The 72,089-nt window shown below is 47.7% G+C and overlaps 2 protein-coding genes, 1 long non-coding RNA gene and 1 pseudogene across 4 annotated transcripts in view; all 4 read right to left on the bottom strand.

Annotated features, from left to right (window-relative positions):
• ndufb7 (NADH:ubiquinone oxidoreductase subunit B7) overlaps nt 1-1,401 on the bottom strand; it is a 4,770-nt gene extending 3,369 nt beyond the window's left edge. The window contains exons 1-2 of the mRNA XM_046310565.1: nt 1,130-1,401; nt 344-512 (exon numbers count right to left, since the gene is read on the bottom strand). Of these exons, the coding sequence (XP_046166521.1) occupies nt 344-512; nt 1,130-1,241 (281 nt within the window). The 5' untranslated portion in view covers nt 1,242-1,401. The remainder of the gene's footprint in view (nt 1-343; nt 513-1,129) is intronic.
• Nucleotides 1,402-17,039: 15,638 nt separating this feature from the next.
• On the bottom strand, nt 17,040-58,416 carry LOC124002813 (annotated as a pseudogene).
• Nucleotides 58,417-60,930: 2,514 nt separating this feature from the next.
• LOC124002841 lies at nt 60,931-62,272 on the bottom strand. The gene is made up of 2 exons (XR_006833137.1): nt 62,132-62,272; nt 60,931-62,051 (listed from the first exon to the last, which is right to left on the bottom strand). It is a non-coding gene; the product is annotated as an uncharacterized LOC124002841 (long non-coding RNA).
• Nucleotides 62,273-69,262: 6,990 nt separating this feature from the next.
• samd1b (sterile alpha motif domain containing 1b) overlaps nt 69,263-72,089 on the bottom strand; it is an 11,074-nt gene continuing 8,247 nt past the window's right edge. Inside the window, exons 5-6 of one of the 2 annotated variants that reach the window (XM_046310352.1) lie at nt 70,875-70,989; nt 69,263-69,742 (exon numbers count right to left, since the gene is read on the bottom strand). In XM_046310352.1, the coding sequence (XP_046166308.1) occupies nt 69,602-69,742; nt 70,875-70,989 (256 nt within the window). In that variant the 3' untranslated portion in view covers nt 69,263-69,601. The remainder of the gene's footprint in view (nt 69,743-70,874; nt 70,990-72,089) is intronic. The other variant, XM_046310353.1, reaches the window with a different exon arrangement.

The raw sequence follows: 72,089 nt of genomic DNA, 5'->3' as shown, positions 1-72,089 counted from the left end.
ACCTACTCCTAGAACCAGGCAGATACCTACTCCTAGAACCAGGCAGATACCTACTCCTAGAACCAGGCAGATACCTACTCCTAGAACCAGGCAGATACCTACTCCTAGAACCAGGCAGATACCTACTCCTAGAACCAGGCAGATACCTACTCCTAGAACCAGGCAGATACCTACTCCTAGAACCAGGCAGATACCTACTCCTAGAACCAGGCAGATACCTACTCCTAGAACCAGGCAGATACCTACACCTAGAACCAGGCAGATACCTACACCTAGAACTAGGCAGATACCTACTCCTAGAACCAGTGCAGATACCTACTCCTAGAACCAGGCAGATACTTACTCCTGGTGCTCGCAGTAGTCCCAGTCATGTCTCTCGTGTTTACAGGCCAGGAAGTTGGGCCAGTTGTCCCTCTTACACTTCATGAGCTTGATGAGGTGGTGGGCGCAGTAGTCCCTCTGGAGTACAGGGACCTGGGCCAGGTTCATCTGGGCCTGGGAGGCCACCATCTCTACCAGGGGGACAAGATAACAAGTTACACCAGGGGCTAATGGGGGAGGACACCATTTCTACCAGGGGGACAAGATAAAAAGTTACACCAGGGGTTAATGAGGGGGGGGGGGACCATCATCTCTACTAGTGGGGGGACATACAAAATGAACATTGTCAACAAGGAAAGGAGTAGGCTATGTCCTGAGATGTGTATAAGTGAAGCCTCGCATGTTCCGTAATGCATTATATGTATGCAAGGAACGCGTGTACTGTTGGCAAGCAACTACTCTTTCACAGAGTAAGGAAAGGAGACGAGGAGAGGAAGACATTGGATTATTGAGATGCAGCCGGGATGTATGACTGAATTTGACAGGACGGGGAATATCTGTTCACAACCATTTTGCTGTCTGAACTGACAGTTTTATTCATTAAAATATAAACACTTTACACGAATGCAAAGTTATATTTAATAGGGAACATATCATGCTAGCCAAATTTGTGTAACGTTAGAAAGCCACTACTAGTTGCAGTTAGCTTGCTATCGGACTTTACTTTCCATGGACATGAGTCCACCAGCAGACACTTTGCAAGCATACGGTCACACGATCAGACCAAAACAGTCTCAACAATACACACCTCTCTCTTTCCTCTCGTTGAAGCCGAATTCGGGGTCAAAGCCAAACGGTTTCGCAGGGTCAGGCTCGGTCTCCGTCTCGGTGATATACCGCCGCGCGAGGTGAGCTCCCATGGTGCTAACGGTATTTTTTCACAATGAAAATAAAATTATCGGTGTTTCCTACGACTCTGGGAGAGAACTAATTCAAGATTGACAGAATAAATCTGCCATTCGGTCACCTCCACAAGACCCAACGAGCTACTTCCTTTCTGCAACGGAAATAAACAAGTCGAGCCGTACTAGAGTGAAACACCTCCCCGGTCACAGCACCATGCGTGACATTGGTTCCACTAAGCGCTCTTCTTCCTCTTCTTCTATGGCGGTTGGCATCCATACTCACACGAATCCTCTCAGTATCCTTCCCCTTCAACCCATCTGCCTCAGCTGTGGTGTATTTTCATATATGCCAAGGGATGTCAGGCTTCCCTAAATATTTGACCCAAAAATGTTCAACAATTCTAAAATAATTTCTCTCTGTGTTTTCATAATTTCCATTCAATTCTTAAGTGGCTGAGTCTCACCGGAGAAATCATCAGAGCGAGGGAAACAGTGCCCCTCTGTCTCAGTATGTGTAGTCCATGTATCTGATGCTGTTTGGACCAAACGAGTATGACATGTTGCCGCCGTAGTAGTTGATTGATTGATGCCAGCAAGCGTTTTGCCTCCCTTGATAAAAATGTTTTAATAGAAACTGTGTGTTGTCCTAGCGCAGCAAAACGCCCCCCATGGGAGGCCAGTTTGGATTTGGTTTCACATCTATCAAATCACATCCAAAGCAAAACAAAAAAAAAATGTTTTAATTAGCTAAATCTGCCCTTTCCTAAAGCCATGGATGGAGATGGGGATTTGGACTAGTGGTTTTGACTTAATTCTCTGTACAGGCCAATGATTATGATGGCGACTCTTATCTAACCATAAATGCATATATTGTGCCACTGGGCTGATATGATTGTTGCCCATGCGAGGAAGTCAAGCTAGCAAGCATTTTAGCTAGGTAGCCTATGAAAACAAAAACTAAAATCATACAGTATGACAGAGCCATAGACAGTTTTTCCAAGATGAAAGAGAGGAGGATGGCATTGGTGTTCAACTAATTATTTCTTTTTTTACTTGCATGCACACGCACACACAGACCAAAATCAGTACCATGGACAGCCACATGGGGGGCACGGTAGCCTAGTGGTTAGAGCGTTGGACTAGTAACCAGAAGGTTGCAAGTTCAAATCCCTGAGCTGACAAGCTACAAATCTGTCGTTCTGCCCCCGAACAGGCAGTTAACCCACTGTTCCTAGGCAATCATTGAAAATAAGAATTTGTTCTTAACTGACTTGCCTAGTTAAATAAAGGTAAAATAAAAAATTTGCAATATTGATTGAACTAAATTGTTTTGGTATCTTTAAGTTTGTTTCACTGTATTATAGCCTAGTTGATTTGATGATGTTTCAATATTTAAGTTGAAATGGTGCTGGAATAGCAGAGGCAGTGCTACTGTTGTCTTTGAGTTGACTTGAGGTAACTTCATGGTTTTAAATCAGTAGTTGTTCAGTAAACTGTAGAAAACATGAACTTGCTGGACCGTGCTGTATGTCATGTAACTTTTGTTACATGCAATATGTGCTTTGTGGGATTCCCTTGGACAGATGTCCAATGAATCAAACAAATGTGTAGTTTCATTTATTTTCTGCCACTGTGTGACTGTTCCTCCACTGTGTGACTGTTCCTCCACTGTGTGACTGTTCCTCCACTGTGTGACTGTTCCTCCTCTGTGTGACTGTTCCTCCACTGTGTGACTGTTCCTCCACTGTGTGACTGTTCCTCCACTGTGTGACTGTTCCTCCACTGTGTGACTGTTCCTCCACTGTGTGACTGTTCCTCCACTGTGTGACTGTTCCTCCACTGTGTGACTGTTCCTCCACTGTGTGACTGTTCTGCCACTGTGTGACTGTTCCTCCACTGTGTGACTGTTCCTCCACTGTGTGACTGTTCCTCCACTGTGTGACTGTTCCTCCTCTGTCTGACTGTTCTGCCACTGTGTGACTGTTCCTCCACTGTGTGACTGTTCCTCCACTGTGTGACTGTTCCTGTTTCCACTGTGTGACTGTTCCTCCACTGTGTGACTGTTCTGCCACTGTGTGACTGTTCCTCCACTGTGTGACTGTTCCTCCACTGTGTGACTGTTCCTCCACTGTGTGACTGTTCCTCCACTGTGTGACTGTTCTGCCACTGTGTGACTGTTCCTCCACTGTGTGACTGTTCCTCCACTGTGTGACTGTTCTCCACTGTGTGACTGTTCCTCCACTGTGTGACTGTTCCTCCACTGTGTGACTGTTCTGCCACTGTGTGACTGTTCCTCCACTGTGTGACTGTTCCTCCACTGTGTGACTGTTCCTCCACTGTGTGACTGTTCCTCCACTGTGTGACTGTTCCTGCACAGTGTGACTGTTCTGCCACTGTGTGACTGTTCCTCCACTGTGTGACTGTTCCTCCACTGTGTGACTGTTCCTCCACTGTGTGACTGTTCTGCCACTGTGTGACTGTTCCTCCACTGTGTGACTGTTCCTCCACTGTGTGACTGTTCCTCCACTGTGTGACTGTTCTGCCACTGTGTGACTGTTCTGCCACTGTGTGACTGTTCCTCCACTGTGTGACTGTTCCTCCACTGTGTGACTGTTCCTCAACTGTGTGACTGTTCCTCCACTGTGCGACTGTTCTGCCACTGTGCGACTGTTCTGCCACTGTGTGACTTTTCCTCCACTGTGTGACTGTTCCTCCACTGTGTGACTGTTCCTCCACTGTGTGACTGTTCCTCCACTGTGTGACTGTTCCTCCTCTGTGTGACTGTTCTGCCACTGTGTGACTGTTCCTCCACTGTGTGACTGTGCCTCAACTGTGTGACTTTTCCTCCACTGTGTGACTGTTCCTCCACTGTGTGACTGTTCCTCCACTGTGTGACTGTTCCTCCACTGTGTGACTGTTCTGCCACTGTGTGACTGTTCCTCCACTGTGTGACTGTTCCTCCACTGTGTGACTGTTCTGCCACTGTGTGACTGTTCCTCCACTGTGTGACTGTTCCTCCACTGTGTGACTGTTCCTCCACTGTGTGACTGTTCCTCCACTGTGTGACTGTTCCTCCACTGTGTGACTGTTCTGCCACTGTGTGACTGTTCCTCCACTGTGTGACTGTTCCTCCACTGTGTGACTGTTCCTCCACTGTGTGACTGTTCCTCCACTGTGTGACTGTTCCTCCACTGTGTGACTGTTCTGCCACTGTGTGACTGTTCCTCCACTGTGTGACTGTTCCTCCACTGTGTGACTGTTCCTCCACTGTGTGACTGTTCTGCCACTGTGTGACTGTTCTGCCACTGTGTGACTGTTCCTCCACTGTGTGACTGTTCCTCCACTGTGTGACTGTTCCTCCACTGTGTGACTGTTCCTCCACTGTGTGACTGTTCCTCCACTGTGTGACTGTTCCTCCACTGTGTGACTGTTCCTCCACTGTGTGACTGTTCCTCCACTGTGTGACTGTTCCTCCACTGTGTGACTGTTCCTCCACTGTGTGACTGTTCTGCCACTGTGTGACTGTTCCTCCACTGTGTGACTGTTCCTCCACTGTGTGACTGTTCTGCCACTGTGTGACTGTTCTGCCACTGTGTGACTGTTCCTCCACTGTGTGACTGTTCCTCCACTGTGTGACTGTTCCTCCACTGTGTGACTGTTCCTCCACTGTGTGACTGTTCTGCCACTGTGTGACTGTTCCTCCACTGTGTGACTGTTCCTCCACTGTGTGACTGTTCTGCCACTGTGTGACTGTTCCTCCACTGTGTGACTGTTCCTCCACTGTGTGACTGTTCCTCCACTGTGTGACTGTTCCTCCACTGTGTGACTGTTCCTCCACTGTGTGACTGTTCCTCCACTGTGTGACTGTTCCTCCACTGTGTGACTGTTCCTGCCACTGTGTGACTGTTCTGCCACTGTGTGACTGTTCCTCCACTGTGTGACTGTTCCTCCACTGTGTGACTGTTCCTCCACTGTGTGACTGTTCCTCCACTGTGTGACTGTTCCTGCCACTGTGTGACTGTTCCTCCACTGTGTGACTGTTCCTCCACTGTGTGACTGTTCCTCCACTGTGTGACTGTTCCTCCACTGTGTGACTGTCATTTTGTTGTCACGGCCTTGTGTATGTCAAGGTGGTGTATGAACGAAAGGGTTATAGAGCAAACAAATAAATGATCACAACAGGTTGTAATGTGGCTTTTTTACTGGCTTCACCAGTGATTTTAGTTCTGCTACTGTGCTTCAGCATATGATTCCTCTGTACTACTGTAACCCTGGACTGTTCCTCCAACCTCAACCTGCCTCTCTCTCACCGGACATGTCTGATCCCCAGCCTCACGGGCTCCTCTACAATTAATACATACTACTACATTCCCCAATGCTACACATTTCTTTGTCTCATGCCCTTCTGCACACTTCACACACCTAGGAACCTCCCTCCTACACACCTCTGCCACGTGCTCATCTTGACACCTGTAACAACTAATGGATTAGGCACAACATCTGTACAGGATAACTTGTATATGCTGATATCACATTGTCGGACAATGACTCAACATGACAACTCAAAAGGACAGACTATGACTCAACATGAAAACTCAAAAGGACAGACTATGACTCAACATGAAGTCTCAAAAGGACAGACTATGACTCAACATGAAAACTCAAAAGGACAGACTATGACTCAACATGAAAACTCAAAAGGACAGACTATGACTCAACATGAAAACTCAAAAGGACAGACTATGACTCAACATGAAGACTCAAAAGGACAGACTATGACTCAACATGACAACTCAAAAGGACAGACTATGACTCAACATGAAAACTCAAAAGGACAGACTATGACTCAACATGAAAACTCAAAAGGACAGACTATGACTCAACATGAAGTCTCAAAAGGACAGACTATGACTCAACATGAAAACTCAAAAGGACAGACTATGACTCAACATGAAAACTCAAAAGGACAGACTATGACTCAACATGAAAACTCAAAAGGACAGACTATGACTCAACATGAAAACTCAAAAGGACAGACTATGACTCAACATGAAAACTCAAAAGGACAGACTATGACTCAACATGAAAACTCAAAAGGACAGACTATGACTCAACATGAAAACTCAAAAGGACAGACTATGACTCAACATGAAGACTCAAAAGGACAGACTATGACTCAACATGAAAACTCAAAAGGACAGACTATGACTCAACATGAAAACTCAAAAGGACAGACTATGACTCAACATGAAGTCTCAAAAGGACAGACTATGACTCAACATGAAAACTCAAAAGGACAGACTATGACTCAACATGAAAACTCAAAAGGACAGACTATGACTCAACATGAAGTCTCAAAAGGACAGACTATGATTCAACATGAAGACTCAAAAGGACAGACTATGACTCAACATGAAAACACAAAAGGACAGACTGAGACTCAACATGAAAACTCAAAAGGACAGACTATGACTCAACATGAAAACTCAAAAGGACAGACTATGACTCAACATGAAAACTCAAAAGGACAGACTATGACTCAACATGAAAACTCAAAAGGACAGACTATGACTCAACATGACAACTCAAAAGGACAGACTATGACTCCTCTGTCACGTCTTTCTGCGTGGCACCAAACTGTGACATCACAAGCCCCGGGAATCTTCCCCTTTTGTTTTGTCCACTTTCATATTATATGCGACCCCAGTAATCACTCCTTTCAATGGTGTACTTTTCTTTAGAGCAAAACAATTCACATCTCTTGTCCCCATTTGTGTAACGCGGAGCACCTGTTCCCTCTGATCAGCAGAAACACAAACAATTTCACTCCTACCATCACAGACTCATCTTTACCCTGACCATCATTATATCACTCCTACCATCAGACTCATCTTCACCCTGACCATCATTATATCACTCCTACCCCTGACCATCATTATATCACTCCTACCATCAGACTCATCTTCACCCTGACCATCATTATATCACTCCTACCATCAGACCCATCTTTACCCTGACCATCATTATATCACTCCTACCCCTGACCATCATTATATCACTCCTACCATCAGACTCATCTTCACCCTGACCATCATTATATCACTCCTACCATCACAGACTCATCTTCACCCTGACCATCATTATATCACTCCTACCATCACAGACTCATCTTCACCCTGACCATCATTATATCACTCCTACCATCAGACTCATCTTTACCCTGACCATCATTATATCACTCCTACCATCACAGACTCATCTTCACCCTGACCATCATTATATCACTCCTACCATCAGACTCATCTTCACCCTGACCATCATTATATCACTCCTACCATCACAGACTCATCTTCACCCTGACCATCATTATATCACTCTACCATCACAGACTCACCTTTACCCTGACCATCATTATACACTCCTACCATCAGACTCAACCCTGACCATCATTATATCACTCCTACCATCAGACTCATCTTCACCCTGACCATCATTATATCACTCCTACCCCTGACCATCATTATATCACTCCTACCATCACAGACTCATCTTCACCCTGACCATCATTATATCACTCCTACCATCACAGACTCACCTTTACCCTGACCATCATTATATCACTCCTACCATCACAGACTCATCTTCACCCTGACCATCATTATATCACTCCTACCCCTGACCATCATTATATCACTCCTACCATCAGACTCATCTTCACCCTGACCATCATTATATCACTCCTACCCCTGACCATCATTATATCACTCCTACCATCAGACTCATCTTCACCCTGACCATCATTATATCACTCCTACCATCAGACTCATCTTTACCCTGACCATCATTATATCACTCCTACCATCAGACTCATCTTCACCCTGACCATCATTATATCACTCCTACCATCAGACTCATCTTCACCCTGACCATCATTATATCACTCCTACCATCAGACTCATCTTCATGACCATCATTATATCACTCTACCATCACAGACTCATCTTTACCCTGACCATCATTATATCACTCCTACCCCTGACCATCATTATACTCCTACCATCAGACTCACTTTATGACCATCATTATATCACTCCAAACCCCTGACCATCATTATATGACTCCTACCATCAGACTCATCTTCACCCTGACCATCATTATATCACTCCTACCATCAGACTCATCTTCACCTGACCATCATTATATCAACCATCACAGACTCATCTTCACCCTGACCATCATTATATCACTCCTACCATCAGACTCATCTTCACCCTGACCATCATTATATCACTCCTACCATCAGACTCATCTTTACCCTGACCATCATTATATCACTCCTACCCCTGACCATCATTATATCACTCCTACCATCAGACTCATCTTCACCCTGACCATCATTATATCATACCATCAGACTCATCTTCACCCTGACCATCATTATATCAGACCATCAGACTCATCTTCACCCTGACCATCATTATACTCCTACCATCACAGACTCACCTTTACCCTGACCATCATTATATCACTCCTACCCCTGACCATCATTATATCACTCCTACCATCACAGACTCATCTTCACCCTGACCATCATTATATCACTCCTACCCCTGACCATCATTATATCACTCCTACCATCAGACTCATCTTCACCCTGACCATCATTATATCACTCCTACCATCAGACTCATCTTCACCCTGACCATCATTATATCACTCCTACCATCACAGACTCATCTTTACCCTGACCATCATTATATCACTCCTACCATCAGACTCATCTTCACCTGACCATCATTATATCACTCCAACATCACAGACTCAACCCTGACCATCATTATATCAGACTACCATCAGACTCAACATGACCATCATTATAAACCATCAGACTCATCTTTACCCTGACCATCATTATACTCACTCCTACCATCAGACTCATCTTTATGACCATCATTAATCACTCCTACCATCAGACTCATCTTCACCCTGACCATCATTATACTCTACCATGACAGACTCACCTTTACCCTGACCATCATTATAACCCCTGAGGACAGACCATCACAGACTCAACATGACCATCATTAACTCACTCCTACCCCTGACCAAGGACAGATCTTCACCCTGACCATCATTATATCACTCCTACCATCAGACTCATCTTCACCCTGACCATCATTATATCACTCCTACCATCAGACTCATCTTTACCCTGACCATCATTATATCACTCTACCATCAGACTCATCTTTACAGACCATCATTATATCACTCACCATCAACTCATCTTCACCCTGACCATCATTAGGACAGACTATGACTCAACACCCTGACCATCATTACTCAAAAGGACCATCAGACTCATCTTTACCCTGACCATCATTATAACTCCTACCCCTGACCATCATTATATCACTCCTACCATCAGACTATGACTCTGACCATCATTAAACCATCACAGAAAGGACCATCATTATACTACCATGACTCACCTTCACCCACCAAAACTCCTACCATCAGACTCACAGACCATCATTATGACTCAATCTTCATGACCATCATTATAAAACTACCATCAGACTCATCTTCACCCTGACCATCATTATATCACTCCTACCATCAGACTCATCTTCACCCTGACCATCATTATATCACTCCTACCATCACAGACTCATCTTCACCCTGACCATCATTATATCACTCCAAACAGGACAGATCTTCACCCTGACATCAATCATACCATCAGACCCATCTTTACCCTGACCATCATTATATCACTCCTACCATCAGACTCATCTTCACCCTGACCATCATTAAACTCCTACCATCAGACTCATCTTCACCCTGACCATCATTATATCACTCCTACCATCAGACTCATCAGACCATCATTATATGACTCCTACCATCAGACTGATCTTCACCCTGACCATCAATAGGACAGACTATGACTCATTAATCACTCCTACCATCAGACTCAAAAGGACATCACTATGACTCCAACCATCATTAAACTCAAACAGACAGATCTTCACCCTGACCTCATACATCCTACCAAGACTCACCTTTACCCTGACCATCATTATATCACTCCTACCATCACAGACTCATCTTCACCCTGACCATCATTATATCACTCCTACCCCTGACCATCATTATATCACTCCTACCATCAGACTCATCTTCACCCTGACCATCATTATATCACTCCTACCATCAGACTCATCTTCACCCTGACCATCATTATATCACTCCTACCATCAGACTCATCTTCACCCTGACCATCATTATATCACTCCTACCATCAGACTCATCTTCACCCTGACCATCATTATACTCTACCATCAGACTCATCTTCACCCTGACCATCATTATAACCATCAGACTCATCTTACCCTGACCATCATTATATCACTCCTACCATCACAGACTCATCTTCACCCTGACCATCATTATATGACTCCACCATCACAGACTCATCTTCACCCTGACCATCATTATAGGACTCCTACCATCAGACCCATCTTTGACATCATTATATCACTCCTACCATCAGACTCATCTTCACCCTGACCATCATTATAACTCCTACCATCAGACTCATCTTCACCCTGACCATCATTATATCACTCTACCATCAGACTCATCTTTACCCTGACCATCATTATATCACTCCTACCATCAGACTCATCTTCACCCTGACCATCAGGACAGACTATGACTCAACATGACCATCATTATATCACTCCTACCATCAGACTCATCTTCAGGACATCACTATGACTCAACCATCAAAACTCAAAAGGACTCACTATGACATCATTATATCACTCTACCAGGACAGACTCATCTTCACCCTGAATCATTAATCACTCACCATCAGACAGACTTCACCCTGACCATCATTATATCACTCCTACCATCACAGACTCATCTTCACCCTGACCATCATTATATCACTCCTACCATCAGACTCATCTTTACCCTGACCATCATTATATCACTCCTACCATCAGACTCATCTTTACCCTGACCATCATTATATCACTCCTACCATCAGACTCATCTTCACCCTGACCATCTATAGGACTACCCCTGACCATCATTATATCACTCCTACCATCACAGACTCATCTTCACCCTGACCATCATTATATCACTCCTACCATCAGACAGACTACCCTGACCATCATTATATCACCCTACCATCAGACTCATCTTCACCCTGACCATCATTATATCAAAATCACAGACTCATCTTCACCCTGACCATCATTATATCACTCCTACCATCAGACTCATCTTTACCCTGACCATCATTATATCACTCCTACCATCAGACTCATCTTCACCCTGACCATCATTATATCACTCCTACCATCACAGACTCATCTTCACCCTGACCATCATTATATCACTCCTACCATCAGACTCATCTTCACCCTGACCATCATTATATCACTCCTACCATCAGACTCATCTTCACCCTGACCATCATTATATCACTCCTACCATCACAGACTCATCTTCACCCTGACCATCATTATATCACTCCTACCATCAGACTCATCTTCACCCTGACCATCATTATATCACTCCTACCATCAGACTCATCTTCACCCTGACCATCATTATATCACTCCTACCATCACAGACTCATCTTCACCCTGACCATCATTATATCACTCCTACCATCAGACTCATCTTTACCCTGACCATCATTATATCACTCCTACCCCTGACCATCATTATATCACTCCTACCATCAGACTCATCTTCACCCTGACCATCATTATATCACTCCTACCATCACAGACTCATCTTTCACCCTGACCATCATTATATCACTCCTACCATCACAGACTCATCTTCACCCTGACCATCATTATATCACTCCTACCATCAGACTCATCTTCACCCTGACCATCATTATATCCTCCTACCATCAGACTCATCTTCACCCTGACCATCATTATATCACTCCTACCATCACAGACTCATCTTCACCCTGACCATCATTATATCACTCCTACCATCAGACTCATCTTCACCCTGACCATCATTATATCACTCCTACCATCAGACTCATCTTCACCCTGACCATCATTATATCACTCCTACCATCAGACTCATCTTCACCCTGACCATCATTATATCACTCCTACCATCACAGACTCATCTTCACCCTGACCATCATTATATCACTCCTACCATCAGACTCATCTTCACCCTGACCATCATTATATCACTCCTACCATCACAGACTCATCTTCACCCTGACCATCATTATATCACTCCTACCATCAGACTCATCTTCACAGACCATCATTATATCTCTACCCTGACCATCATTATATCACTCCTACCATCAGACTCATCTTCACCCTGACCATCATTATATCACTCCTACCATCACAGACTCATCTTCACCCTGACCATCATTATATCACTCCTACCATCAGACTCATCTTTACCCTGACCATCATTATATCACTCCTACCATCACAGACTCATCTTCACCCTGACCATCATTATATCACTCCTACCATCACAGACTCATCTTCACCCTGACCATCATTATATCACTCCTACCATCAGACTCATCTTCACCCTGACCATCATTATATCACTCCTACCATCAGACTCATCTTTACCCTGACCATCATTATATCACTCCTACCATCCAGATCATCTTCAGATCTCATCATCAGACTCATCCCTGACCATCATTATATCACTCCTACCATCAGACTCATCTTTACCCTGACCATCATTATATCACTCCTACCATCAGACTCATCTTTACCCTGACCATCGGTGCACCACACCGGCCACCTCCTATAATTCACACTAATTCCCTTCCATTTCTCCACCTGTCTTCGATCTGGCTTACGGCTCACTCTGCTTATACTTTCTACCATTCTTCTTTAACAAACCATCTCCAATTGGTTTTTGCTATCTTCAACCAATTCAAGCTCACTCTCTTCCCTCCCTCACCCTCTTCCCTCCCTCACTCTCTTCCACCTCCCTCACCCTCTTCCCTCCCTCACCCTCTTCCACCTCCCTCACCCTCTTCCCTCCCTCACTCTCTTCCACCTCCCTCACCCTCTTCCACCTCCCTCACTCTCTTCCACCTCCTCACCCTCTTCCACCTCCCTCACCCTCTTCCACCTCCCTCACCCTCTTCCACCTCCCTCACCCTCTCTTCCACCTCCCTCACCCTCTTCCCCTCCCCTCACCCTCTTCCCTCCCCCTCACCCTCTTCCACCTCCTCACCCTCTTTCCTCCCTCACCCTCTTCCACCTCCTCACCCTCTTCCACCTCCCTCACCCTCTTCCCTCCCTCACCCTCTTCCCTCCCTCACCCTCTTCCACCTCTCTCACCCTCTTCCACCTCCTCACCCTCTTCCACCTCCCTCACCCTCTTCCCTCCCTCACCCTCTTCCACCTCCTCACCCTCTTCCCTCCCTCACCTCACCTCCTCACCCTCTTCCACCTCCCTCACCCTCTTCCCTCCCTCACCCTCTTCCCTCCCTCACCCTCTTCCACCTCCCTCACCCTCTTCCCTCCCTCACCCTCTTCCACCTCCCTCACCCTCTTCCACCTCCCTCACCTCTTCCACCTCCTCACCCTCTTCCCCTCCCTCACCCTCTTCCACCTCTCTCACCCTCTTCCCTCCCTCCCCTCTCCTCTTCCACCTCCCTCACCCTCTTCCACCTCCTCCTCACCCTCTTTTTCCCCTCCTTTCCTCTTCCGTATTCCAATTCAGGATACTATTATGTGACCCTCAGTTTTATTAGTAAACCTCTTCAAACAAGGAAAACACTCAGTTTATTACATTTCAGATGTGAATCCATTCCTTCCATGATGACCCTCAAACACCATCTTCCACCATCCTCATTCACAGTTTATTCATTCTACTTTCCATCCAGATTTTCCAAATGATTCCTCCCACCTCCCAAACATACTCTAATTTCCTCAAATACCAGTTATTATGATGTACCCTTATTATGATGCACCAGTTATTATGATCTTCAGTTATTATGATGTATCAGTTATTATGATTTCCAGTTATTATGATGTACCAGTTATTACCCTCTCCTCTTATGATCTTCCAGTTATTATGATGTATCAGTTATTATGATGTATCAGTTATTATGATGTCACCAGTTATTTGATCACCATTTATTCTTCCATCCCTCAGTTATTATGATGTATCAGTTATTATGATGTATCAGTTATTATGATTTCAGTTATTATGATCAGTTATTATGATGCACCATCTTACCTGATCACCCTCTTCCATGATCATCAGTTATTATGATCACTCAGTTATTATGATGTATCAGTTATTATGATGTACCAGTTATTATGTTCCCTCCCTCACCAGTTTCCCTCCCAGTTCTCACCCTCTTCCACCAGTTATTATGATTCCACCTCCTCACCAGTTCCACGATGCACCTGTTATTATGATGTATCAGTTCCACCTACCAGTTATTATTATTACCAGTTATTATGATCTACCAGTTATTATGATCTTCAGTTATTATGATGTACCAGTTATTATGATGCACCAGTTATTATGTACCAGTTATTTGATGTACCAGTTATTATTATGTACCAGTTATTATGATGTATCAGTTATTATGATGTGACCAGTTATTATGAACCACAAACCAAGTTAAAACAGTTATTTATTACAGTTTTATGATGTATCAGTTATTATGATGTACCAGTCAAACACCATAAGATGCACCATTATCATTCACAGTTATATTGATGTACCAGTTATTACCATCCAGTTATTATTTTACAAATGATTCCAGTTATTATGAAACCAGTTATTATGATTTCCTCAATTACAGCAGTTATTATGATGTACCAGTTATTATGATGCACCAGTTATTAGGATGCACCTGTTATTATGATGTATCAGTTATTATGATGCACCAGTTATTATGATGTACCAGTTATTATGATGTACCAGTTATTATGATGTGATGATACCAGTTATTATGATGTACCAGTTATTATTCTGTTATGTATACCAGTTATTATGATGCACCAGTTATTATGATGCACCAGTTACCATTATGATGCACCTGTTATTATGTACCAGTTATTATGATGTACCAGTTATTATGATGCACCTGTTATTATGATGTACCAGTTATTATGATGTACCAGTTATTATGATGTACCAGTTATTATGATGTACCAGTTATTATGATGTACCAGTTATTATGATGTATCAGTTATTATGTACCAGTTATTATGATGTACCAGTTATTATGATGTACCAGTTATTATGATGTACCAGTTATTATGATGTACCAGTTATTATGATGATGTACCAGTTATTATGATGTACCAGTTATTATGATGTTATGATGATGTATTATGATGCACCAGTTATTATGATGCACCAGTTATTTGATGTACCAGATGTACCAGTTATTATGATGTATCAGTTATTATGATGCACCAGTTATTATGATGTACCAGTTATTATGATGTATCAGTTATTATGATGTATCAGTTATTATGATGTACCAGTTATTATGTACCAGTTATTACGATGCACCTGTTATTATGATGTATCAGTTATTATGATGTACCAGTTATTATGATGCACCAGTTATTATGATGCACCAGTTATTATGATGCACCAGTTATTATGATGCACCAGTTATTATGATGTACCAGTTATTATGATGTACCAGTTATTATGATGCACCAGTTATTATGATGCACCAGTTATTATGATGTACCAGTTATTATGATGCACCAGTTATTATGATGCACCAGTTATTATGATGCACCAGTTATTATGATGTACCAGTTATTATGATGTACCAGTTATTATGATGTACCAGTTATTATGATGTACCAGTTATTATGATGTATCAGTTATTATGATGTACCAGTTATTATGATGTACCAGTTATTATGATGCACCAGTTATTATGATGCACCAGTTATTATGATGCACCAGTTATTATGATGTATCAGTTATTATGATGCACCAGTTATTATGATGTACCAGTTATTATGATGTACCAGTTATTATGATGCACCAGTTATTATGATGCACCAGTTATTATGATGCACCAGTTATTATGATGTATCAGTTATTATGATGTATCAGTTATTATGTACCAGTTATTATGATGCATCAGTTATTATGATGCACCAGTTATTATGATGCATCAGTTATTATGATGCACCAGTTATTATGATGTACCAGTTATTATGATGTACCAGTTATTATGATGCATCAGTTATTATGATGCACCAGTTATTATGATGTACCAGTTATTATGATGCACCAGTTATTATGATGTACCAGTTATTATGATGTACCAGTTATTATGATGTATCAGTTATTATGATGCACCAGTTATTATGATGTACCAGTTATTATGATGTACCAGTTATTATGATGTATCAGTTATTATGATGTATCAGTTATTATGATGTACCAGTTATTATGATGCACCAGTTATTATGATGCACCAGTTATTATGATATACCTGTTATTATGATGTACCAGTTATTATGATGTACCAGTTATTATGATGTACCAGTTATTATGATGTACCAGTTATTATGATGTATCAGTTATTATGATGTATCAGTTATTATGATGTACCAGTTATTATGATGCACCAGTTATTATGATGTACCAGTTATTATGATGCACCAGTTATTATGATGCACCAGTTATTATGATGCACCAGTTATTATGATGTACCAGTTATTATGATGCACCAGTTATTATGATGTACCAGTTATTATGATGCACCAGTTATTATGATGTACCAGTTATTATGATGCACCAGTTATTATGATGTACCAGTTATTATGTACCAGTTATTATGATGTACCAGTTATTATGATGTACCAGTTATTATGATGTATCAGTTGTTATGAGAAACATCTAAGACAGCGATAAGCTGAGAAGCACAAACATTATGTGCCGTTAAAAGTTATTCTGTCCGTATTTGATTCCCACAACAGTCTAATTGATCCAGAGTTCCACATCATATGCAGGCAGGTGTGGTAGAGGTGATAGTCTTCTCACTGGTAGAGGTCGTCCTCTACCTCATCTCTGAACTGCCCCCCTGCCCCCGACCCTTGACCTCCGGACTGAGAGCCAGAGGGGAACCTGAGGAGAGAGAGAGGTCAGTGTACGAGAAGTGTGTTTGTGTTTGTGTGTTCATACTTGCATATGAAAGTGTGAGCGTACAGTATGTGTGTGTGTGTGTGTGTGTGTGTGTATGTATGTGTGTGTGTGTGTGTGTGTGTGTGTGTGTGTGTGTGTGTGTGTATGTGTGTGTGTGTATATGTGTGTGTGTGTGTGTGTGTGTATGTGTGTGTATGTGTAGATGTGTATGTGTAGATGTGTATGTGATGTGTGTGATGTGTGTGTGTGTGTGTGTGTGTGTGTGTGTGTGTGTGTGTGTGTGTGTGTGTGTGTGTGTGTGTGTGTGTGTCCCGGTCCAGTACATACCTGAAGTTCCCAAAGCCTCTGCTCTGCTGTAGTGTCTGGGCGAACATCTCATACTTCCTGATATCGTTGTCGCTGACGGAGCGCCGGGCGAACCTCATGGCCTCTTCAAAGTGATCCTTCCTGATCTCTGGAACAGGGTCACAGTCCTCATCCTGGACAGAGGAGGAGAGGGGAGAGTGGGGGGCAGAAAGAGAGAGAGAGTGGGGGGCAGAAAGAGAGAGAGAGTGGGGGGAGGGGGAGGAAAGAGAAGAGAGAGTGGGGGGCAGAGGGGGAAGAAAGAGAGAGAGTGGGGGGCAGAAAGAGAAAGAAGAGAGAGTGGGGGGCAGAAAAGGGGAGGGGCAGAAAGAGAGAGAGAGTGGGGGGCAGAAAAAGAGAGAGAGGGGAGGGGCAGAAAAAGAGAGAGAGGGGGAGGGGCAGAAAGAGAGAGAGAGTGGGGGGCAGAAAAGAGAGAGAGTGGGGGGCAGAAAAAGAGAGAGAGGGGGGGGGGCAGAAAAGAGAGAGAGAGAAAGGGGGGGGCAGAAAGAGAGAGAGAGGGAGGGGCAGAAGAGAGAGAGAGAGAGTGGGGGGGCAGCAGAAAAGAGAGAGAGGGGGAGGGGCAGAAAAAGAGCAGAAGAGAGAGTGGGGGGCAGAGAGTGGGGGGCAGAAAGAGAGAGAGAGTGGGGGGCAGAAAGAGAGATGTGAGATGCAGTGTTGGTTGTGTAACAGCTGGGGGATTTGGCTGTCGGTCTATCTGTCCCTCTCTCCGTCTGTCTCTATGTCTACCTGTCTGTCTCTATGTCTACCTGTCTGTCTCTTTGTCTGTGTTGGTGGTGTCCGTCTGTCTGATCATCTCTGTAGTGTCTGTGTGTGCTGCAGTGTTGGTGGTGTAACAGTCAGTCGTGTCTGTCTGTCTGTCTGTCTGTCTGTCTGTCTGTCTGTCTGTCTGTCTGTCTGTCTGTCTGTCTGTCTGTCTGTCTGTCTGTCTGTCTGTCTGTCTGTCTGTCTGTCTGTCTGTCTGTCTGTCTGTCTGTCTGTCTGTCTGTCTGTCTGTCTGTCTGTCTGTCTGTCTGTCTGTCTGTCTGTCTGTCTGTCTGATCATCACTATAGTGTGTGTGTGTGTGAGCTGCAGTGTTGGTGGTGTAACAGCAGACTGTCTGTCTGTCCGTCCGTCCGTCCGTCCGTCCGTCCATCTCACCATGGCGGTGCCTGGGTGGGTCTGTCTCTGGCGCTCTGCTTTGATCTCAGCCTCTATGGCCTCTCTGATGGCCAGCTTACAGGCCCTCTGGCAGATCTCTGTCAGGTCTGCCCCACTGAAACCCTGGGTGATACCAGACAGGTAGGCCAGGTCTACATCCTGGTGTTGGCGTTGTGAGAGGAGAGGGGTGGGGGAGAGAGAGAGGAGAGGGGAGAGAGAGGAGAGGGTGGAGAGAGGAGAGGGTGGAGAGAGAGGAGAGGGTGGAGAGAGAGGAGGGTGGAGAGAGGGGAGAGGGTGGACAGAGGGGAGAGGGTGGAGAGAGGGGAGGGGGGAGAGAGGGGGGGGGAGAGAGAGGAGAGGGGGGAGAGAGGGGAGGGGAGATAGGAGAGGGGAGAAAGAAAGAAAGAAAGAAAGGGAGAGAGAGAGGAAGAAAGTGGAGAGAGAGAGAGGAAGAAAGGGGAGAGAGAGAGGAAGAAAGGGGGAGAGAGAGAGGAAGAAAGGGGAGAGAGAGAGAGGAAGAAAGGGGAGAGAGAGAGAGGAAGAAAGGGGAGAGAGAGAGAGGAAGAAGGGGGAGAGAGAGAGAGGAAGAAAGGGGGGAGAGAGAGGAAGAAAGGGGAGAGAGAGAGGAAGAAAGGGGAGAGAGGGTGGAGAGAGGGGAGAGAGAGGAGAAGGGGAGAGAGGGGATGGGGGAGAGAGAGGAGAGGGGGAGAGAGGGGAGGGGAGAGAGAGAGGAAGAAAGGGGAGAGGGGGGAGACAAAAATAGTTCATTATTATTATCATCATCATTATTATCGTGTGTCTGTGTGTCTGTGTGTCTGTGTGTCTGTGTGTCTGTGTGTCTGTGTGCCTGTGTGTCTGTGTGTCTGTGAGCCTGTGTGCCTGTGTGCCTGTGTGCCTGTGTGCCTGTGTGCCTGTGTGTCTACCCTGTCTTTCTTGTAGTATTAAATAATGTTTGTTGGTTAGGAAGGGTTCTATGGCATGGACCTAGGAAGAAAGGAATGTATGTGGAGATAAGAGAGGACAGGGAGAGCTCCTCCAGGGTTATGGTGTCTGGGGGAGCCTGGAACAATCAGTTGAGGGGTTATAAACTGTGGTTAGACTCATGTGAAAATCCCTGTTGGTGTGTATGTGTGTGTGTAGTTTAGGATGATATAAGAAGGAATGGATTTGTGAAAACTTTAGATCTCTCACAAATAAAATGGGACCTGATCAATTGTGAGCTGGGAATTCTGTGTGTTTTATTTAAGACCAGAACTTCACAACCTCTGGGTATCAGACAGATGAAGATCATTGGAATTTATGAACACCGATTAAATCATTACTTGACAGTGTCGATGCGTCTTTGTGTGTGTCTGTGTCTGTGTCTATATGTGTGTATCTGTGTCTATGTCTGTCTATGTGTCTTTGTGTGTGTCTATGTGTGTCTATATGTGTGTATCTGTGTCTATGTCTGTCTATGTGTCTTTGTGTGTGTCTATGTGTGTCTATATGTGTGTATCTGTGTCTATGTCTGTCTATGTGTCTTTGTGTGTGTCTATGTGTGTCTATATGTGTGTATCTGTGTCTATGTGTGTCTATGTGTGTCTATATGTGTGTATCTGTGTCTATGTGTGTCTATGTGTCTTTGAGTGTGTGTGTCTATGTGAGTGTGTGTCTATGTGTGTGTGTCTATGTGTGTGTGTCTATGTGTGTGTGTGTCTATGTGTGTGTGTGTGTCTATGTGTGTGTGTGTGTGTGTGTGTGTGTGTGTGTGTGTGTGTGTGTGTGTGTGTCTATGTGTGTGTGTGTCTGTGAGTCTCTATGTATGTGTGTGTGTCTATGTGTGTGTATGTCTATGTGTGTGTGTGTGTGTGTGTCTATGTGTGTGCGCGTGTCTATGTGTGTGTGTCTATGTGTGTCTATGTGTGTGTGTGTGTGTGTCTCTATGTGTGTGTGTGTGTGTGTGTGTGTGTGTGTGTGTGTGTGTGTGTGTGTGTGTGTGTGTGTGTGTGTGTGTGTGTGTGTGTGTGTGTGTGTGTGTGTGTGTGTGTGTGTGTGTGTGTGTGTGTATGTGTGTGTCTGTGTGTGTGTGTGTGTGTGTGTGTGTGTGTGTGTGTCTATGTGTGTGTGTGTGTGTGTGTGTCTATGTGTGTGTGTGTCTGTAGTGTCTATGTGTGTGTGTGTCTGTGTGTGTCTATGTGTGTGTCTATGTATGTGTGTGTCTATGTGTGTGTGTGTGTCTGTGTCTATGTGTGTGTGTGTCTATGTGTGTGTGTGTCTATGTGTGTCTATGTGTGTGTGTGTGTGTGTGTCTGTGTGTGTGTGTCTATGTGTGTCTATGTGTGTGTGTGTGTGTGTCTATGTGTGTGTATCTGTGTCTATGTCTGTCTATGTGTCTTTGTGTGTGTCTATGTGTGTGTGTGTATCTGTGTCTATGTCTGTCTATGTGTCTTTGTGTGTGTGTGTGTGTATCTGTGTCTATGTCTGTCTATGTGTCTTTGTGTGTGTCTATGTGTGTCTATATGTGTGTATCTGTGTCTATGTGTGTCTATGTGTCTTTGTGTGTGTGTGTGAGTGTGTGTCTATGTGTGTGTGTCTATGTGTGTGTGTCTATGTGTGTGTGTGTCTATGTGTGTGTGTGTGTCTATGTGTGTGTGTGTGTGTGTGTGTGTGTGTGTGTGTGTGTGTGTGTGTGTGTGTGTGTGTGTGTGTGTGTGTGTGTGTGTGTGTGTGTGTGTGTGTGTGTGTGTGTGTGTGTGTGTGTCTATGTGTGTGTGTGTCTGTGAGTCTCTATGTGTGTGTGTGTCTATGTGTGTGTATGTCTATGTGTGTGTGTGTGTGTGTGTCTATGTGTGTGCGTGTCTATGTGTGTGTGTGTGTGTGTCTATGTGTGTCTATGTGTGTGTGTGTGTGTGTGTGTGTGTGTGTGTGTGTGTGTGTGTGTGTGTGTGTGTGTGTGTGTGTGTGTGTGTGTGTGTGTGTGTGTGTGTGTGTGTGTGTGTGTGTGTGTGTGTGTGTGTGTGTGTGTGTGTGTGTGTGTGTGTGTGTGTCTGTGAGTGTCTATGTGTGTGTGTGTCTGTGAGTGTGTCTATGTATGTGTGTGTCTATGTGTGTGTGTCTATGTGTGTGTGTGTGTGTGTGTGTGTGTGTGTGTGTGTGTGTGTGTGTGTGTGTGTGTGTGTGTGTGTGTGTGTGTGTGTGTGTGTGTGTGTGTGTGTGTGTGTGTGTGTGTCTATGTGTGTGTGTGTGTCTGTGTCTATGTGTGTGTGTGTCTATGTGTGTGTGTGTCTATGTGTGTCTATGTGTGTGTGTGTGTGTGTCTGTGTGTGTGTGTCTATGTGTGTCTATGTGTGTGTGTGTGTGTGTGTGTGTCTATGTGTGTGTCTATGTGTGTGTGTGTGTGTGTGTGTGTGTGTGTGTGTGTGTGTGTGTGTGTGTGTGTGTGTGTGTGTGTGTGTGTGTGTGTGTGTGTGTGTGTGTCTGTGTGTGTGTGTGTGTCTATGTGTGTCTGTGTGTGTCTATGTGTGTGTCTATGTGTGTCTGTGTGTGTCTATGTGTGTCTGTGTGTGTCTATGTGTGTCTGTGTGTGTCTATGTGTGTCTGTGTGTGTCTATGTGTGTGTCTGTGTGTGTCTATGTGTGTGTCTATGTGTGTCTATGTGTGTCTATGTGTGTGTCTATGTGTGTGTCTATGTGTGTGTCTATGTGTGTCTATGTGTCTCTGTCTATGTGTGTGTCTATGTGTGTGTGTACTGACTCTGGCGATGGGGGACTTGCGTAGGTTTGCGTTGAGGATGGCGGTACGGGAGGCTGTGTCTGGTAGAGGGATGTAGATGAGCTGATCCAGCCTCCCTGGACGGAGGATAGCAGAGTCTATTATATCAGGTCTGGAGGGGGGAGGATAGCAGAGTCTATTATATCAGGTCTGGAGGATAGCAGAGTCTATTATATCAGGTCTGGAGGATAGCAGAGTCTATTATATCAGGTCTGGAGGGGGAGGATAGCAGAGTCTATTATATCAGGTCTGGAGGATAGCAGAGTCTATTATATCAGGTCTGGAGGGGGAGGATAGCAGAGTCTATTATATCAGGTCTGGAGGGGGAGGATAGCAGAGTCTATTATATCAGGTCTGGAGGGGAGGATAGCAGAGTCTATTATATCAGGTCTGGAGGGGAGGATAGCAGAGTCTATTATATCAGGTCTGGAGGATAGCAGAGTCTATTATATCAGGTCTGGAGGGGGAGGATAGCAGAGTCTATTATATCAGGTCTGGAGGGGGAGGATAGCAGAGTCTATTATATCAGGTCTGGAGGGGGAGGATAGCAGAGTCTATTATATCAGGTCTGGAGGGGAGGATAGCAGAGTCTATTATATCAGGTCTGGAGGATAGCAGAGTCTATTATATCAGGTCTGGAGGGGGAGGATAGCAGAGTCTATTATATCAGGTCTGGAGGGAGGATAACAGAGTCTATTATATCAGGTCTGGAGGGGAGGATAGCAGAGTCTATTATATCAGGTCTGGAGGGGGAGGATAGCAGAGTCTATTATATCAGGTCTGGAGGGGAGGATAGCAGAGTCTATTATATCAGGTCTGGAGGGGAGGATCAGAGTCTATTATATCAGGTCTGGAGGGGAGGGCAGAGTCTATTATATCAGGTCTGGAGGATAACAGAGTCTATTATATCAGGTCTGGAGGGGGAGGATAGCAGAGTCTATTATATCAGGTCTGGAGGGGAGGATAGCAGAGTCTATTATATCAGGTCTGGAGGGGAGGATAGCAGAGTCTATTATATCAGGTCTGGAGGGGGAGGATAACAGAGTCTATTATATCAGGTCTGGAGGGGGAGGATAGCAGAGTCTATTATATCAGGTCTGGAGGGGAGGATAGCAGAGTCTATTATATCAGGTCTGGAGGGGGAGGATAGCAGAGTCTATTATATCAGGTCTGGAGGGGAGGATAGCAGAGTCTATTATATCAGGTCTGGAGGATAACAGAGTCTATTATATCAGGTCTGGAGGGGGAGGATAGCAGAGTCTATTATATCAGGTCTGGAGGGGAGGATAGCAGAGTCTATTATATCAGGTCTGGAGGGGGAGGATAACAGAGTCTATTATATCAGGTCTGGAGGATAACAGAGTCTATTATATCAGGTCTGGAGGGGGAGGATAGCAGAGTCTATTATATCAGGTCTGGAGGGGGAGGATAGCAGAGTCTATTATATCAGGTCTGGAGGATAACAGAGTCTATTATATCAGGTCTGGAGGGGAGGATAGCAGAGTCTATTATATCAGGTCTGGAGGGGAGGATAACAGAGTCTATTATATCAGGTCTGGAGGGGAGGATAGCAGAGTCTATTATATCAGGTCTGGAGGGGAGGATAGCAGAGTCTATTATATCAGGTCTGGAGGGGAGGATAGCAGAGTCTATTATATCAGGTCTGGAGGGAGGATAACAGAGTCTATTATATCAGGTCTGGAGGGGAGGATAGCAGAGTCTATTATATCAGGTCTGGAGGATAACAGAGTCTATTATATCAGGTCTGGAGGGGGAGGATAGCAGAGTCTATTATATCAGGTCTGGAGGGGGAGGATAACAGTCTATTATATCAGGTCTGGAGGGGGAGGATAGCAGAGTCTATTATATCAGGTCTGGAGGATAGCAGAGTCTATTATATCAGGTCTGGAGGGGAGGATAGCAGAGTCTATTATATCAGGTCTGGAGGATAGCAGAGTCTATTATATCAGGTCTGGAGGATAGCAGAGTCTATTATATCAGGTCTGGAGGGGGAGGATAGCAGAGTCTATTATATCAGGTCTGGGGGGAGGATAACAGAGTCTATTATATCAGGTCTGGAGGCGGAGGATAGCAGAGTCTATTATATCAGGTCTGGAGGGGGAGGATAGCAGAGTCTATTATATCAGGTCTGGAGGGGAGGATAGCAGAGTCTATTATATCAGGTCTGGAGGATAACAGAGTCTATTATATCAGGTCTGGAGGGAGGATAACAGAGTCTATTATATCAGGTCTGGAGGATAACAGAGTCTATTATATCAGGTCTGGAGGGGGAGGATAGCAGAGTCTATTATATCAGGTCTGGAGGGGGGAGGATAGCAGAGTCTATTATATCAGGTCTGGAGGGGGAGGATAGCAGAGTCTATTATATCAGGTCTGGAGGGGGAGGATAGCAGAGTCTATTATATCAGGTCTGGAGGGGAGGATAGCAGAGTCTATTATATCAGGTCTGGAGGGGGAGGATAACAGAGTCTATTATATCAGGTCTGGAGGGGGAGGATAGCAGAGTCTATTATATCAGGTCTGGAGGGGGAGGATAGCAGAGTCTATTATATCAGGTCTGGAGGGGGAGGATAGCAGAGTCTATTATATCAGGTCTGGAGGGGGAGGATAGCAGAGTCTATTATATCAGGTCTGGAGGGAGGATAGCAGAGTCTATTATATCAGGTCTGGAGGATAACAGAGTCTATTATATCAGGTCTGGAGGGGAGGATAACAGAGTCTATTATATCAGGTCTGGAGGGGAGGATAGCAGAGTCTATTATATCAGGTCTGGAGGGGAGGATAGCAGAGTCTATTATATCAGGTCTGGAGGGGGAGGATAACAGAGTCTATTATATCAGGTCTGGAGGGGGAGGATAGCAGAGTCTATTATATCAGGTCTGGAGGACCCCCAGAGTCTATTATATCAGGTCTGGAGGGGGAGGATAACAGAGTCTATTATATCAGGTCTGGAGGGGGAGGATAGCAGAGTCTATTATATCAGGTCTGGAGGGGGAGGATAGCAGAGTCTATTATATCAGGTCTGGAGGGGAGGATAGCAGAGTCTATTATATCAGGTCTGGAGGGGGAGGATAGCAGAGTCTATTATATCAGGTCTGGAGGATAACAGAGTCTATTATATCAGGTCTGGAGGGGGAGGATAACAGAGTCTATTATATCAGGTCTGGAGGGGAGGATAGCAGAGTCTATTATATCAGGTCTGGAGGGGGAGGATAGCAGAGTCTATTATATCAGGTCTGGAGGATAGCAGAGTCTATTATATCAGGTCTGGAGGATAGCAGAGTCTATTATATCAGGTCTGGAGGATAACAGAGTCTATTATATCAGGTCTGGAGGATAACAGAGTCTATTATATCAGGTCTATAGCAGAGTCTATTATATCAGGTCTGGAGGGGGAGGATAGCAGAGTCTATTATATCAGGTCTGGAGGATAGCAGAGTCTATTATATCAGGTCTGGAGGATAGCAGAGTCTATTATATCAGGTCTGGAGGATAGCAGAGTCTATTATATCAGGTCTGGAGGGTCTGGAGGATAGCAGAGTCTATTATATCAGGTCTGGAGGATAGCAGAGTCTATTATATCAGGTCTGGAGGATAGCAGAGTCTATTATATCAGGTCTGGAGGATAGCAGAGTCTATTATATCAGGTCTGGAGGATAGCAGAGTCTATTATATCAGGTCTGGAGGGGGAGGATAGCAGAGTCTATTATATCAGGTCTAGCAGAGTCTATTATATCAGGTCTGGAGGATAGCAGAGTCTATTATATCAGGTCTGGAGGGGAGGATAGCAGAGTCTATTATATCAGGTCTGGAGGATAGCAGAGTCTATTATATCAGGTCTGGAGGATAGCAGAGTCTATTATATCAGGTCTGGAGGGGGAGGATAGCAGAGTCTATTATATCAGGTCTGGAGGGGGAGGATAGGAGGATAGGTCAGAGTCTATTATATCAGGTCTGGAGGGGGAGGATAGCAGAGTCTATTATATCAGGTCTGATAGCAGAGTCTATTATATCAGGTCTGGAGGATAGCAGAGTCTATTATATCAGGTCTGGGGGGAGGATAGCAGAGTCTATTATATCAGGTCTGGAGGATAGCAGAGTCTATTATATCAGGTCTGGAGGGGAGGATAGCAGAGTCTATTATATCAGGTCTGGAGGATAGCAGAGTCTATTATATCAGGTCTGGAGGATAGCAGAGTCTATTATATCAGGTCTGGAGGGGGAGGATAGCAGAGTCTATTATATCAGGTCTGGAGGGGGAGGATAACAGAGTCTATTATATCAGGTCTGGAGGATAGCAGAGTCTATTATATCAGGTCTGGTCTATTATATCAGGTCTGGAGGATAGCAGAGTCTATTATATCAGGTCTGGAGGGGGAGGATAGCAGAGTCTATTATATCAGGTCCAGAGTCTATTATATCAGGTCTGGAGGGGGAGGATAGCAGAGTCTATTATATCAGGTCTGGAGGGGAGGATAGCAGAGTCTATTATATCAGGTCTGGAGGGGGAGGATAGCAGAGTCTATTATATCAGGTCTGGAGGATAACAGAGTCCAGGTCTGGAGGATAGCAGAGTCTATTATATCAGGTCTGGAGGATAGCAGAGTCTATTATATCAGGTCTGGAGGGGGAGGATAGCAGAGTCTATTATATCAGGTCTGGAGGATAACAGAGTCTATTATATCAGGTCTGGAGGATAGCAGAGTCTATTATATCAGGTCTGGAGGATAGCAGAGTCTATTATATCAGGTCTGGAGGGGAGGATAGCAGAGTCTATTATATCAGGTCTGGAGGATAACAGAGTCTATTATATCAGGTCTGGAGGGCAGAGTCTATTATATCAGGTCTGGAGGGGGAGGATACAGAGTCTATTATATCAGGTCTGGAGGGGGAGGATAACAGAGTCTATTATATCAGGTCTGGAGGGGGAGGATAGCAGAGTCTATTATATCAGGTCTGGAGGGGGAGGATAGCAGAGTCTATTATATCAGGTCTGGAGGGGGAGGATAGCAGAGTCTATTATATCAGGTCTGGAGGGGGAGGATAGCAGAGTCTATTATATCAGGTCTGGAGGGGAGGATAGCAGAGTCTATTATATCAGGTCTGGAGGATAACAGAGTCTATTATATCAGGTCTGGAGGGGGAGGATAGCAGAGTCTATTATTAGGTCTATCAGGTCTGGAGGGGGTATCAGGTCTGGAGGGGGAGGATAGCAGAGTCTATTATATCAGGTCTGGAGGGGGAGGATAGCAGAGTCTATTATATCAGGTCTGGAGGGGGAGGATAGCAGAGTCTATTATATCAGGTCTGGAGGGGAGGGCAGAGTCTATTATATCAGGTCTAGCAGAGTCTATTATATCAGGTCTGGAGGGGGAGGATAGCAGAGTCTATTATATCAGGTCTGGAGGGGAGGATAGCAGAGTCTATTATATCAGGTCCAGAGTCTATTATATCAGGTCTGGAGGGGGAGGATAGCAGAGTCTATTATATCAGGTCTGGAGGGGGAGGATAACAGTCTATTATATCAGGTCTGGAGGACCCCTCTACCTGTTGGTAGCTCCTATAATAAAGACCCCCCTCCCCCTCTACCTGTTGGTAGCTCCTGTAATAAAGAACCCCCCCCACCACCACACCCCTCTAACTGTTAGTAGCTCCTATAATAAAGACCCCCCACACCCCTCTACCTGTTAGTAGCTCCTATAATAAAGACCCCACCACACCCCTCTACCTGTTGGTAGCTCCTATAATAAAGACCCCCCACACCCCTCTACCTGTTAGTAGCTCCTATAATAAAGACCCCCCCACACCCCTCTACCTGTTGGTAGCTCCTATAATAAAGACCCCCCACACCCCTCTACCTGTTAGTAGCTCCTATAATAAAGACCCCCCACACCCCTCTACCTGTTGGTAGCTCCTATAATAAAGACCCCCACACCCCTCTACCTGTTAGTAGCTCCTATAATAAAGACCCCCCACACCCCTCTACCTGTTAGTAGCTCCTATAATAAAGACCCCCCACACCCCTCTACCTGTTGGTAGCTCCTATAATAAAGACCCCCCCACACCCCTCTACCTGTTAGTAGCTCCTATAATAAAGACCCCCCACACCCCTCTACCTGTTGGTAGCTCCTATAATAAAGACCCCCCACACCCCTCTACCTGTTAGTAGCTCCTATAATAAAGACCCCCCACACCCCTCTACCTGTTAGTAGCTCCTATAATAAAGACCCCCCACACCCCTCTACCTGTTAGTAGCTCCTATAATAAAGACCCCCCACACCCCTCTACCTGTTGGTAGCTCCTATAATAAAGACCCCCCACACCCCTCTACCTGTTAGTAGCTCCTATAATAAAGACCCCCCACACCCCTCTACCTGTTAGTAGCTCCTATAATAAAGACCCCCTATAATAAAGACCCCCCACACCCCTCTACCTGTTAGTAGCTCCTATAATAAAGACCCCCCACACCCCTCTACCTGTTGGTAGCTCCTATAATAAAGACCCCCACACCCCTCTACCTGTTGGTAGCTCCTATAATAAAGACCCCCCCACACCCCTCTACCTGTTAGTAGCTCCTATAATAAAGACCCCCCACACCCCTCTACCTGTTAGTAGCTCCTATAATAAAGACCCCCCCACACCCCTCTACCTGTTAGTAGCTCCTATAATAAAGACCCCCCACACCCCTCTACCTGTTAGTAGCTCCTATAATAAAGACCCCCCCACACCCCTCTACCTGTTAGTAGCTCCTATAATAAAGACCCCCCACACCCCTCTACCTGTTAGTAGCTCCCCCCCCACACCCCTCTACCTGTTAGTAGCTCCTATAATAAAGACCCCCCACACCCCTCTACCTGTTAGTAGCTCCTATAATAAAGACCCCCCACACCCCTCTACCTGTTAGTAGCTCCTATAATAAAGACCCCCCCACACCCCTCTACCTGTTAGTAGCTCCTATAATAAAGACCCCCCACACCCCTCTACCTGTTAGTAGCTCCTATAATAAAGACCCCCCACACCCCTCTACCTGTTAGTAGCTCCTATAATAAAGACCCCCCCACACCCCTCTACCTGTTAGTAGCTCCTATAATAAAGACCCCCACACCCCTCTACCTGTTGGTAGCTCCTATAATAAAGACCCCCCCACACCCCTCTACCTGTTGGTAGCTCCTATAATAAAGACCCCCCACACCCCTCTACCTGTTGGTAGCTCCTATAATAAAGACCCCCCCCCACACCCCTCTACCTGTTAGTAGCTCCTATAATAAAGACCCCCCCACACCCCTCTACCTGTTGGTAGCTCCTATAATAAAGACCCCCCACACCCCTCTACCTGTTAGTAGCTCCTATAATAAAGACCCCCCACACCCCTCTACCTGTTAGTAGCTCCTATAATAAAGACCCCCCCCACACCCCTCTACCTGTTAGTAGCTCCTATAATAAAGACCCCCCCCACACCCCTCTACCTGTTAGTAGCTCCTATAATAAAGACCCCCCACACCCCTCTACCTGTTAGTAGCTCCTATAATAAAGACCCCCCACACCCCTCTACCTGTTAGTAGCTCCTATAATAAAGACCCCCCCACACCCCTCTACCTGTTAGTAGCTCCTATAATAAAGACCCCCCACACCCCTCTACCTGTTAGTAGCTCCTATAATAAAGACCCCCCACACCCCTCTACCTGTTGGTAGCTCCTATAATAAAGACCCCCCCACACCCCTCTACCTGTTAGTAGCTCCTATAATAAAGACCCCCCACACCCCTCTACCTGTTGGTAGCTCCTATAATAAAGACCCCCCACACCCCTCTACCTGTTGGTAGCTCCTATAATAAAGACCCCCCCCCACACCCCTCTACCTGTTAGTAGCTCCTATAATAAAGACCCCCCCACACCCCTCTACCTGTTAGTAGCTCCTATAATAAAGACCCCCCACACCCCTCTACCTGTTGGTAGCTCCTATAATAAAGACCCCCCACACCCCTCTACCTGTTGGTAGCTCCTATAATAAAGACCCCCCACACCCCTCTACCTGTTAGTAGCTCCTATAATAAAGACCCCCCCCACACCCCTCTACCTGTTGGTAGCTCCTATAATAAAGACCCCCCCCACACCCCTCTACCTGTTAGTAGCTCCTATAATAAAGACCCCCCACACCCCTCTACCTGTTGGTAGCTCCTATAATAAAGACCCCCCCACACCTATAATAAAGACCCCCCACACCCCTCTACCTGTTAGTAGCTCCTATAATAAAGACCCCCCACACCCCTCTACCTGTTAGTAGCTCCTATAATAAAGACCCCCCCCCACACCCCTCTACCTGTTGGTAGCTCCTATAATAAAGACCCCCCACACCCCTCTACCTGTTAGTAGCTCCTATAATAAAGACCCCCCACACCCCTCTACCTGTTAGTAGCTCCTATAATAAAGATCCCCCCACACCCCTCTACCTGTTAGTAGCTCCTATAATAAAGACCCCCCACACCCCTCTACCTGTTGGTAGCTCCTATAATAAAGACCCCCCCACACCCCTCTACCTGTTGGTAGCTCCTATAATAAAGACCCCCCACACCCCTCTACCTGTTAGTAGCTCCTATAATAAAGACCCCCCACACCCCTCTACCTGTTAGTAGCTCCTATAATAAAGACCCCCCACACCCCTCTACCTGTTGGTAGCTCCTATAATAAAGACCCCCCACACCCCTCTACCTGTTAGTAGCTCCTATAATAAAGACCCCCCACACCCCTCTACCTGTTAGTAGCTCCTATAATAAAGACCCCCCCACACCCCTCTACCTGTTAGTAGCTCCTATAATAAAGACCCCCCCACACCCCTCTACCTGTTGGTAGCTCCTATAATAAAGACCCCCCACACCCCTCTACCTGTTAGTAGCTCTATAATAAAGACCCCCCACACCCCTCTACCTGTTAGTAGCTCCTATAATAAAGACCCCCCCACACCCCTCTACCTGTTAGTAGCTCCTATAATAAAGACCCCCCCACACCCCTCTACCTGTTAGTAGCTCCTATAATAAAGACCCCCCACACCCCTCTACCTGTTGGTAGCTCCTATAATAAAGACCCCCCACACCCCTCTACCTGTTAGTAGCTCCTATAATAAAGATCCCCCCACACCCCTCTACCTGTTGGTAGCTCCTATAATAAAGACCCCCCACACCCCTCTACCTGTTAGTAGCTCCTATAATAAAGATCCCCCCCACACCCCTCTACCTGTTAGTAGCTCCTATAATAAAGACCCCCCACACCCCTCTACCTGTTGGTAGCTCCTATAATAAAGACCCCCCCACACCCCTCTACCTGTTGGTAGCTCCTATAATAAAGACCCCCCACACCCCTCTACCTGTTAGTAGCTCCTATAATAAAGACCCCCCACACCCCTCTACCTGTTAGTAGCTCCTATAATAAAGACCCCCCACACCCCTCTACCTGTTGGTAGCTCCTATAATAAAGACCCCCCACACCCCTCTACCTGTTAGTAGCTCCTATAATAAAGACCCCCCACACCCCTCTACCTGTTAGTAGCTCCTATAATAAAGACCCCCCCCACACCCCTCTACCTGTTAGTAGCTCCTATAATAAAGACCCCCCACACCCCTCTACCTGTTAGTAGCTCCTATAATAAAGACCCCCCACACCCCTCTACCTGTTAGTAGCTCCTATAATAAAGACCCCCCACACCCCTCTACCTGTTAGTAGCTCCTATAATAAAGATCCCCCCACACCCCTCTACCTGTTGGTAGCTCCTATAATAAAGACCCCCCACACCCCTCTACCTGTTAGTAGCTCCTATAATAAAGACCCCCCACACCCCTCTACCTGTTAGTAGCTCCTATAATAAAGACCCCCCACACCCCTCTACCTGTTGGTAGCTCCTATAATAAAGACCCCACCACACCCCTCTACCTGTTGGTAGCTCCTATAATAAAGACCCCCCCACACCCCTCTACCTGTTGGTAGCTCCTATAATAAAGACCCCACCACACCCCTCTACCTGTTGGTAGCTCCTATAATAAAGACCCCCCACACCCCTCTACCTGTTGGTAGCTCCTATAATAAAGACCCCACCACACCCCTCTACCTGTTAGTAGCTCCTATAATAAAGACCCCCCACACCCCTCTACCTGTTGGTAGCTCCTATAATAAAGACCCCCCCCACACCCCTCTACCTGTTAGTAGCTCCTATAATAAAGACCCCCCACCCCTCTACCTGTTGGTAGCTCCTATAATAAAGACCCCCCCACCCCTCTACCTGTTGGTAGCTCCTATAATAAAGACCCCCCACACCCCTCTACCTGTTGGTAGCTCCTATAATAAAGACCCCCCACACCCCTCTACCTGTTGGTAGCTCCTATAATAAAGACCCCACCACACCCCTCTACCTGTTGGTAGCTCCTATAATAAAGACCCCCCACACCCCTCTACCTGTTGGTAGGTCCTATAATAAAGACCCCCCACACCCCTCTACCTGTTGGTAGCTCCTATAATAAAGACATTCTTCTTGTTGGACATTCCGTCCATCTCCGTGAGGATCTGGTTGATGACCCTGTCGGCCGCGCCCCTGCGTCCCCGGCTCCGCCCCTCTGGACTTGGCAATGGAGTCCAGCTCGTCAAAGAACAGGATGCAGGGGGCCGCCTGTCTGGCCTGGGGTTAGAGGTCAGAGATCAGGGAATAGGAGGTTAGGAAAGAACAGGATGCAGGATGGCACCTGTCTGGCCGGAGGTCAGATGATAGAGGTCAGAGGTCAGGAATGTATTTGTCTAGAAGATGTATGTCACTATTATGTCAGTCCACATAATCGTCGATGATGTCCTTGATGTTGGTTTCTGTCTCTCCAAACCACATGGATATGTCACTGCTATGTCAGGCTATGTCACTGCTATATCAGGCTATGTCACTGATACGTCAAGCTATGTCAGGCTATGTCACTGCTATGTCACTGTCAAGCTATGTCACTGCTACGTCAGGCTATGCCACTGCTATGTCAAGCTATGCCACTGCTATGTCACTGCTATGTCACTGCTATGTCAGGCTATGCCACTGCTACGTCAGGCTATGCCACTGCTACGTCAGGCTATGCCACTGCTACGTCAGGCTATGCCACTGCTACGTCAGGCTATGTCACTGCTACGTCAGGCTATGTCACTGCTACGTCAGGCTATGTCATTGCTACGTCAGGCTATGTCATTGCTACGTCAGGCTATGCCACTGCTACGTCAAGCTATGCCACTGCTATGTCAGGCTATGTCACTGCTATGTCAGGCTATGCCACTGCTACGTCAAGCTATGCCACTGCTATGTCAGGCTATGTCACTGCTTTGCCACTGCTAAGTCAGGCTATGTCATTGCTACGTCAGGCTATGTCATTGCTACGTCAGGCTATGTCATTGCTACGTCAGGCTATGTCATTGCTACGTCAGGCTATGTCATTGCTACGTCAGGCTATGCCACTGCTACGTCAAGCTATGCCACTGCTATGTCAGGCTATGTCACTGCTATGTCAGGCTATGCCACTGCTACGTCAAGCTATGCCACTGCTATGTCACTGCTATGTCAGGCTATGTTACAGCTATGTCACTGCTACATCAGGCTATGTCACTGCTTTGCCACTGCTACGTCAGGCTATGTCATTGCTACGTCAGGCTATGTCATTGCTACGTCAGGCTGTCATTGCTACGTCAGGCTATGTCATTGCTACGTCAGGCTATGCCACTGCTATGTCAAGCTATGCCACTGCTATGTCAGGCTATGCCACTGCTATGTCAGGCTATGTCATTGCTACATCAGGCTATGCCACTGCTACGTCAGGCTATGTCATTGCTATGTCAGGCTATGTCACTGCTACATCAGGCTATGTCACTGCTATGTGGTACCTTGTCGAAGACGTCCCTGACATTAGCCTCTGACTCGCCGAACCACATGGTGAGCAGTTCAGGTCCCTTGATGGAGATGAAGTTGGCCTGGCACTCGTTAGCAATCGCCTTGGCTAGCAGGGTCTTTCCACAGCCTGGGAGAGAGAGAGTGTGTGTGTGGTGTGTGTGTGTGTGTGTGTGTGTGTGTGTGTGTGTGTGTGTGTGTGTGTGTGTGTGTGTGTGTGTGTGTGTGTGTGTGTGTGTGTGTGTACTGTACGTGTGTGCTCTGACCTGGGGGTCCATAGAATAACACTCCTCGTGACGGGGTCATACCGAACTTCAGGAACTTATCTGGGTACTCCACCGGGTACTGGGAGAGAGGGGGGGGAGGGAGGGAGGGAGGGAGGGAGGAGGAGAGAGGGAGAGAGAGGGGGAGGGAGGGAGGAGAGGGGGGAGGGGGAGGGAGGGAGGGAGAGGGGAGGAGAGAGAAGGAGGGAGGGAGGAGAGGGGGAGGGAGAGAGGAGGAGGGAGGGAGGAGAGGGGGAGGAGAGAGAAGGAGGGAGGGAGGAGAGGGGGAGGAGAGAGAAGGAGGGAGGGAGGAGAGGGGGAGAGAGAAGGAGGGAGGGAGGAGAGGGGGAGAGGGGGAGGGGGAGGAGAGGGAGGGAGGGAGGGAGGAGAGGGGGAGGGAGGGAGGGAGAGAGGGAGGGAGGAGGAGAGGGAGGGAGGGAGGGAGGGAGGAGAGAGGGAGGGAGGATAGGGAGGTAGGAGAGGGGGAGGATAGGGAGGGAGGAGAGGGGGAGGGGAGGGAGGAGAGAGGAGGGAGGGAGGGAGGGAGGGAGGAGAGAGGGAGGGAGGATAGGGAGGTAGGAGAGGGGGAGGATAGGGAGGGGGAGGGAAGAGGAGAGAGAGGGAGGGAGGGAGGGAGGGGGAGGGGAGGGGAGAGAGAGGGAGGGAGGGAGGGAGGGAGGGAGGGAGGAGAGAGGGAGGGAGGATAGGGAGGTAGGAGAGGGGGAGGATAGGGAGGGAGGAGAGGGGGAGTTAGGGAGGGAGGGAGGAGGGAGGAGAGAGAGGGAGGGAGGGAGGGAGGGAAAGGGGGAGGAGAGAGAGGGAGGGAGGGAGGGAGGGGGGGAGGGAGGAGGGAGGAGGGAGGAGAGGGAGGGAGGGAGGGAGGAGGAGAGGGAGGGAGGATAGGGAGGTAGGAGAGGGGGAGGGAGGGAGGGAGGGAGGGAGGGGGGAGGGAGGGAGGGGGAGGGAGGGAGGAGGGAGGGAGGGAGGGAGGAGAGAGGGAGGGAGGATAGGGAGGTAGGAGAGGGGGGAGGATAGGGGAGGGAGGAGGGGGGAGGGAGGGAGGGAGGGAGGGAGGGAGGGAGGGGGGAGGGAGGGAGGGAGGGGGGAGGGGGAGGAGAGGAGGGGGAGGGAGGGAGGGAGGGGAGGGAGGGAGGGAGGGGGAGGGGGAGGGAGGGGGGGAGGGAGGGAGGGAGGGAGGGAGGGAGGGAGGAGAGAGGGAGGGAGGATAGGGGAGGAGAGGGAGGGAGGGAGGGAGGGGGGGAGAGGGAGAGGGAGGGAGGGAGGGGGAGGGAGGGAGGGAGGGAGGGAGGGAGGGAGGGAGAAAGGGGGAGGAGAGAGAGGGAGGGAGGGAGGGAGGGAGGGAGGGAGGGAGGGAGGAGAGGAGGAGGAGGGAGGGAGGATAGGGAGGTAGGAGAGGGGGAGGATAGGGAGGGAGGAGAGGGGGAGGGAGGGAGGGGGAGGGAGGGAGGAGGGAGGGAGGAGGGAGGGAGGGAGGGGGAGGGAGGGAGGGAGGGGAGGGAGGGAGGGAGGGAGGGAGGGAGGGAGGGAGGGAGGGAGGGACAAGAGAGAGGGAGGGAGGATAGGGAGGTAGGAGAGGGGGAGGATAGGGCCATGGAGGAATCAGAACTGGGAGGGAGGGGGACTGTCTTTAGGGAGCTGTTAAGACTAGAGAGGGAGGGAGGGGGGGACCCGGAGAGGGAGGGAGGGAGGGAGGGAGGGAGAGAGGGAGGGAGGGAGGGAGAAAGGGGGAGATAGAGGGAGGGAGGGAGGGAGGGAGGAGAGGGAGGGTGGTGAGGGAGGGAGGGAGGGAGGAGAGGGAGGGAGGGTCAAGAAAAGCACTTAGACAAAACTGACCAATAGAGACCTTCATTCTATTCCACACCCACAACACCTAGGCCTATGTGGCTGGTATTTGGCCTCTGACCACAATATCAGCCATGTCCTGTTGAATCAGAACTGCTGTTTTCAGACACTAGTCTTTACTGTCTTTACTCAGCTGTTAAGACTATCCTTACCTGTTGAGATACAGGTGTGTGTGTGTTACCCGTTGAGATACTGGTGTGTGTGTGTGTGTTACCCGTTGAGATACTGTGTGTGTGTGTGTGTGTTACCCGTTGAGATACAGGTGTGTGTGTGTGTGTGTGTTACCCGTTGAGATACAGGTGTGTGTGTGTGTGTTACCTGTTGAGATACAGGTGTGTGTGTGTGTGTTACCTGTTGAGATACAGGTGTGTGTGTGTGTGTGTGTTACCTGTTGAGATACAGGTGCGTGTGTGTGTGTGTGTTACCTGTTGAGATACAGGTGCGTGTGTGTGTGTTACCTGTTGAGATACAGGTGCGTGTGTGTGTGTTACCTGTTGAGATACAGGTGTGTGTGTGTTACCTGTTGAGATACAGGTGTGTGTGTGTCTTACCTGTTGAGATACAGGTGTGTGTGTGTCTTACCTGTTGAGATAAAGGTGTGTGTGTCTTACCTGTTGAGATACAGGTGTGTGTGTGTTACCTGTTGAGATACAGGTGTGTGTGTGTTACCTGTTGAGATACAGGTGTGTGTGTTACCTGTTGAGATACAGGTGTGTGTGTGTTACCTGTTGAGATACAGGTGTGTGTGTGTGTTACCTGTACTAGTTCCTGCAGTTCTCTCTTGACCTCTCCCAGTCCTCCTATATCCTCCCAGTTAACATTAGGAACCTCCACTACTGTCTCCCTCAGAGCTGACGGGTTACTCTGCCCCAACGCCCACTGGAGGGAGGGAGGGAGGGAGGGAGGGGAGAGGGAGGGATGAAGGGAGGGAGGGAGAGACGGAGGGAGGAGAGGGAGAGAGGGAGGGAGGGAGGGGGGAGGGGAGAGGGAGATGGACAATGAGGTGAGCAGGTCTATATTGTGTGTGTGGTTGAGTGTGTGTCTGTGCTGCTGCCACTAACCCTGAAGTCATCGTTGGTAACTGCCAGTGAGTTGAGCAGTTCAGCATCAATGGTGTCGTCCTCCAGGTCAATCAGGGTCATCTTCTTCCTGATGGCCTGCAGAGCCGCCTCAGAACACAGAGCTGCCAGATCTGACCCCACATGGCCATGCGCATCCATGGAAACCTACCAGGAAGCACAGTACAATGAGTAGAACTTTATTGTCCCAACTTCACTGGCACAAAACATTCCCCAGTCATGGCACCCTATTCCCTACATAGTGCACTACTTTAGACCAGAACCCTATTCCCTATATAGTGCACTACTTTAGACTAGAGCCCTATTCCTTATATAGTGCACTACTTTAGACTAGAGCCCTATTCCTTATATAGTGCACTACTTTTGACCTCCTCATCTCTCCCCTCTCCTCCATCTCTCCCCTCTCCTCCTCCTCTCTCCCCTCTCCTCCTCCTCCTCATCTCTCCTCTCTCCTCTCTCCCCTCTCCTCCTCATCTCTCCTCTCTCCTCCCTCTCCTCCTCCTCATCTCTCCCCTCTCCTCCATCTCTCCCCTCTCCTCCTCCTCCTCATCTCTCCCCTCTCCTCCATCTCTCCCCTCTCCTCCTCCTCCTCATCTCTCCTCCCCCCCCCCCCTCCCCTCACCCTCTCCAGGTCCTCTCCTCCCCCCTCCCCTCTCCTCACCCTCTCCAGGTCCACGTCGTCAGATAGCTTCATGTTCTTGGTGTGAATCTGCAGTATCTCCAGTCTACCAGTGGAGTCTGGGATGCCGATGTCGATCTCTCTGTCAAACCTGCCTGAGTTACACAGAGACAGGTGTTAACTAACTAGTGTGTGTGTGTGTGTGTGTGTGTGTGTGAGTGAGTGAGTGAGTGAGTGAGTGTGTCTGTGTGTGTGTGTGAGTGAGTGAGTGAGTGAGTGTGTGTCTCTCTAACCGAAGCGTCTCAGGGCAGGGTCGATGCTGTTGGGTCTGTTGGTGGCTGCCATGACGATAACGTGAGTTCTCTGCTTCAGTCCATCCATCAGGGTGAGGAGCTGTGATACGATACGCCTCTCCACCTCCCCATGGGTCTGACCACACACACACACACACACACACACACACACACACACACACACACACACACACACACACACACACACACACACACACACACACACACACACACACACACACACACACACACACACACACACACACACACAATCATGTATGCAAGCACGCACATTTGTCACTCACACAAATACACAGTAGTGGAAAGTACTTCAGTAAAAATATTTTAAAGTATTACTTCAGTACTTTACATTACTGTTTATTTTTCTTCCAACTTTTACTTCACTACATTCCTAAAGAAAAGCATGTACTTTTCACTCCATACATTTCCCCTGACACCCAAAAGTACATGTTACGTTTTGAATGCCTAGCAAGACAGGAAAATGGTCCAATTCACACACTTATCAAGAGAACATCCTTGTTCATCTCTACTGACTCGGATCTGGTGGACTCACCAAACAGAGAACATCCCTGGTCATCCCTACTGCCTCTGATCTGGAGGACTCACTAAACAGAGAACATCCCTGGTCATCCCTACTGCCTCTGATCTGGAGGACTCACTAAACAGAGAACATCCCTGGTCATCCCTACTGCCTCTGATCTGGAGGACTCACTAAACAGAGAACATCCCTGGTCATCCCTACTGCCTCTGATCTGGTGGACTCACTAAACAGAGAACATCCCTGGTCATCCCTACTGCCTCTGATCTGGTGGACTCACTAAACAGAGAACATCCCTGGTCATCCCTACTGCCTCTGATCTGGTGGACTCACTAAACAGAGAACATCCCTGGTCATCCCTACTGCCTCTGATCTGGTGGTCTCACTAAACAGAGAACATCCCTACTGCCTCTGATCTGGTGGTCTCACTAAACAGAGAACATCCCTACTGCCTCTGATCTGGTGGTCTCACTAAACAGAGAACATCCCTACTGCCTCTGATCTGGTGGTCTCACTAAACAGAGAACATCCCTACTGCCTCTGATCTGGAGGACTCACTAAACAGAGAACATCCCTGGTCATCCCTACTGCCTCTGATCTGGTGGACTCACTAAACAGAGAACATCCCTGGTCATCCCTACTGCCTCTGATCTGATGGTCTCACTAAACAGAGAACATCCCTACTGCCTCTGATCTGGTGGTCTCACTAAACAGAGAACATCCCTACTGCCTCTGATCTGGTGGTCTCACTAAACAGAGAACATCCCTACTGCCTCTGATCTGGTGGTCTCACTAAACAGAGAACATCCCTACTGCCTCTGATCTGGTGGTCTCACTAAACAGAACATCCCTGGTCATCCCTACTGCCTCTGATCTGGTGGACTCACTAAACAGAGAACATCCCTACTGCCTCTGATCTGGTGGTCTCACTAAACAGAGAACATCCCTACTGCCTCTGATCTGGTGGTCTCACTAAACAGAGAACATCCCTACTGCCTCTGATCTGGTGGTCTCACTAAACAGAGAACATCCCTACTGCCTCTGATCTGGTGGTCTCACTAAACACATTCTTGGTTATTAAATGATGTCTGAATGTTGGAGCGTGACCCTGGCTGTCAGTAAATAAATAAAAACAAGAAAATCATGGCGTCTGGAATGGTTTTATACTTTTACTTTTGATTACTTAAGTACATTTTAGCAATTACATTTACTTTTCATAATTAAGTATATTTAAAACATTTTTATTTTTTAACTTTTACTGATCTAGTATTTTACTGGGTGACTTTCACTTTTACTTGAGTCATTTTCTGTTAAGGCATCTTTACTTTTACTCAAGTATGAAAATTGAATACTTTTTCCACCACTGCATTAGATCACACACACACACACACACACACACACACACACACACACACACACACACACACACACACACACACACACACACACACACACACACACACACACACACACACACACACACACACACACACACACACACACACACACACACACACACACTTTCTCCCCACTTGTATTCTACTGTTCTTCTCTCTGCCCCTTTCCCTCCCTCCTCACCTTCTCTCTCTTAGGAGCGATAGAATCCAATCTTTCCCTCCCTCCTCACCTTCTCTCTCTTAGGAGCGATAGAATCCAACCTTTCACCTCCCTCCTCACCTTCTCTCTCTTAGGAGCGATAGAATCCAACCTTTCCCTCCCTCCTCACCTTCTCTCTCTTAGAAGCGATAAAATCCAATCTTTCCCTCCCTCCTCACCTTCTCTCTCTTAGGAGCGATAGAATCCCATCTTTCCCTCCCTCCTCACCTTCTCTCTCTTAGAAGCGATAGAATCCCATCTTTCCCTCCCTCCTCACCTTCTCTCTCTTAGAAGCGATAGAATCCCATCTTTCCCTCCCTCCTCACCTTCTCTCTCTTAGAAGCGATAGAATCCCATCTTTCCCTCCCTCCTCACCTTCTCTCTCTTAGAAGCGATAGAATCCAACCTTTCACCTCCCTCCTCACCTTCTCTCTCTTAGGAGCGATAGAATCCCATCTTTCCCTCCCTCCTCACCTTCTCTCTCTTAGGAGCGATAGAATCCAATCTTTCCCTCCCTCCTCACCTTCTCTCTCTTAGGAGCGATAGAATCCAACCTTTCACCTCCCTCCTCACCTTCTCTCTCTTAGAAGCGATAGAATCCAATCTTTCCCTCCCTCCTCACCTTCTCTCTCTTAGGAGCGATAGAATCCCATCTTTCCCTCCCTCCTCACCTTCTCTCTCTTAGAAGCGATAGAATCCAATCTTTCACCTCCCTCCTCACCTTCTCTCTCTTAGAAGTGATAGAATCCCATCTTTCCCTCCCTCCTCAGTTTTCTCTCTCTTAGAAGCGATAGAATCCCATCTTTCTCCTCCCATCCTCACCTTCTCTCAGGACTCTGGGGATAGAATCCCATCTTTCCCTCCCTCCTCACCTTCTCTCTCTTAGAAGCGATAGAATCCCATCTTTCCCTCCCTCCTCACCTTCTCTCTCTTAGAGCGATAGAATCCAACCTTTGACCTCCTTCCTCACCTTCTCTCTCTTAGGAGCGATAGAATCCCATCTTTCCCTCCTCCTCACCTTCTCTCTCTTAGAATCGATAGAATCCAATCTTTCCCTCCCTCCTCACCTTTCTCTCTCTTAGAGCGATAGAATCCAACCTTTCACCTCCCTCCTCACCTTCTCTCTCTTAGGAGCGATAGAATCCAACCTTTCACCTCCTCCTCACCTTCTCTCTCTTAGAGCGATAGAATCCAATCTTTCCCTCCCTCCTCACCTTCTCTCTCTTAGGAGCGATAGAATCCCATCTTTCCCTCCCTCCTCACCTTCTCTCTCTTAGGAGCGATAGAATCCAATCTTTCCCTCCCTCCTCACCTTCTCTCTCTTAGGAGCGATAGAATCCAACCTTTCACCTCCCTCCTCACCTTCTCTCTCTTAGGAGCGATAGAATCCAACCTTTCACCTCCCTCCTCACCTTCTCTCTCTTAGAAGCGATAAAATCCAATCTTTCCCTCCCTCCTCACCTTCTCTCTCTTAGGAGCGATAGAATCCCATCTTTCCCTCCCTCCTCACCTTCTCTCTCTTAACCCGATAGAATCCCATCTTTCCCTCCCTCCTCACCTTCTCTCTCTTAGGAGCGATAGAATCCCATCTTTCCCTCCCTCCTCACCTTCTCTCTCTTAGCGATAGAACCCCATCTTTCCCTCCCTCCTCACCTTCTCTCTCTTAGAAGCGATAGAATCCCATCTTTCCCTCCCTCCTCACCTTCTCTCTCTTAGAGCGATAGAATCCCATCTTTCCCTCCCTCCTCACCTTCTCTCTCTTAGAGCGATAGAATCCAACCTTTCACCTCCCTCCTCACCTTCTCTCTCTTAGGAGCTGATAGAATCCCATCTTTCCCTCCCTCCTCACCTTCTCTCTCTCAGGAGCGATAGAATCCAATCTTTCCCTCCCTCCTCACCTTCTCTCTCTTAGGAGCGATAGAATCCAACCTTTCACCTCCCTCCTCACCTTCTCTCTCTTAGGAGCGATAGAATCCCAACCTTTCACCTCCCTCCTCACCTTCTCTCTCTTAGAAGCGATAAAATCCAATCTTTCCCTCCCTCCTCACCTTCTCTCTCTTAGGAGCGATAGAATCCCATCTTTCCTCCCTCCTCACCTTCTCTCTCTTAGGAGCGATAGAATCCAATCTTTCCCTCCCTCCTCACCTTCTCTCTCTTAGGAGCGATAGAATCCAACCTTTCACCTCCCTCCTCACCTTCTCTCTCTTAGGAGCGATAGAATCCAACCTTTCACCTCCCTCCTCACCTTCTCTCTCTTAGAAGCGATAAATCCAATCTTTCCCTCCCTCCTCACCTTTCTCTCTTAGGAGTCGATAGAATCCCATCTTTTCCCTCCTTTCTCTTGAGCGATAGAATCCCATCTTTCCCTCCCTCCTCTTCTCTCTTAGAAGCGATAGAATCCCATCTTTCCTCCCTCCTCACCTTCTCTCTCTTAGAAGCGATAGAATCCCATCTTTCCCTCCCTCCTCACCTTCTCTCTCTCATAGAATCCCATCTTTCCTCCCTCCTCACCTTCTCTCTCTTAGAAGCGATAGAATCCCATCTTTCCCCCCTCCTCACCTTCTCTCTCTTAGACAGCGATAGAATCCAACCTTTCACCTCCTCCTCACCTTCTCTCTCTTAGGAGCGATAGAATCCCATCTTTCCCTCCCTCCTCACCTTGATCTCTTAGGAGCGATAGAATCCAATCTTTCCCTCCCTCCTCACCTTCTCTCTCTTAGGAGCGATAGAATCCAACCTTTCACCTCCCTCCTCACCTTCTCTCTCTTAGGAGCGATAGAATCCAACCTTTCACCTCCCTCCTCACCTTCTCTCTCTTAGAAGCGATAAAATCCAATCTTTCCCTCCCTCCTCACCTTCTCTCTCTTAGGAGCGATAGAATCCCATCTTTCCCTCCCTCCTCACCTTCTCTCTCTTAGAAGCGATAGAATCCCATCTTTCCCTCCCTCCTCACCTTCTCTCTCTTAGAAGTGATAGAATCCCATCTTTCCCTCCCTCCTCACCTTCTCTCTCTTAGAAGCGATAGAATCCAACCTTTCACCTCCCTCCTCACCTTCTCTCTCTTAGGAGCGATAGAATCCCATCTTTCCCTCCCTCCTCACCTTCTCTCTCTTAGGAGCGATAGAATCCAATCTTTCCCTCCCTCCTCACCTTCTCTCTCTTAGGAGCGATAGAATCCAACCTTTCACCTCCCTCCTCACCTTCTCTCTCTTAGGAGCGATAGAATCCAACCTTTCACCTCCCTCCTCACCTTCTCTCTCTTAGAAGCGATAAAATCCAATCTTTCCCTCCCTCCTCACCTTCTCTCTCTTAGGAGCGATAGAATCCCATCTTTCCCTCCCTCCTCACCTTCTCTCTCTTAGAAGCGATAGAATCCCATCTTTCCCTCCCTCCTCACCTTCTCTCTCTTAGAAGCGATAGAATCCCATCTTTCCCTCCCTCCTCACCTTCTCTCTCTTAGAAGCGATAGAATCCCATCTTTCCCTCCCTCCTCACCTTCTCTCTCTTAGAAGCCGATATAATCCCATCTTTCCCTCCCTCCTCACCTTCTCTCTCTTAGGGCGATAGAATCCCATCTTTCCCTCCCTCCTCACCTTCTCTCTCTTAGAAGCGATAGAATCCCATCTTTCCCTCCCTCCTCACCTTCTCTCTCTTAGAAGCGATAGAATCCCATCTTTCCCTCCCTCCTCACCTTCTCTCTCTTAGAAGCGATAGAATCCCATCTTTCCCTCCCTCCTCACCTTCTCTCTCTTAGAAGCGATAGAATCCAACCTTTCACCTCCCTCCTCACCTTCTCTCTCTTAGGTGCGATAGAATCCAGTTCATCTATGAAGATAATGGCGGGAGAGTTTTTCTCTGCCTCCTCGAAGGCTTTCCTCAGGTTGCTCTCTGACTCCCCGGCCATCTTACTCATGATCTCAGGACCTGGGGACACAATACAGCGTAACACACAGGAGACAGAATAGACAGAATGAAGATAATCCCCAGAACCAAAATGTCTTTCCCCTCCTTCCTAACCGCAAGACTGGGAGAGGGAGTTAGAATACGTTATGACCTATGAATAGGTGTATGGGGTTGGATTGGGGTAAACTGGGGGGACTGGAATGGCCGTAACACACAGGAAATACATGACCGGATGCTCCTCATCGCTGAATCAGAAGAAGGCTCCAGTATTGTTAGGTTGGAGATTAGATGGGTTAGAGGTTTGAGGTCAGGAGTTAGAGGTAAAGGGTTAGAGGGTTTAGGAGGTCAGGGGTTAGAGGTCAGAGGTCTCACCATTGATGAGGAAGAAGAATGCTCCAGTCTCGTTGGCGACGGCCCGGGCGACCAGTGTCTTCCCTGTACCTGGAGGTCCATACAGCAGAATACCCCTGGGAGGCTAGGGATGAGAGGAGAGGAGAGGAGAGGAGAGGAGAGGAGAGGAGAGGAGAGGAGAGGAGAGGAGAGGAGAGGAGAGGAGAGGAGAGGAGAGGAGAGGAGAGGAGAGGAGAGGAGAGGAGGAGGCTGAATGAATCAATCAATTTTTTTAAAATCCTTTACTTAACTAGGCAAGTCAGTTAAGAACAAATTCTTATTTTAAAATGACATCCTACCCCAGCCAAACCCTCCCCTAACCCGGACGGCGCTGGGCCAAACCCTCCCCTAACCCGACGGCGCTGGGCCAAACCCTCCCCTAACCCGGACGGCGCTGGGCCAAACCCTCCCCTAACCCGGACGGCGCTGGGCCAAACCCTCCCCTAACCCGGACGGCGCTGGGCCAAACCCTCCCCTAACCCGGACGGCGCTGGGCCAAACCCTCCCTAACCCGGACGGCGCTGGGCCAAACCCTCCCCTAACCGGACGGTGCTGGGCCAAACCCTCCCCTAACCCGGACGGCGCTGGGCCAAACCCTCCCCTAACCCGGACGGTGCTGGGCCAAACCCTCCCCTAACCCGGACGGCGCTGGGCCAAACCCTCCCCTAACCCGGACGGCGCTGGGCCAAACCCTCCCCTAACCCGGACGGCGCTGGGCCAAACCCTCCCCTAACCCGGACGGCGCTGGGCCAAACCCTCCCTAACCCGGACGGCGCTGGGCCAAACCCTCCCCTAACCCGGACGGCGCTGGGCCAAACCCTCCCCTAACCCGGACGGCGCTGGGCCAAACCCTCCCCTAACCCGGACGGCGCTGGGCCAAACCCTCCCCTAACCCGGACGGCGCTGGGCCAAACCCTCCCCTAACCCGACGGTGCTGGGCCAAACCCTCCCCTAACCCGGACGGCGCTGGGCCAAACCCTCCCCTAACCCGGACGGCGCTGGGCCAAACCCTCCCCTAACCCGGACGGTGCTGGGCCAAACCCTCCCCTAACCCGGACGGCGCTGGGCCAAACCCTCCCCTAACCCGACGGTGCTGGGCCAAACCCTCCCCTAACCCGGACGGCGCTGGGCCAAACCCTCCCCTAACCCGGACGGCGCTGGGCCAAACCCTCCCCTAACCCGGACGGCTCTATGGGACTCCATATCACGGCCGGTTGTAAAACAGCCCGGGATCGAACCAGGGTCTATAGTGACGCCTCTAGCACTGAGATGCAGTGCCTTAGACCGCTGCGCCACTCGGGAGCTTTGAAATGGGATGGGTGGATGGACGGACAGAACAGACAGATAGAGGTATAAATAGAGGGATGGTATATCACCTTGACTCCTATAGCCTTGAATAGTCCAGGATGTCTGAGGGGAAGCTCCACCATTTCTTTGATTTGAGCTAACTGTTTACGACAACCTCCAATGTCATCATAGCCTACGTCAGTCAGACTCTCCTCCTCGTCCTATCAGGGGCAGGGGAAAGACAATATGAGACCCTCACAGGGAGAACATTCTGTCAATCATTCAGACTTTCCTCCTCGACCCATCAGGGGCAGGGGGAGGGGCAAGGGAAGACAATATGAGACCCTCACAGGTACAACATGCTGTCAATCATTCAGTCAGACATTCAGCTTGGGAAATGTTCACAACATTTTAGAGCAGGGTTGTCAAACTCAATTCCTGTAGACCGTGTGTCTGTGGCAGTAGGTTTTCTCTCCTCCCTTGTACTTGATCCCTTGTGCTTGTAATGAATTATTTAGGAACTCTCCTCACCTGGGTGTCTAGGTCTTAAAAGAAGACACCAAAACCAGCCGACACTGGGCCCTCCATGGAATGAGTTGGACTCCTCTGTTGTACAGGTTGTTTTGGCCCAATTCAATAAAAAAGTGTGATTTTACAAAGAGACCTCTCTGTTGATTGGCTGTCCCTCGCAGTGGATGACGGTATCCGGGGCGACGATGCAGTGGGGGGCGGGGTCTGTCTCCACCACCTTGAACTCCACAGCCCGCATGCCCCCTCGCACCAGGAAGATGTCGCCTAGCAACACAACAATGATGACAGCTACTCAACAACTAACAACTAAACAGCTACTTACAAATAGTGAACTGCTAGTTGAATTACAGTGTTGTAATTCATTATAAGCTGTAGGACTACTAGTCTTGTTGCCAGTTTATAGAAGGTCAGAAAATGTTATAAAAAGTTAGAACCACTTGATGGAATATCAGAAGTTATATAATAAGTTATACGTTATATAAACAATTCATAGACAACAGTCATGAGTACCTCTGTGTAAGGGCCAGTAGGGTCGGTCTACCTATTTGTACAACAGTCATGAGCACCTCTGTGTAAGGGCCAGTAGGGTCAATCTACCTTTTTGTACAACAGTCATGAGTACCTCTGTGTAAGGGCCAGTAGGGTCAATCTACCTTTTTGTACAACAGTCATGAGTACCTATGTAAGGGCCAGTAGGGTCAATCTACCTTTTTGTACAACAGTCATGAGTACCTCTGTGTAAGGGCCAGTAGGGTCGGTCTACCTTTGTACAACAGTCATGAGTACCTCTGTGTAAGGGCCAGTAGGGTCAATCTACCTTTTTGTACAACAGTCATGAGTACCTCTGTGTAAGGGCCAGTAGGGTCAATCTACCTTTTTGTACAACAGTCATGAGTACCTGTGTAAGGGCCAGTAGGGTCAATCTACCTTTTTGTACAACAGTCATGAGTACCTCTGTGTAAGGGCCAGTAGGGTCGGTCTACCTTTTTGTACAACAGTCATGAGTACCTCTGTGTAAGGGCCAGTAGGGTCAATCTACCATTTTGTACAACAGTCATGAGTACCTCTGTGTAAGGGCCAGTAGGGTCAATCTACCTTTTTGTACAACAGTCATGAGTACCTGTGTAAGGGCCAGTAGGGTCAATCTACCTTTTTGTACAACAGTCATGAGTACCTCTGTGTAAGGGCCAGTAGGGTCGGTCTACCTTTTTGTACAACAGTCATGAGTACCTCTGTGTAAGGGCCAGTAGGGTCAATCTACCTTTTTGTACAACAGTCATGAGTACCTCTGTGTAAGGGCCAGTAGGGTCAATCTACCTTTTTGTACAACAGTCATGAGTACCTCTGTGTAAGGGCCAGTAGGGTCAATCTACCTTTTTGTACAACAGTCATGAGTACCTCTGTGTAAGGGCCAGTAGGGTCAATCTACCTTTTTGTACAACAGTCATGAGTACCTCTGTGTAAGGGCCAGTAGGGTCGGTCTACCTATTTGTACAACAGTCATGAGTACCTCTGTGTAAGGGCCAGTAGGGTCAATCTACCTTTTTGTACAACAGTCATGAGTACCTCTGTGTAAGGGCCAGTAGGGTCGGTCTACCTATTTGTACAACAGTCATGAGTACCTATGTAAGGGCCAGTAGGGTCGGTCTACCTATTTGTACAAGTTACGAGTACCTCTGTGTAAGGGCCAGTAGGGTCAGTCTACCTTTTTGTACAACAGTCATGAGTACCTCTGTGTAAGGGCCAGTAGGGTCAGTCTACCTTTTTGTACAACAGTCATGAGTACCTCTGTGTAAGCGCCAGTAGAGTCGGTCTAACTGTTTGTACAACAGTCATGAGTACCTCTGTGTAAGGGCCAGTAGGGTCAGTCTACCTTTTTGTACAACAGTCATGAGTACCTCTGTGTAAGGGCCAGTAGGGTCGGTCTACCTGTTTGTACAACAGTCATGAGTACCTCTGTGTAAGGGCCAGTAGGGTCAATCTACCTTTTTGTACAACAGTTATGAGTACCTCTGTGTAAGGGCCAGTAGGGTCAGTCTACCTTTTTGTACAACAGTCATGAGTACCTATGTGTAAGGGCCAGTAGGGTCGGTCTACCTATTTGTACAACAGTCATGAATACCTCTGTGTAAGGGCCAGTAGGGTCAATCTACCTTTTTGTACAACAGTTATGAGTACCTCTGTGTAAGGGCCAGTAGGGTCAGTCTACCTTTTTGTACAACAGTCATGAGTACCTCTGTGTACAGGCCGATAGGCTTCCAAGAAATAGGGTTTCAGGAAGACGTCGAACAGGTTTCCCGTTAACCCTTCGATGGTGTCATCTATCGGCAGGACATGGATACGCACGCCGTACTTCACATCTGGGCATGCATGGACACTAGACACGCAACACACACACAGACGCACACACACACACACACACACACACACACACAGAATCTTCATTGAAAGTGCTTTTTAGGCCAAAAATAGGCTCAATTTGTGACTGACTAAAATGTAAATATAATCCGGTTCAGAGTAATCAGACATTTTACTCTTTAGTCATTTAGCAGATGCTCTTATCCAGAGTGACTAACAGGAGGAATCAGGGTTAAGTGCCTTGCTCAAAGGCACATCAGCATTCAATGTGATTTTTTTTTAGACAGACTTTTCACCTAGTCATCTCGGGGATTCGGACCAGCGACCTGTTGGTTAAAAGCCAATGGCTCTTAACTGCTAGGCTTCCTACCTGCATCCATATATAGAGTCAGCACACAGGCATTTCCCACATTTCCCAGAAATCCTGGTTAGAACCTTCCTGGAATCCTCCGACCAGGATGTCTGGGAAACCTGGGAAACTTACCGGAATTGTATATCTCTAATCAGAAGTCTACCCAATGACATCACACAGGTGATCAGTACAGTAGTCTACCCGATGACATCACACAGTGATCAGTACAGTAGTCTACCCGATGACATCACACAGGTGATCAGTACAGTAGTCTACCCGATGACATCACACAGGTGATCAGTACAGTAGTCTACCCGATGACATCACACAGGTGATCAGTACAGTAGTCTACCCGATGACATCACACAGGTGATCAGTACAGTAGTCTACCCGATGACATCACACAGGTGATCAGTACAGTAGTCTACCCGATGACATCACACAGGTGATCAGTACAGTAGCCTACCCGATGACATCACACAGGTGATCAGTACAGTAGCCTACCTGATGACATCACCGAGGCGTACCCTCAGGTTGTTCCGTGTGACGCGGTTCATGCGGACGCGTGGAGTCTGGACAGGTGTCGTCTGTCAACACGATACACACCGTCTCACGCCGTAGTCCTCCCCACAGGACCACCGTGTCGCCACGGAACAACTGCAGCTCCTCTGTCTTCGCCTGGGAGACACAGGAAGTAATACACACGCTGGAGACACAGGAAGTAATACACACGCTGGAGACACAGGAAGTAATACACACGCTGGAGACACAGGGAGTAATACACACGCTGGAGACACAGGAAGTAATACACACGAGACTGGAGACACAGGAAGTAATACACACGCTGGAGACACAGGAAGTAATACACACGCTGGAGACACAGGACAGTAATACACACACTGGAGACACAGGAAGTAAATACACTGGAGACTGGAGACACTGGAGACTGGAGACACAGGAAGTAATACACATGCTGGAGACTGGAGACACAGGAAGTAATACACATGCTGGAGACTGGAGACACAGGGAGTAATACACACGCTGGAGACACAGGAAGTAATACACACACTGGAGACTGGAGACACAGGAAGTAATACACACACTGGAGACACAGGGAGTAATACACACGCTGGAGACACAGGAAGTAATACACACTGGAGACACAGGAAGTAATACACACTGGAGACACAGGAAGTAATACACACACTGGAGACTGGAGACACAGGAAGTAATACACACACTGGAGACTGGAGACACAGGAAGTAATACACACGCTGGAGACACAGGAAGTAATACACACACGACTGGAGACACAGGAAGTAATACACACGCTGGAGACACAGGAAGTAATACACACGCTGGAGACACAGGAAGTAATACACACGCTGGAGACTGGAGACACAGGGAGTAATACACACACTGGAGACTGGAGACACAGGAAGTAATACACACACTGGAGACTGGAGACACAGGAAGTAATACACACGCTGGAGACTGGAGACACAGGAGTAATACACACTGGAGACACAGGAAGTAATACACACGCTGGAGACTGGAGACACAGGACACAAGTAATACACACACTGGAGACTGGAGACACAGGAAGTAATACACACGCTGGAGACACAGGGAGTAATACACACGCTGGAGACACAGGAAGTAATACACACGCTGGAGACACAGGAAGTAATACACACGCTGGAGACACAGGAAGTAATACACACGCTGGAGACACAGGGAGTAATACACACACTGGAGACTGGAGACACAGGAAGTAATACACACGCTGGAGACACAGGAAGTAATACACACGCTGGAGACACAGGAAGTAATACACACGCTGGAGACACAGGGAGTAATACACACACTGGAGACTGGAGACACAGGAAGTAATACACACACTGGAGACACAGGAAGACTGGAGACACAGGAAGTAATACACACGCTGGAGACTGGAGACACAGGGAGTAATACACACTGGAGGAGACACAGGAAGTAATACACACACTGGAGACACTGGTAATACACACTGGAGACACAGGAAGTAATACACACACTGGAGACACAGGAAGTAATACACACGCTGGAGACACAGGAAGTAATACACACGCTGGAGACACAGGAAGTAATACACACACTGGAGACACAGGAAGTAATACACACGCTGGAGACACAGGAAGTAATACACACGCTGGAGACACAGGAAGTAATACACACGCTGGAGACACAGGAAGTAATACACACGCTGGAGACACAGGAAGTAATACACACGCTGGAGACACAGGGAGTAATACACACGCTGGAGACTGGAGACACAGGGAGTAATACACATGCTGGAGACACAGGAAGTAATACACACGCTGGAGACTGGAGTAATACACACACTGGAGACTGGAGTAATACCAGGAAGTAATACTGGAGACTGGAGACACAGGAAGTAATACACACGCTGGAGACTGGAGACACAGGAAGTAATACACACTGGAGACACTGGAGACTGGAGACACAGGAAGTAATACACACGCTGGAGACACAGGAAGACTGGAGACACAGGAAGTAATACACACACTGGAGACTGGAGACACAGGAAGTAATACACACGACTGGAGACACAGGAGTAATACACACGCTGGAGACACAGGGAGTAATACACACTGGAGCTGGAGACACAGGAAGTAATACACACTGGAGACTGGAGACACAGGGAGTAATACACACGCTGGAGACACAGGGAGTAATACACACACTGGAGACTGGAGACACAGGAAGTAATACACACGCTGGAGACTGGAGACACAGGAAGGAAGATTACAGCTGTGAGTGTTTCTGGGTAAATCTCTAAGAGTGATTACAGCTGTGAGGGTTTCTGGGTTAATCTCTAAGAGCGATTACAGCTGTGAGAATCTCTAAGAGTGATTACAGCTGTGAGGGTTTCTGGGTAAATCTCTAAGAGCGATTACAGCTGTGAGGGTTTCTGGGTAAACCTCTAAGAGCGATTACAGCTGTGAGGGTTTCTGGGTAAATCTCTAAGAGTGATTACAGCTGTGAGGGTTTCTGGGTAAATCTCTAAGAGTGATTACAGCTGTGAGGGTTTCTGGGTTAATCCACACCTGGATTGTGCCACATTTGCACATGATTCTTTTCTAAATTCTTCAAGCTCCGTCAAATTGGTTGTTGTTCATTGCTATACAACAATTTTCACATCTTGCCATATATTTTCAATGTGATTTAAATCAAAATTGTAAATCTGCCACTCTTGGTGAGCAACTCCAGTGTTGATTTGGTCTTGTGTTTTAGGTTATTGTCCTGCTGAAAGGTGAATTAATATCCCAGTGTCTGGGGGAAAACAGACTGAACCAGGTTTTCCTCTAGGATGTTGCCTGTGCTTTGCTCCATTCCGTTGATTTTTTATCCTGAAAAATTCCTCAGTCTTTAATGATTACAAGCATACCCATAACATGATGCAGTCACCACTATGCTTGAACATATGGAGAGTGGTACTCAGTGATGTGTTGTGTAGCATAACACTTTGTATTCAGGACAAAAAGTGAATTGCTTTGCCACATATTTTGCAGTATTACTTCAGTGCTTTGTTGCAAACAGAATGCATGTTTTGGAATCTTTTTATTCTGTGCAGACTAACTAAAATGTTGTCTATCCATCCTCAGTTTTCTCCCATCACAGCCATTAAACTCTGTAACTGTTTTAAAGTCACCATTGGTGAAAAATCCTTCCTCTCCGGCAACTGAGTTGGGAAGGACGCCTGTATCTTTGTAGTGTCTGGCTGTATTGATACACTATCCAAAGTGTAATTAATAACTTCATCATGTTGAAAGGGACTTTCAATGTTGGCTTTTTGAAATGCTTACCCATCTACCAATGTGTGCTCTTCTTTGCAAGGCATTGGAAAACCTTTCTGGTCTTTGTGGTTGAATCTGTGTTTGAAATTCACTGCTCGACTGTGGGACCTTACAGATAATAGCATGTGTGGGGTGAGGTAGTCATTCAAAAATAGGCTTGCCGTAACAAAGGGGTTGAACACTTATTGACTCAAGATATTTCATCTTTCATTTTGAATGAATTAGTAAACATTTAGAAAAACAATTCCACTTTGACAGGATGGGGTATTGTGTGTAGTCCAGTGACCCCCCCAAAAAAATGTCATACATTTTAAATTATGGTAACACAGACACACCTGAGACTGGCAATACACACACCTGAGACTGGCAACACACACACACCTGAGACTGGCAACACACACACACCTGAGACTGGCAACACACACACACCTGAGACTGGTAATACACACACACACCTGAGACTGGTAATACACACACACACCTGAGACTGGTAATACACACACACACCTGAGACTGGCAACACACACACACCTGAGACTGGCAACACACACACACCTGAGACTGGCAACACACACACACCTGAGACTGGTAATACACACACACCTGAGACTGGTAATACACACACACACCTGAGACTGGTAATACACACACACACCTGAGACTAATACACAATGAGACACACACACACCTGAGACTGGTAAACACACACACACCTGAGACTGGTAATACACACACACACACCTGAGACTGGTACACAAACACACACACACCTGAGACTGGATACACACACACACCTGAGACTGGTAACACACACACCTGAGACTGGTAATACACACACCTGAAACTGGTACACACACACCTGAGACTGGTAACACACACACCTGAGACACACACCTGAGACTGGTAACACACACACCTGAGACTGGTAACACACACACCTGAGACTGGCAACACACACACACCTGAGACTGGTAACACACACACCTGAGACTGGTAACACACACACCTGAGACTGGTAACACACACACCTGAGACTGGTAACACACACACCTGAGACTGGTAACACACACACCTGAGACTGGTAACACACCTGAAACTGGTAACACACCTGTGTTTTGAGAGGCTGTTGTCTTCATTGTGGGCTTCATCCACCACCAGTCTATTGGGTCTGTGTTTCTGCTTCACTGATAGCAGTGGAGAAATCCTCCCCCTTAGGACTACAACACACATACAGTTACACACACACACACACACTGAGACTGAGAACACACACACACACACACACACACACAGACACACACACACACACACACACACACACACACACACACACACACACACACACACACACACACACACACACAGACACACACACACACACTTGCCCCACATAGCTCCTGTTTCTCCATGTGACGATGATCTGAATTTAGCCCAGTCTACAGCTCTGTTTACAAAGAGTAGAGGACAGACCTGTCCTGGCCTCATCTCAGCTCTTATTGCTTCATGGATGTAATAAGACCAAGTGCAGAATGGAAACGTGGGTCATAGTCATTAGTGCACAACTTAGCAAAACATTTTGACATTAAAAACAAATGTGACTGTTTCTTATTGGTCAAGTTCAGGTAGTGCCAGTCCGTTTGATACCTAATGAATGTTACCCTGGTGATTTAGTTAAGCTAGTTATAACACTGTTGTAGTACTCTGTTACCCTGGTGATTTAGTTAAGCTAGTTATAACACTGTTATAGTACTCTGTTACCCTGGTGATTTAGTTAAGCTAGTTATAACACTGTTATAGTACTCTGTTACCCTGGTGATTTAGTGGTAACCATAGTACTCTGGTGATTTAGAGCTAGTTATAACACTGTTATAAGTTATAACACTTATAGTTACACCTGGTGATTTAGTTAAGCTAGTTATAACACTGTTATAGTACTCTGTTACCCTGGTGATTTAGTTAAGCTAGTTATAACACTGTTATAGTACTCTGTTACCCTGGTGATTTAGTTAAGCTAGTTATAACACTGTTATAGTACTCTGTTACCCTGGTGATTTAGTTAAGCTAGTTATAACACTGTTATAGTACTCTGTTACCCTGGTGATTTAGTTAAGCTAGTTATAACACTGTTATAGTACTCTGTTACCCTGGTGATTTAGTTAAGCTAGTTATAACACTGTTATAGTACTCTGTTACCCTGGTGATTTAGTTAAGCTAGTTATAACACTGTTATAGTACTCTGTTACCCTGGTGATTTAGTTAAGCTAGTTATAACACTGTTATAGTACTCTGTTACCCTGGTGATTTAGATTTAGTTAAGCTCTGTTATAACACTGTTATAGTACTCTGTTACCCTGGTGATTTAGTTAAGCTAGTTATAACACTGTTATAGTACTCTGTTACCCTGGTGATTTAGTTAAGCTAGTTATAACACTGTTATAGTACTCTGTTACCCTGGTGATTTAGTTAAGCTAGTTATAACACTGTTATAGTTTGTTACCCTGGTGATTTAAAAGTTATAACACTGTTATAGTACTCTGTTACCCTGGTGATTTAGTTAAGCTAGTTATAACACTGTTATAGTACTCTGTTACCCTGGTGATTTAGTTAAGCTAGTTATAACACTGTTATAGTACTCTGTTACCCTGGTGATTTAGTTAAGCTAGTTATAACACTGTTATAGTACTCTGTTACCCTGGTGATTTAGTTAAGCTAGTTATAACACTGTTATAGTACTCTGTTACCCTGGTGATTTAGTTAAGCTAGTTATAACACTGTTATAGTACTCTGTTACCCTGGTGATTTAGTTAAGAGTTATAACACTGTTATAGTAGCTGGTGATTTAGTTAGTTATAACACTGTTATAGTACTCTGTTACCCTGGTGATTTAGTTAAGCTAGTTATAACACTGTTATAGTACTCTGTTACCCTGGTGATTTAGTTAAGCTAGTTATAACACTGTTATAGTACTCTGTTACCCTGGTGATTTAGTTAAGCTAGTTATAACACTGTTATAGTACTCTGTTACCCTGGTGATTTAGTTAAGCTAGTTATAACACTGTTATAGTACTCTGTTACCCTGGTGATTTAGTTAAGCTAGTTATAACACTGTTATAGTACTCTGTTACCCTGGTGATTTAGTTAAGCTAGTTATAACACTGTTATAGTACTCTGTTACCCTGGTGATTTAGTTAAGCTAGTTATAACACTGTTATAGTACTCTGTTACCCTGGTGATTTAGTTAAGCTAGTTATAACACTGTTATAGTACTCTGTTACCCTGGTGATTTAGTTAAGCTAGTTATAACACTGTTATAGTACTCTGTTACCCTGGTGATTTAGTTAAGCTAGTTATAACACTGTTATAGTACTCTGTTACCCTGGTGATTTAGTTAAGCTAGTTATAACACTGTTATAGTACTCTGTTACCCCTGGTGATTTAGTTAAGCTAGTTATAACACTGTTATAGTACTCTGTTACCCTGGTGATTTAGTTAAGCTAGTTATAACACTGTTATAGTACTCTGTTACCCTGGTGATTTAGTTAAGCTAGTTATAACACTGTTATAGTACTCTGTTACCCTGGTGATTTAGTTAAGCTAGTTATAACACTGTTATAGTACTCTGTTACCCTGGTGATTTAGTTAAGCTAGTTATAACACTGTTATAGTACTCTGTTACCCTGGTGATTTAGTTAAGCTAGTTATAACACTGTTATAGTACTCTGTTACCCTGGTGATTTAGTTAAGCTAGTTATAACACTGTTATAGTACTCTGTTACCCTGGTGATTTAGTTAAGCTAGTTATAACACTGTTATAGTACTCTGTTACCCTGGTGATTTAGTTAAGCTAGTTATAACACTGTTATAGTACTCTGTTACCCTGGTGATTTAGTTAATTGGTAATGGACAGGTTTGTACCATGTTCTGATATTGGTAATGGACAGGTTAGGTAATGGACAGGTTAGTACCATGTTCTGATATTGGTGGACAGTTTAGTACCACGTTCTGATATTGGGTACGGACAGTTTAGTACCATGTTCTGATATTGGTAATGGACATGCTTCTGATATTGGTAATGGACAGGTTAGTACCATGTTCTGATATTGGTAGTTATAACACTGTTATAGTACTCTGTTACCCTGGTGATTTAGTTAAGCTAGTTATAACACTGTTGTAGTACTCACTCTGTTCCTCCAGGGGCAGGCATGGCTAGGTATGGAGAGTTCCTGTGTAACAGAACCCGCTCCTAGATCCTTTATGGGTCAGAGTACCCTCCCTGGTTCTGTGGTTGGATGTCTGGGTCTAGTCCTGGGTCTGGGTGTTGGGTTTGGGTCAGAGTCCTGAGCCTAGTTAAAGAGCCCTGGGTCCTAGGTGTTGGGTCCTGGATGTCTGGGTCTAGTCCTGGGTCTGGGTGTTGGGTTTGGGTCAGAGTCCTGAGCCTAGTTAAAGAGCCCTGGGTCCTAGGTGTTGGGTCCTGGATGTCTGGGTCTAGTCCTGGGTCTGGGTGTTGGGTTTGGGTCAGAGTCCTGAGCCTAGTTAAAGAGCCCTGGGTCCTAGGTGTTGGGTCCTGAATGTCTGGGTCTAGTCCTGGGTCTGGGTGTTGGGTTTGGGTCAGAGTCCTGAGCCTAGTTAAAGAGCCCTGGGTCCTAGGTGTTGGGTCCTGAATGTCTGGGTCTAGTCCTGGGTCTGGGTGTTGGGTTTGGGTCAGAGTCCTGAGCCTAGTTAAAGAGCCCTGGGTCCTAGGTGTTGGGTCCTGAATGTCTGGGTCAAGTCCTGAGTCTCTAGTTCTGGTCTCTCCTGGATATCTCTGAGGTAGAGCTCAGTAGTTTGGTCTTCTCTCTCTGCAGACGGTGTTCTCTGTGGCTGGGGGTCAGGTCTGTCTAGGGAAAGTCCCTCTCTCTGCCTCCTTCCCCCTTGTTGAGCGTCTCTCCTCCCTCCCTCCCCATCCCACCTCGACCCCCACCCTTCACATACTCTGGAAGGTGGCCCAGTGCTGAACAGATATCATGCCATATGCCCCCACCCTCCTCTCCTCCCGGCCAGACACTCCCTGTTACTCCCTAACACCACACACACAGACACGCACACACACACACACACACACCACACACACACACACACACACACACACACACACACACACACACACACACACACACACACACACACACACACACACACACACACACACACACATGTTCTGATATTGGTAATGGACAGTACCATGTTCTGATATTGGTAATGGACAGGTTAGTACCATGTTCTGATATTGGTAATGGACAGGTTAGTACCATGTTCTGATATTGGTAATGGACAGGTTAGTACCATGTTCTGATATTGGTAATGGACAGGTTAGTACCATGTTCTGATATTGGTAATGGACAGTTTAGTACCATGTTCTGATATTGGTAATGGACAGGTTAGTACCATGTTCTGATATTGGTAATGGACAGGTTAGTACCATGTTCTGATATTGGTAATGGACCATGTTCTGATATTAGTACCATGTTCTGATATTGGTAATGGACAGGTTAGTACCATGTTCTGATATTGGTAATGGTACCATGTTCTGATATTGGTAATAGTACCATGTTCTGATATTGGCAATAGATGTTCTGATATTGGTAATGGAGGTTAGTGCCATGTTCTGATATTGGTAATGGACAGGTTAGTACCATGTTCTGATATTGGTAATGGACAGGTTAGTACCATGTTCTGATATTGGTAATGGACAGGTTAGTACCATGTTCTGATATTGGTAATGGACAGGTTAGTACCATGTTCTGATATTGGTAATGGACAGTACCATGTTCTGATATTGGTAATGGACAGTACCATGTTCTGATATTGGTAATGGACAGGTTAGTACCATGTTCTGATATTGGTAATGGACAGGTTAGTACCATGTTCTGATATTGGTAATGGACAGGTTAGTACCATGTTCTGATATTGGTAATGGACCGTTTAGTACCATGTTCTGATATTGGTAATGGACAGTACCATGTTCTGATATTGGTAATGGACAGTACCATGTTCTGATATTGGTAATGGACAGTACCATGTTCTGATATTGGTAATGGACAGGTTAGTACCATGTTCTGATATTGGTAATGGACAGGTTAGTACCATGAGGTTAGTACCATGTTCTGATATTGGTAATGGACAGGTTAGTACCATGTTCTGATATTGGTAATGGACAGGTTAGTACCATGTTCTGATATTGGTAATGGACAGGTTAGTACCATGTTCTGATATTGGTAATGGACAGGTTAGTACCATGTTCTGATATTGGTAATGGACAGGTTAGTACCATGTTCTGATATTGGTAATGGACAGTTTGAGATGTGCGACCGGCAGCAGAGTCCCACAGCGGTACAGAGTCCCACACAGCGGTACAGAGTCCCACACAGCGGTACAGAGTCACACACAGCGGTACAGAGTCTCACACAGCGGTACAGAGTCTCACACAGCGGTACAGAGTCTCACACAGCGGTACAGAGTCCCTGATAGCGGTACAGAGTCTCACACAGCGGTACAGAGTCTCAGTACAGCTGATATTGGTAATGGACAGAGTCCCACAGCGGTACAGAGTCCTGACAGCGGTACAGAGTCCCACAGCGGTACAGAGTCCCTGATACAGCGGTACAGAGTCCCTGATATTGGTAATGGACACAGCGGTACAGAGTCCTACAGCGGTACAGAGTCACACAGCTGATATTGGTAACAGAGTCCACACAGCGGTACAGAGTCCCACACAGCGGTACAGAGTCCCACACAGCGGTACAGAGTCCCACACAGCGGTACAGAGTCCCACACAGCGGTACAGAGTCCCACACAGCGGTACAGAGTCACACACAGCGGTACAGAGTCACACACAGCGGTACAGAGTCTCACACAGCGGTACAGAGTTTCACACAGCGGTACAGAGTCCCACAGCGGTACAGAGTCCTACAGCGGTACAGAGTCCCACAGCGGTACAGAGTCCCACACAGCGGTACAGAGTCCCACAGCGGTACAGAGTCCTACAGCGGTACAGAGTCACACAGCGGTACAGAGTCCCACACAGCGGTACAGAGTCCCACACAGCGGTACAGAGTCCCACACAGCGGTACAGTGTCCCACACAGCGGTACAGAGTCCCACACAGCGGTACAGAGTCTCACACAGCGGTACAGAGTCACACACAGCGGTACAGAGTCCCACACAGCGGTACAGAGTCCCACACAGCGGTACAGAGTCCCACACAGCGGTACAGAGTCTCACACAGCGGTACAGAGTCTCACACAGCGGTACAGAGTCCCACACAGCGGTACAGAGTCCCACACAGCGGTACAGAGTCCCACACAGCGGTACAGAGTCACACACAGTGGTATAGAGTCACACAGTGGTACAGCTGTAGCTAACTGGAATGTTTTTTATTACTTTTATTCCAAAAGCATCTCAATGTTTACAATAGAAAACATAAAATGAGCAACCAGGGTATTTGAGTTTACAGACAGAATAGTACTCCCAGAATGGTGTGGAGACCCGCTAGGACAGTCTGAACAGAGACCTGCAAGGACAGTCAGCACATAGACCTGCAAGGACAGTCAGAACAGAGACCGGCTAGGACAGTCAAAACAGAGACCTGCAAGGACAGTCAGAACAGAGACCTGCTAGGACAGTCAAAACAGAGACCTGCAAGGACAGTCAGGACAGAGACCTGCAAGGACAGTCAGAACAGAGACCTGCTAGGACAGACAGAACAGAGACCTGCTAGGACAGTCAGAACAGAGACCTGCTAGACAGTCAGAACAGAGACCTGCTAGGACAGTCAGAACAGAGACCTGCTAGGACAGTCAGAACAGAGACCTGCTGGGACAGTCAGAACTGAGACCTGCTAGGACAGTCAGAACAGAGACCTGCTAGACAGTCAGAATAGAGACCTGCTAGGACAGTCAGGACAGAAACCTGCAAGGACAGTCAGAACAGAGACCTGCTAGGACAGACAGAACAGAGACCTGCTAGGACAGTCAGAACAGAGACCTGCTAGACAGTCAGAACAGAGACCTGCTAGGACAGTCAGAACAGAGACCTGCTAGGACAGTCAGAACAGAGACCTGCTGGGACAGTCAGAACTGAGACCTGCTAGGACAGTCAGAACAGAGACCTGCTAGACAGTCAGAATAGAGACCTGCTAGGACAGTCAGGACAGAAACCTGCAAGGACAGTCAGAACAGAGACCTGCTAGACAGTCAGAACAGAGGCCTGCTAGGACAGTCAGAACAGAGACCTGCTAGACAGTCAGAACAGAGACCTGCTAGGACAGTCAGAAAAGAGACCTGCTAGGACAGTCAGAACAGAGACCTGCTAGGACAGTCAGAAAAGAGACCTGCTAGGACAGTCAGAATAGAGACCTGCTAGGACAGTCAGAACAGAGACCTGCTAGGACAGTCAGAAAAGAGACCTGCTAGGACAGTCAGAACAGAGACCTGCTAGGACAGTCAGAAAAGAGACCTGCTAGGACAGTCAGAACAGAGACCTAATAGGACAGTCTGACATAGTGACAGTCAGAACAGAGACCTGCTAGGACAGTCTGACAGTGACAGACAGAACATAGACCTGCTAGGACAGTCAGAACAGAGACCTAATAGGACAGTCTGACACAGTAACAGCTGACGACAATTCACAACAAATAACTCAATAGGAACAATTGACACAGTGTGAGATGAAAACCCACAACTGCCAAACTCATCCAATGAGAGCTCATCCAATGAGAGCCCAAAACGTATCCAATCACAACACAGCTGTGAAACACGGAGACGTGACCTCAGTCCTGTAGTAAATGCTGGTGGTGAGTGATTGATTAGTTTGACAGGTGTAATACCCTGTGCTGAAATGCATTACATTCGCTTAAATGGGCTTTACATTTACTTCAATGTGTGTTCACATTTCATTTATATTATTTACATATACACTGAGTGTACAAAACATTATGAACACCTGTTCTTTCAATGACATTTATTTTACCTTTATTTAACTAGGCAAGTCAGTTAAGAACAAACTGCCTTGTTCAGGGGCAGAAGGACAGATTTTGACCTTGTCAGCTCAGGGATTCAATCTTGCAACTTTTGGTTACTAGTCCAACGCTCTAACCACTAGGCTCCCTGCCGCCCCTCCCCTCTAACCACTAGGCTCCCTGCCGCCCCTCCCCTCTAACCACTAGGCTCCCTGCCGCCCCTCCCCTCTAACCACTAGGCTCCCTGCCGCCCCTCCCCTCTAACCACTAGGCTCCCCTGGACTGACCAGGTGAAAGCTATGATCCCTTATTGACGTCTCTTGTTAAGTCCATTTCAATCAGTGTATTGATTGCAATTGATTGCAAAGTCCCTCTTTGCCATGCAAATGAACTGAATCCCCCCAAAAAACATTTCCACTGCATTTCAGCCCTGCCACAAAAGGACCAGCTGACATCATGCCAGTGTTTCTCTCGTTAACACAGGTGTGAGTGTTGACGAGGACATGGCTGGAGATCACTCTGTCATGCTGATTGAGTTCGCATAACAGACTGGAAGCTTCCAAATGAGGGTGGTGCTTGGAATCATTGTTCTTCCTCTGTCAAACATGGTTACCTGCAAGGAAACACGTGCCGTCATCATTGCTTTGCACAAAAAGGGCTTCACAGGCAAGGATATTGCTGCCAGTAAGATTGCACCTAAATCAACCATTTATAGGATCATCAAGAACTTCAAGGAGAGCGATTCAATTGTTGTGAAGAAGGCTTCAGGGCGCCCAAGAAAGTCCAGCAAGCGCCAGGACCGTCTCCTAAAGTTGATTCAGCTGCGGGATCGGGGCACCACCAGTACAGAGCTTGCTCAGGAATGGCAGCAGGCAGGTGTGAGTACATCTGCACGCACAGTGAGGCAAAGACTTTTGGAGGATGGCCTGGGGGTATGGTGGGGGTATGGTAGTGGGTATGGTAGTGGGTATGGTAGTGGGAAGTGGGTATGGTAGTGGGTATGGTAGGGGGTATGGTAGTGGGTATGGTAGTGGGAAGTGGGTATGGTAGTGGGTATGGTAGGGGGTATGGTAGTGGGTATGGTAGTGGGTAGGTAGGGGGTATGGTAGGGGGTATGGTAGTGGGTATGGTAGTGGGAAGTGGGTATGGTAGTGGGTATGGTAGTGGGTATGGTAGTGGGAAGTGGGTATGGTAGTGGGTATGGTAGGGGGTATGGTAGGGGGTATGGTAGTGGGTATGGTAGTGGGTATGGTAGTGGGTATGGTAGGGGGTAAGGTAGTGGGTATGGTAGTGGGTATGGTAGTGGGTACGGTAGGGGGTACGGTAGGGGGTATGGTAGTGGGTATGGTAGTGGTTATGGGGTATGGTAGGGGGTATGGTAGTGGGTACGGTAGGGGGTATGGTAGGGGGTATGGTAGGGGGTATGGTAGGGGGTATGGTAGGGGGTATGGTAGTGGGTATGGTAGGGGATATGGTAGTGGGTATGGTAGTAGGTATGGTAGTGGGTATGGTAGGGGGTATGGTAGGGGGTATGGTAGTGGGTATGGTAGTGGCCGACTTGCCAACTGTGGAAAGCATTGGAGTCAACATGGGCCAGCATCCCTGTGGAACGCTTTCAACACCTTATAGAGTCAACATGGACCAGCATCCCTGTGGAACGCTTTCAACACCTTGTAGAGTCAACATGGGCCAGCATCCCTGTGGAACGCTTTCAACACCTTGTAGAGTCAACATGGGCCAGCATCCCTGTGGAACGCTTACAACACCTTGTAGAGTCAACATGGGCCAGCATCCCTGTGGAACGCTTTCAACACCTTGTAGAGTCAACATGGGCCAGCATCCCTGTGGAACGCTTTCAACACCTTGTAGAGTCAACATGGGCCAGCATCCCTGCGGAACGCTTTCAACACCTTGTAGAGTCTATACCCCGACACATTGAGGCTGTTCTGAGGGGGAAAGGGGGGAGGGGTGCAAGTCAATATTAGGAAGGTGTTCTTAATGTTTTGTCCACTCATTGTATGTCATTCAGTTTACGACGTTGACTCCTATTTTCTCCCCAGTTCTCTGGTGATTTAGTCATCACATTTCTCCTGTTATTTTCCCAGACCTGTCAGGAATAGGTTAGACCAGCTGAAGTGAGGGTAGAGGCTGGGCAGGGCTGGGTATATCCTGTCAGGAATAGGTTAGACCAGCTGAAGTGAGGGTAGAGGCTGGGCAGGGCTGGGTATATCCTAGGTTAGACCAGCTGAAGTGAGGAATGGGCAGGCTTCAGGAATAGGTTAGACCAGCTGAAGTGAGGGTAGAGGCTGGGCAGGGCTGGGTATATCCTGTCAGGAATAGGTTAGACCAGCTGAAGTGAGGGTAGAGGCTGGGCAGGGCTGGGTATATCCTGTCAGGAATAGGTTAGACCAGCTGAAGTGAGGGTAGAGGCTGGGCAGGGCTGGGTATATCCTGTCAGGAATAGGTTAGACCAGCTGAAGTGAGGGTAGAGGCTGGGCAGGGCTGGGTATATCCTGTCAGGAATAGGTTAGACCAGCTGAAGTGAGGGTAGAGCTGGGCAGGGCTGGGTATATCCTGTCAGGAATAGGTTAGACCAGCTGAAGTGAGGGTAGAGGCTGGGCAGGGCTGGGTATATCCTGTCAGGAATAGGTTAGACCAGCTGAAGTGAGGGTAGAGGCTGGGCAGGGCTGGGTATATCCTGTCAGGAATAGGTTAGACCAGCTGAAGTGAGGGTAGAGGCTGGGCAGGGCTGGGTATATCCTGTCAGGAATAGGTTAGACCAGCTGAAGTGAGGGTAGAGGTCATCCTGTCAGGAATAGGTTAGACCAGCTGAAGTGAGGGTAGAGGCTGGGCAGGGCTGGGTATATCCTGTCAGGAATAGGTTAGACCAGCTGAAGTGAGGGTAGAGGCTGGGCAGGGCTGGGTATATCCTGTCAGGAATAGGTTAGACCAGCTGAAGTGAGGGTAGAGGCTGGGCAGGGCTGGGTATATCCTGTCAGGAATAGGTTAGACCAGCTGAAGTGAGGGTAGAGGCTGGGCAGGGCTGGGTATATCCTGTCAGGAATAGGTTAGACCAGCTGAAGTGAGGGTAGAGGCTGGGCAGGGCTGGGTATATCCTGTCAGGAATAGGTTAGACCAGCTGAAGTGAGTGTAGAGGCTGGGCAGGGCTGGGTATGGGTTTGGGATTGGGAGGCCTTAGGCTCAGGGGACAAGGGGTTTAAATTTCTTTACATTTCCCCCAAAAAAACACGGACACAAAAAACTGTCCTGTTCTGGTCCCGTGTCTCTCTCTCCCTCTGTCATCTTAGAGGTCCACTGTTTGTTCTAAACAACCCTTAGACCGTGTTATAAAACCACATAGTACCTGCTAACAACAACAGCTTAGTCCGGAGGTTACAAAGTCTTCCAATGTCAACATCGTCCTCAGCCTCTTAATGTCCCAGCCTCTTAATGTCCCAGCCCCCCAGCCTCTTAATGTCCCAGCCCCCAGCCTCTTAATGTCCCAGCCCCCCAGCCTCTTAATGTCCCCAGCCTCTTAATGTCCCAGCCCCCAGCCTCTTAATGTCCCAGCCCCCAGCCTCTTAATGTCCCAGCCCCCAGCCTCTTAATGTCCCCAGCCCCCAGCCTCTTAATGTCCCCAGCCCCCCAGCCTCTTAATGTCCCCAGCCCCCCAGCCCACTGTCTTCCTGTCTGTGAGGTTACACAGGTGCTGCTCACTGTCTTCCTGTCTGTGAGGTTACACAGGTGTTGCTCACTGTCTTCCTGTCTGTGAGGTTACACAGGGGCTGCCCACTGTCTTCCTGTCTGTGAGGTTACACAGGTGCTGCTCACTGTCTTCCTGTCTGTGAGGTTACACAGGTGTTGCTCACAGTCTTCCTGTCTGTGAGGTTACACAGGTGCTGCTCACTGTCTTCCTGTCTGTGAGGTTACACAGATGCTGCTCACTGTCTTCCTGTCTGTGAGGTTACACAGGTGTTGCTCACAGTCTTCCTGTCTGTGAGGTTACACAGGTGCTGCTCACTGTCTTCCTGTCTGTGAGGTTAGGCAGGTGCTGCTCACTGTCTTCCTGTCTGTGAGGTTAGGCAGGTGCTGCTCACTGTCTTCCTGTCTGTGAGGTTAGGCAGGTGCTGCTCACTGTCTTCCTGTCTGTGAGGTTAGGCAGGTGCTGCTCACTGTCTTCCTGTCTGTGAGGTTACACAGGTGCTGCTCACTGTCTTCCTGTCTGTGAGGTTACACAGGTGTTGCTCACTGTCTTCCTGTCTGTGAGGTTACACAGGTGTTGCTCACTGTCTTCCTGTCTGTGAGGTTACACAGGTGCTGCTCACTGTCTTCCTGTCTGTGAGGTTACACAGGTGCTGCTCACTGTCGACACTCCTGAACACAGCCCTGCATCCTAGTAGGTGACTCAGACTGCGTCCCAAATGCACCCTATTTCCTAGTGCACTACTTTTGACCAGGGCCGTGCACTGAGTCCTATAGGCCCTGGTCAGAAGCAGTGCACTGAGTCCTATAGGCTCTGGTCAGAAGCAGTGCACTGAGTCCTATAGGCCCTGGTCAGAAGCAGTGCACTGAGTCCTATAGGCCCTGGTCAGAAGCAGTGCACTGAGTCCTATAGGCCCTGGTCAGAAGCAGTGCACTGAGTCCTATAGGCCCTGGTCAGAAGCAGTGCACTATAAAGGGTGCCAGGGTGCCAGTCGGGACACTCAGAGGAGGATGAAGTTTTCCTTAAACAATCAAAAGGAACCATTAAAAGACCAGTTTATGTCATTGTCTTTAGACACTGATCTATGATCAGTTTTGATTGTAAAACCCCTATTGGACATGGGGAGGATAAGCTGATCCTGGATCTGTGATCTGAGTGAGGAGGATCCCTTCAGCCAGGTGGACACAGTGGCCACCATATACTGAAACCATTCCATGCCTTCTAAATCCACCAGGGGGTACATGGACACACTTCAGGAGAATAGGAATGAAGCCAATGTTTCACCGACATCCACTGATCAGGTGATTGGTTGATTGTTCAGGACTCTAAAGCAGCGGCTAATGTCCTTCAAAAAGGTTCAAAGGTCAAAGCAGAACTTTACCTCAAATAAACACATGCCAGACCAAAGCCTGTTAAACACATTCAATAGCATCATCTCTTCTTTCTCTTTCCCTATTTCCTTATTTCTTCTTCGTCTCTTTGGTGGTCTGTCCTACAAAACATCCTCAGGGAAAATCCAAGGATTCTCTATTCCATTGTCTCTCTCTCTCTCTCTCTCTCTCTCTCTCTCTATGTGTTCTCTCCCAAAGAGTAGAGTCCAGGAGAGGGGGATGTGAGAGGAGAGGAGAGTTGTGGCTTGGAGAGGGGGATGTGAGAGGAGAGTTGTGGCTTGGAGAGGGGGATGTGAGAGGAGAGTTGTGGCTTGGAGAGGGGGATGTGAGAGGAGAGATGTGGCTTGGAGAGGGGGATGTGAGAGGAGAGATGTGGCTTGGAGAGGGGGATGTGAGAGGAGAGATGTGGCTTGGAGAGGGGGATGTGAGAGGAGAGATGTGGCTTGGAGAGGGGGATGTGAGAGGAGAGATGTGGCTTGGAGAGGGGGATGTGAGAGGAGAGATGTGGCTTGGAGAGGGGGATGTGAGAGGAGAGGAGATGTGGCTTGGAGAGAGGGGGAGAGGAGAGATGTGGCTTGGAGAGGGGGATGTGAGAGGGAGATGTGGCTTGGAGAGGGGGAGAGGAGGAGAGTTGTGGCTTGGAGAGGGATGTGAGAGGAGAGATGTGGCTTGGAGAGGGGGATGTGAGAGGAGAGGAGAGTTGTGGCTTGGAGAGGGGGATGTGAGAGGAGAGATGTGGCTTGGAGAGGGGGATGTGAGAGGAGAGATGGATGAAGGAGGAGAGGAGAGTTGGGTCCTGGAGAGAGGGATGTGAGAGGAGAGATGGATGAAGGAGGAGAGGAGTTGTGGCTTGGAGAGGGGATGTGAAAGGAGAGATGGATGAAGGAGGAGAGGAGAGTTGTGGCTTGAGAGAGGATGGATGAAGGAGGAGAGGAGAGTTGAGAGGAGAGATGGATGATGGATGAAGGAGGAGAGGAGAGTTGAGTCCAGGAGATGTGGGGGATCCAGGGGGATGAGGAGAGATGGATGAAGGAGGAGAGGAGAGTTGAGTCCAGGAGAGGGGGATGTGAGAGGAGAGATGGATGAAGGAGGAGAGGAGAGTTGAGTCCAGGAGAGGGGGATGTGAGAGGAGAGTTGAGTCCAGGAGAGGAGAGATGGATGAAGGAGGAGAGGAGAGTTGAGTCCAGGAGAGAGGGATGTGAGAGGAGAGGAGAGTTGAGTCCAGGAGAGGGGGATGTGAGAGGAGAGATGGATGAAGGAGGAGAGGAGAGTTGAGTCCAGGAGAGGGGGATTGAGAGGAGAGTTGAGTCCAGGAGAGGAGAGATGGATGAAGGAGGAGAGGGATGTGAGGGATGTGAGAGGAGAGGAGAGTTGAGTCCAGGGGATGTGAGAGGAGGATGGATGAAGGAGGAGAGGAGAGAGTTGGATGAAGGAGGAGAGGAGAGTTGAGTCCAGGAGAGGGGGATGTGAGAGGAGAGTTGAGTCCAGGAGAGGAGAGATGGATGAAGGAGGAGAGGAGAGTTGAGTCCAGGAGAGAGGGATGTGAGAGGAGAGTTGAGTCCAGGAGAGGAGGATGTGAGAGGAGAGTTGGATGAAGGAGGAGAGGAGAGTTGAGTCCAGGAGAGGAGGATGTGAGTGGAGAGTTAGATGAAGGAGGAGAGGAGAGTTGAGTCCAGGAGAGATGGATGAAGGAGGGGAGTCGGGGCCTGGAGAGGGGATGTGAAAGGAGAGATGGATGAAGGAGGGGAGTCGGGGCCTGGAGAGAGGGATGTGAGAGGAGAGATGGATGAAGGAGGGGAGTCGGGGCCTGGAGAGAGGGATGTGAGAGGAGAGATGGATGAAGGAGGGGAGTCGGGGCCTGGAGAGGGTTGGTCAGTTTAGAGTTCAGGGGTCAGGGTTTGGAGATTGGAATGTTCCATAGTTAAAGTTGAGAGAGGAGGAGGAGGAGGATTGTGTGTGTCTCTCTCCAGGTAAAGTCATCAGTCGTCCTCTTCAAAGTGTGTTCTCTGCAGAACCTTCACATGGCGCTCATAGATCTTCAGGGCGGGGCCTAGCCTGATTGACAGGCCTGTCAGGACATCGTTACGCTGCATCAGGAGGAGGGACTTCCCATCTATCTCCTGATTGGGTAGAGAGAGAGAGAATATATTTATTTATAAAGTTATAATATAGTAGGTACACGGAGTAGTTACATAGTAAGTAGATCTAGATAAGACACATAGTAGTTACCCAATACAGTAACGACACAGTAAATACAACAATGTCAGGTGTGATTGCTGAATCTCTGATGCTCCCTGGTGATCTGAAGGCCTGTTGTCTGTCTCATCTGACCTGAGTCCTGAAGGCCTGTTGTCTGTCTCATCTGACCTGAGTCCTGAAGGCCTGTTGTCTGTCTCATCTCACCTGAGTCCTGAAGGCCTGTTGTCTGTCTCATCTCACCTGAGTCCTGAAGGCCTGCTGTCTGTCTCATCTCACCTGAGTCCTGAAGGCCTGTTGTCTGTCTCATCTCACCTGAGTCCTGAAGGCCTGTTGTCTGTCTCATCTCACCTGAGTCCTGAAGGCCTGTTGTCTGTCTCATCTCACCTGAGTCCTGAAGGCCTGTTCTGGAACCCTGCTGTCTGTCTCATCTCACCTGAGTCCTGAAGGTCTGTTCTGGAACCCTGCTGTCTGTCTCTTCTCACCTGAGTCCTGAAGGCCTGTTCTGCAAACCCTGCTGTCTGTCTCTTCTCACCTGAGTCCTGAAGGCCTGCTGTCTGTCTCATCTCACCTGAGTCCCGAAGGGCTGTTCTGGAACCCTGCTGTCTGTCTCATCTCACCTGAGTCCTGAAGGCTAAGGCCTGTTCTGCAAACCCTGCTGTCTGTCTCTTCTCACCTGAGTCCTGAAGGCCTGCTGTCTGTCTCATCTCACCTGAGTCCCGAAGGGCTGTTCTGGAACCCTGCTGTCTGTCTCATCTCACCTGAGTCCTGAAGGCCTGCTGTCTGTCTCATCTCACCTGAGTCCTGAAGGCTAAGGCCTGTTCTGGAACCCTGCTGTCTGTCTCAGCTCACCTGAGTCCTGAAACCCTGCTGCCTGTCTCTTCTCACCTGAGTCCCGAAGGCTAAAGCCTGTTCTGCAAACCCTGCTGTCTGTCTCCTCTCACCTGAGTCCCGAAGGCTAAAGCCTGTTCTGCAAACCCTGCTGTCTGTCTCCTCTCACCTGAGTCCCGAAGGCTAAAGCCTGTTCTGCAAACCCTGCTGTCTGTCTCCTCTCACCTGAGTCCTGAAGGCTAAAGCCTGTTCTGCAAACCCTGCTGTCGTGAAATAACAGACCACATCAGACACTGTCCAGTTGACTGGGTTTAGACTGCCCAGCTCAGACTTCACAAACCTAGAAAAAGAGAGAGGGGGGGATTTAAGTGTTTGCAACTTGTAACTGTCATTTAGTTAAAAGGACTAGACTATACTTTCATGTTTCACACACTGCATCTCCTCCCTCCATCACTCATCCCATAGACTCATTTGCTCCTCCCTCCCTCATCCCATACACTCATCTGCTCCTCCCTCCCTCCCTCCCTCCCCCTCCCTCCCTCCCTCCCTCCCTCTCTCCCTCCCTCCCTCCCTCCCTCCCTCCCTCCCTCCCTCATCCCATACACTCATCTGCTTCTCCCTCCCTCCTTCATCCCATACACTCATCTGCTCCTCCCTCATCCCATACACTCATCTGCATCTCCTCCCTCCCTCATCCCATACACTCATCTGCTCCTCCCTCCCTCCTTCATCCCATACACTCATCTGCTCCTCCCTCATCCCTCATCCCATACACTCATCTGCATCTCCTCCCTCCCTCATCCCATACACTCATCTGCATCTCCTCCCTCCCTCATCCCATACACTCATCTGCTCCTCCCTCATCCCTCATCCCATACACTCATCTGCTCCTCCCTCCCTCCCTCCCTCATCCACTACACTCATCTGCATCTCCTCCCTCCCTCCCTCATCCCATACACTCATCTGCATCTCCTCCCTCCCTCATCCCATCTCATCCCATACACTCATCTGCTCCTCCCTCCCTCCTTCATCCCATACACTCATCTGCATCTCCTCCCTCCCTCATCCCATCTCCTCCCATACACTCATCTGCTCCTCCCTCCCTCATCCCATACACTCATCTGCATCTCCTCCCTCCCTCCTTCATCCCATACACTCATCTGCATCTCCTCCCTCCCTCCCTCATCCCATACACTCATCTGCATCTCCTCCCTCCCTCATCCCATACACTCATCTGCTCCTCCCTCCCTCCCTCATCCCATACACTCATCTGCTCCTCCCTCCCTCATCCCATACACTCATCTGCTCCTCCCTCCCTCCCTCATCCCATACACTCATCTGCTCCTCCCTCATCCCATACACTCATCTTCTCCTCCCTCATCCCTCATCCCATACACTCATCTGCATCTCCTCCCTCCCTCATCCCATACACTCATCTGC

The sequence above is a fragment of the Oncorhynchus gorbuscha genome, linkage group LG18 (assembly GCF_021184085.1).
Source record: "Oncorhynchus gorbuscha isolate QuinsamMale2020 ecotype Even-year linkage group LG18, OgorEven_v1.0, whole genome shotgun sequence".
Classification (NCBI taxonomy): domain Eukaryota; kingdom Metazoa; phylum Chordata; class Actinopteri; order Salmoniformes; family Salmonidae; genus Oncorhynchus; species Oncorhynchus gorbuscha.
Note: the sequence above shows the minus strand (reverse complement) of the source record. Positions and strands in the feature narration are given on the sequence as shown.